The 72,089-nt window shown below is 37.2% G+C and overlaps 3 protein-coding genes across 3 annotated transcripts in view; 2 read left to right on the forward strand and 1 right to left on the reverse strand.

The window, feature by feature from the left end:
* Window positions 1-267, forward strand: part of LOC132529161 (early activation antigen CD69-like) — a 6,815-nt gene extending 6,548 nt beyond the window's left edge. Inside the window, exon 5 of the mRNA XM_060165479.1 lies at window positions 159-267. Coding sequence (XP_060021462.1) covers window positions 159-267 — 109 coding nt within the window. The remainder of the gene's footprint in view (window positions 1-158) is intronic.
* Window positions 268-17,331: 17,064 nt separating this feature from the next.
* On the forward strand, window positions 17,332-30,542 carry LOC132529162 (killer cell lectin-like receptor subfamily F member 1). The gene is made up of 6 exons (XM_060165480.1): window positions 17,332-17,406; window positions 20,139-20,225; window positions 21,913-22,011; window positions 26,194-26,363; window positions 29,524-29,636; window positions 30,215-30,542. The coding sequence occupies exons 1-6, from the start codon at window positions 17,334-17,336 to the stop codon at window positions 30,330-30,332; spliced, it is 660 nt and encodes a 219-aa protein (XP_060021463.1). The 5' UTR covers window positions 17,332-17,333; the 3' UTR covers window positions 30,333-30,542.
* A 30,027-nt stretch (window positions 30,543-60,569) lies between these two features.
* The window catches only part of CLEC2D (C-type lectin domain family 2 member D), a 12,000-nt gene continuing 480 nt past the window's right edge, over window positions 60,570-72,089 (reverse strand). The window contains exons 2-5 of the mRNA XM_060166927.1: window positions 66,106-66,225; window positions 63,343-63,518; window positions 62,663-62,769; window positions 60,570-60,969 (exon numbers count right to left, since the gene is read on the reverse strand). Coding sequence (XP_060022910.1) covers window positions 60,837-60,969; window positions 62,663-62,769; window positions 63,343-63,518; window positions 66,106-66,225 — 536 coding nt within the window. The 3' untranslated portion in view covers window positions 60,570-60,836. The remainder of the gene's footprint in view (window positions 60,970-62,662; window positions 62,770-63,342; window positions 63,519-66,105; window positions 66,226-72,089) is intronic.

Raw genomic sequence — 72,089 nt, forward strand, 5'->3', positions numbered from 1 at the left:
ACTCTGTGATCATTTGATTGGCACACTGGCCTCATGCATTCCTACTAAGAAAAAAAAAAAAGCAGAAACCACCACCTCCACCACCACAAAGCTGATTCTCATGTAACTGAACGGAAGTGATAAACTGACAATAATTCTGGTTTCTTTATTGTTGACAGGTTCAACCTTACAGGATCTGAGAACTGTGCATTTCTGAACAGCACAGAGGTCAGCAGCACAGAATGTGAAAAGAATTTACACTGGATATGTAGCAAACCCTCCAAATAAAGAGGAATCATATTTGCTTATATACTATTCTATCATGGAACTCAAGGAAATGTGTGTTGGCGAATGGCGCTCTATGGTCAGAAGTTTCCCATAAAGACTTTGTGAAAAAAACTTTTTACTATTTTGGAAATTTTCTTCCAAACAAGACTGTGGAAAAAGGGAGAAAAATTCCAGGAATATCTGCACTGTGGAATACTTCTGCCATGAGCTGAAAATGTTACAGGTTGACTAATTTCGTCCAAGAATGAGAAAAATGACTTCAAAGATTTTGAATGCACTTTATATTTTTTTAATTCAGAAATAATAAGGTAACTAAGTTTAGAGTTATTATTTATTGTTGAATGACTGTGAACAACGTGTGCCCTTCATGCATTTGCACTGGATGAAGGAATTAAATAGTAGTATTAAAAGCTGAATGTAAACAGAGGAAATTTTAACTGGCAACAGAGGTATTTAGTCTAAATGCATTTTTCTTGAACTCAGAGGACATTTATCAATGGGCAAATGCTTATGAAATGAAGCTTTGTAATGTTTCTCTCTTTTTAAAGAAGTTTGTCAAGTTACTTTGTCATTTGCCCCCCAAAGAATGGGGTGATCATATATTTACGCCAGTCTTTTTTTTTTCACTTCTTCAGCGTAGACCTGTCTTTTTCAATGGTACATAATTTATTGCCTTATACACAGTGTTTTACAGAGATAAGGACAAAAACAAAAAATATGAGGAATATTTGTAAAACAGATAAAAGTGTTGGAAAATGTGCAATATGTGATGTGGCAAATCTCTATCAGGAAAAAGTCTGTATTGTTCAAATCTGGAATAATACTAGTCCTATCTGTTTATAACCTTGTGCCTTTCCTGATCTATTCTCCTTTCCTGATCTATTCTCCTTTCCTGATCTATTCTATCATGTGCAATACTTCATGAGAAGTATTTTCTACGTGCAATAACGTGTGTTTATTTGTTTGTCTTTTGTATCCAGTACAATCATAACCTGCTTTTATGTATGTTAAAATGAAAGTAGAATAAACAAAATGGTTTCTAAAAAGTGGTCATTCCTTCAAAATATATTAAAACATATCTCATGCTAGAAAGGAAGAAACAGAATACCGTAACTTTTTTTCAAAGACACTTCTATTGTAAAACCTTAGATTTATAATATGGTTTGTACTTTGTAAGTTGTTTTCATGTGTGTCTTCAAAGGGCTGTATCTACTTTTCTGTAAACAGCGAAAGTTCAGTAAATATTCTAATTGACTTTAGAGGAATTTATGTCATTTAAGAATTTTTGACTCTATCACTTTCTCTCTTTCTTTTATTGTTTATCACTCTGAAGAGGCACAGAGAAATTTGGAGGTGGCTAACGTCACTTTGCAAGGATTTATTTATAAGCTCATCCTCTCTCCAAAAGAGAGCATAATTTGTCCTCATAACTGATGTTCTGAAAGCATCTTATTCATTTCTGAAATGCTATACTCGTAGTTATTTACATAAAATAATTCATTCAATAGAAATAAGGCACTACATAATCTTCATGAGATTTTTCAATAAGGAAAAATAATACTACCTTCAAAATTGTTTTATGGATGTATTTCACAGTATTCTCCTTCTCTGAAAGTTGGAAATGATGCTATATGTAGTATCTTTAAACTGTTGTCACTAGTATGGCATATTGAAAAGAAATCTGGATTCCAGACACTGCTTAGCGATAAATAATATAGAGTTTCTTAATCTCAGTGTCCTTCAGTTCCTACAGGCTCCAAACTCTGATATCCTATCATTAATAACAACAATCTACTCCTGGGTCATGTTAGAAAGCAACGTCTTGGATCCACGCACTATGAAATGTGTAAGGGAAAGTGTAGATGTTGAGAGCTGGAGTGAAAGAGAAATACTGTCCAAGTTTCATTTCTGCCTCTCTCTAGTTGACCAGCTGTTTTAGTTAGAATTAGGTAGAAATTTTGTTAAAATTAGCTAGAAGTTAAGCTAGTTAATACATGAAAATGGACGTAGAAGAGCACCTGGCTCACAGTGAACCCCAAAGATGTATTAAACTTTAGTGGTGATCATTATAAATGGGAACACCATGCGCTCAAAGTAAGTTTAGCAAAAAGCAGCATTTCTACATGATATGTCTATTTCTACATAGCATTTTTTGAGGGTTTTTTTAAAAAAAATTTATTCAGTGAATGATTATTAAGCAACACTGTGGTGGACAGTAAAGTTAAAACACTAAGCAAATTTGGCATGAAAACTAGTCTTGGGGAATTTATGGTCTATTTGTAAAACAAACAGTAAAGTAAAGTGTTATATTATGGTGGTGATGGAGCCTTATAGCAGGGAATATGTAGGATGCTGTGGAAATATATCACAGATATCCTACTTTATTTGGTCCTGTATTCAAACTTTTAACTATCACTTTTCTGTGTTTTATTTGGTTTTTCCAACATAATTTCAATTTCTTCCTCTGGAAAGGGGAGTAATAGTTTACCTGCTTATCTCAGATGATTATAGGGATTCAATAAGTTTAAAAGTATTTTTAAAAGGTTAAAAGCTGGGTTTCCCTGGTGGTGCAGTGGTTGGGAGTCCGCCTGCTGATGCAGGGGACACAGGTTCATGCCCCGGTCTGGGAAGATCCCACATGCCGCAGAGTGGCTGGGCCCTTGAGCCATGGCCGCTGAGCCTGCGCGTCTGGAGCCTGTGCTCCGCAATGGGAGAAGCCACAACAGTGAGAGGCCCGCGTACCGCAAAAAAAAAACCCACCAAAGTTGGCAAAAATTGACATCTTTATTAAGTCTTTTACTCCATGCCATGATTTAATTCTCCATTAAGTTCTTTAATTTTAGTCTTCTTTAATTTCTATCTTTAATTTCTTTCTATATGTTATAGATTTTTGTATAGAACTCCTATATGTCTCTTTAAATTTATTCCTAGGTATATTACATGTGTATATATACATGTATATATTACGTGTGTATATTACCATTGCAAATGGTATCTGGTAGGTGAAGGGGAGCAGGATTTGTCACCTCAAAATATGTCTCTTTGGCTTAAGGATCATGTTACGCCGATTATTTTAAAAAAATAAAAAAACAGCATTCACAGGTGAAGCTCTGAAAACTGAATAGAAGTTACCCTTTTGTAAGCGACATTTACATTTATAAGAGAAATCTCCATTTGTAAGGGTGTCTCCCTTTCTGTACAGGAAGAGAAGGGACTCTAGATAATCTTAGTGGAGAAGGCAACAACTTAAATCTGTGTAACAACCTTACCCTTGTTTACTGTGCTTTTCCTGGTGGCCTCCATACCAGGCCGCCCTCTCCCTCCCCAACATCTTCTTTTGTCTTTACCTGGAAATATTATTTAAGGTTATGGTTTGGATCGTTTTGAGGAGTTACTTGGTTTTCCTGGTTCTTTCCCACATACGCAGGAGGTATGCATGTTATTAAACTTCTGCTTGCTTTTCTCCCATTAATCTGCCTTTTATTACAGGAGGTGTCTCAACCAAGAACCTAGAAGGGTAGAGGGAAGATTATTTTCCCTCCCCCACGTAGACAAGATAGTCGCCCCAAAAGATTCATGACTTGGAAAGTGTAAATATGTAACATTACATGGAAAGAAATTCAGATGGAATTAATGTTGCCGACTTTCAGATAGATTCTCCTGAATTGGCCAGGTAGTCCCAAACTAATTACAAACATACCTCGGAGTTTTACTGTGCTTTGCTCTATGGCATTTTTCACAAATTGAGGGTTTGTGGCAACCCTGCATCAAACAAACCTATCGGTGCCATTTTTCCAACAGCATTTTCTTGCTTCACATCTTTGTTATCACCTTTTGGTAATTCTCGAAATATTTCGTTATATTATGGTGACCTGGGATCAGTGATCTCTGGTGTGACTACTGCAAAAAGATTATGATTCATTGATGACTCAGATGGTTCCCGGTGGATTTAAGATTCTTGCCTTGTCGTGAAAGAATTCGGAGACAAAGCGGCGAGGTTAAGAAAGTAAAGTGATTATTTACTTATGCAAGAATACGTTCTCAGAGGGAGAGAGCAGACAGGTGAGGAACTGCTACCCAGGGTTTCTTTGGCAAGCCAGTTATGAGAGGCTTACAAATGAAGGAGCGGAATATTCACTGGGGAGGGAGGAGTTTGGGGGTCGTATTCCCTGATTTTCATCCCAGCTCCTTCCTCCTAAGGGGAGGAGGGATTTTTGTCCTTATTTAGCTTAGACCAGAAGTGTCATGGCATCAGTGCATGACGGATACTTCTCATCTGCAAGGCTAATTCTATTGCAATGAGAATAAAATGAGCAACACGTTACATTCGGATGCAGGAGATTCCCACTTTCCTCACCTTTCTTTGTCTGCTTCCAGGATACTTACCACCCAAAATGTCTGGCTTCCTTTCAGTCTGGAGGTCGTTGCTTTTCTTTGTCTACCCATGGACCCCCGCTGTTTACAAGATGCATGATTTCCTGCCCCCTGCCCCCATTTCTCTGCTCACATCTAGCTATCTGCCTGCTGCAACAAGATGATGGCTAGCATTTTTTAGCAATAAAGTATTTTTAAATTTAGGTATGTTTGTTGATTTCTTAGACATAATTGCTATTGCTCACGTAATAGACTACAGTATAGTCTAAACGTACCTTTTATATGCACTAGGAAACAAAAAAATCTGTGTGACTCACTTTATTGTGATATTCCCTTTATTGTGGTGGTCTGGAACCAAACTGAGGCAGGAGGTAGATGGGCCCCAGGCTGAACAGCCAGAGTCCGTCCCCTGTTGACAGATACTCCAAAATAGCAGGAGAGAGGAGAAGCTGAGTCCTCCCAGATGAGAGATAAAAGACCACATATTCCTCATTCTCGAAGTCAAGGAGACCTTCCTGACTACACATGCGCAGAAAGGCCCCTTGAAGATCAAAAAGGAAGGGGGCGCCACCTCCTAATAAGTGATGCCGATTCACTAGAATCCATCTTGGCTAAGAGATGTGTGCACACATATGGGAGGACCCTGAGATAAACCAAATACGGACCCAGAACCAGGGGAAGCAAGACGATTGGCCAAAGCAAACCCAGAAGAAATGCCCCATAAAAGTGATTCAAACCACCACGAGGGTGCGAATCTCTGAGGCCACCCATGCGTCTATCCTCCTGATAAACACTTTACTTGTTTCACTACTTTGCATCTCTATGTGGAAATTCATTTCTACACAGCAGACAGTACAGGGCCTTGGCATTGGCCACTAGCCCCTGGTGGTCTTGTGGCTAGGGTTCAGCACTCTCACTGCCGAGGACTGACATCAATCTCTGGCTGGGAACAGAAACCCTGCTTCAAGCTGCTGCAGGCCGAGGCCACCGGGATAAGAACCTACAATATCTCTGAGGTTTGCCTATATATGAGCCTTTAAAAGCAGAGAGATTTCTCTAGCTGGAGTTACCGAAAAAGAGGTCAAAGAAATTAGAAGCATTTTTGCTGACTTGAAGACGGAGCAGGCAGCAGGATAAAGAAGGTTGTTGGCCTTAAGAAGATGAGAGAGGCTGACAGGCAGCAAGTAAGTGAGGACTCAAACACTTCAGCCAAAGACAATGGCATTTCCAACGACCTGCACAAACCTAGAAGTGATTCTTTCCGAGGTCCTCCACAAGGAAAGGAGGCCCTGCTGAAACCTTGATTTTGCCCTCATAGACCCTAAGCAAAGAACTAACCGAGTCACACTGAGCCTGAACTTCTGAGCTACAGAAACAGCCAGAAAAGAAATACGTGTTGTTTTAAGATGACGGATTTGTAGTAATTTGTTAAGGCACCAACAGAAAACTAATACAAAGTTTTTTTGTTTTTTTTTTTTCGGTACGCGGGCCTCTCACTGTCGTGGCCTCTCCCCTTGCGGAGCACAGGCTCCGGACGCGCAGGCTCAGCGGCCATGGCTCACGGGCCCAGCCACTCCGCGGCATGTGGGATCTTCCCGGACCGAGGCACGAACCCACGTCCCCTGCATCGGCAGGCGGACTCTCAACAACTGCGCCACCAGGGAAGCCCAATACAAAGTATTTTTAAATTTTCATTTTCAGCTAGTTTCTACTGAATAAAAGTACAATTGATTTTTTATATTGATTTTGCATCCAGGGATCTTCTCAACTCACATTAATTCTAATAATTTATCAGTAGATTCCCTTGGGTTTTCTATAAGCAGAATTGTGTCTATGGCTGATGTGTGCTATGATTTTTCCTTTCAAATCTTTATAACTTTGTATTTGCTAAGGCCACCAGTAATGATGTTAAATGGACGTGATGATCATGAACATTTTGTCTGGTTCTCGATCTCAGAGGGAAAGTTTTCAACATTTAACCTTTAAGATAATGTTTACTATAGTTTTCTTTGCTTGTTTTGTTCTTTTTTCTTTTGGTGGTGGTGGGGATACATATTATCATATTAAGAAAAATCTCTTCTATTTCTTCTGAGATCTTAATTTTAATTGTTATAGTCTTTAGTTCTAGAATTTCCACTTTCATCTTTTTTTAATAATTTCCAAATTTCAGCCTAAATTCTAATATACATATTTTGTTTCCTTGAGCTCATTTTAAATAAGTTATTATTTCAAAATATTTATATTTACTTTTAAAATATGAAATATCTATATTTTAGAAATTATATATATGTAAATCTAATTTTCTTTAAATTATATTTGAACATTCTTATGTCAAAGTCTGTGTCTCACTTTGCACTTTCTGGAGCCCTTGAAGGTCTTTAACAGCTGTCTATTATGTCTATTATTTCTATTTGTTATTTTTCATGTTGCCTTATTTACTCAAATACCCATTTTTTTGTCATTGTTGTTGAGGGATAGATCTTGTCTGTGAAGCATGGTATTAACTGAGAACTGAAATAAGTTTATATTATTTGACCAAGTTGGACTGAATATTCCTCTCACTGTAACTAAATCTTAGGTTTCTTCCTGACTACAGGCTCCTGACCTCCCTTTTCTTAGAGCACTTACTTGAAAAAACTTGTAATTGAAAATTCTTTCCCTGTCCCTTTGAGATGTAAATCTTCTTCCAGCCTTTTGCCGGTTTGACAGCCCAGAAATGTTTTTCTGAAGGACCTGTGAGCCATCCCTTGGAAATGTGATCACCAAGGAGAGAGCACTCCTACCTCCCAGTCTCTGCAGGAGGGTAGGGACCTAAACTAGGAGCAAAATACCAATGAACATATGAGCACCAATTAGTAAATACAAATGGTCTAAGCACATTGACCAGCTCCCCTAACATCCTCCAGCACCTTCTGACCCCAGCACTTGAAAATCTTGCCGTTTGTTTCAGCAGAATTGACCTCGATTTCTTCACTTATTGCAATAGTCTTGAATAAAGTCTTCCTCTCCTGTTCAACTCAGTATAATTTTTCTTTGACATCTTGCAGAAGTTAAATTTGCTTCCAGCAAATCATCACAGTCACTAACAATCTGGGATCACTTCCTTTAACTCTTTAGAGACTGAAGGAATTTGAAGTTCAGCTCTTCCTCCTTCAAAGACCAGTCTACTCTCAAATCAACCTTACTCCTAGGGTGGTGTTTTTCAACCTGGGAGGATTTTGTCCCTCAAAGGATATTTAGCAACGTCTAGAGATATTTTTGGTTCTTCAACATGGTATGGAGTAAAGGTGGAGGGAAGTTGCTACTGGCATCTAGAAGGTAGAAGTAAGAGATGAAGGGATGCTTCTAAACATCATACAACACACAGGACACCCCCCAACAGGAAAGAATAATCTGACTCAAATTGTCAATAGTTCCAAGGTTGGAAAATCTTGTCCTTGGGTATAGATTTTGGTGAACCAACTCGGTGAGATATACTGATTTTTCAGTCCCTTACCCCTGCTTGAAGACCAGAGTTACCCTCGCTTCTAAGACACCAAAGCCCTGTTTGGGAACTCAGCTTCTTTTTCTGTCTTTGAAAATCTTCTATAGGAAAAGCAGCTCTTCTTTTCAGGTTTCAACTTTCTCTTGGACTTGCATTATGTTATTCTTCACTACTTTCTATCTCACTGATACCTTTAATATGGTTTAAAATATTTTACCTACTTTACAGGTTGCTTTCAGTGGGGACAGGGTTGGTATCACCTAGTGAATGATTATCCATGCTTTTTAGGAATAGCCAAATAAGACTACTTGAAGTCTCCTGCTGCCTTTAAGAAGTCTCCTCTTCTGAATAATTCCCAAAGATCTTGGGGAGTGCTTAAAATCTTGTTTGTTGCTTAATATCTCTCACCCTTAACTGTTGTTCCACGCTTTCCATTAGTTACATTTTGCTGAATTATACCTGATTGCATGTGGTGCAGTCTTCAACTCACACTACTTTGATAAGTTTGAGGACATTTGCTCCCTGTGTTATCCAAAGCGCCAAAAATATAAAAGTAACAAAAGTTTGCGTTGAATGATAATATGGTTCCAATAAACATAATAAAAATATAGCTATGGTTCTAAGCAACATTATTTGGTGCTTCTGTATGTCAGGGACTACTTCGCATATGATCCATTTACTTAATCCTGACAACAACCCTAGAATTTAGGTGTTAATTGAGATCTCATTTTATATGCAAGGAAACCAAGTCATAAGGAAACTAAGTATTTTGCCCAAAGCCTTTACATTTCAGATCTAGGACTCATACCCAGACAATTGACACTGAGAAAATATGGCTTATATAGGCACATAAAAATATAGAATATTTAAAACCGAATATATCAGATTTCATTGCCGCTACTGTTTATGCCAACCACAATCACACAGCGCCCCCTACCGACATGACTTTTTTTTCCTTCAGCTTCCACCCTGTTGCTAAAGCTTGCCTGTTCATCTTCAGACGAGATGCTTTTAAAACCAACTACTCTTTCCCTAATTCCTATAAGTGTTTGTCAAAAACATCAGTGACTATTGCTTCACTTTCTAAAGCAGCAATAGTAACAGTGGAGACAAAAAGCTGACCAAAATTTAAAAGGAAAAACTTTTCTCATCAGTAGATTTTTGATACTTATTTGTGTTGTTGCATGTGGATTTTGAAAAGCGGGCTTTGAACCTATTCCTGGGAATCTGGAATGTCATACACATGTAACGTGTGCATGTCCAGGAATGATTTGAAAAGGTCCAAAGGTCTCACCTCTGACTGACCTTGAGACTGTAGCAATAGGAAGTGAAGGCTAAGGAAAAGTTTTAACTGTGTGCCTGAGTGCTGAAGCTGCGTTTCAATAGCCACCCAGATTCCCTTAGCAAAGACTGTGAGATATATACCTTAAAAAACTGAGGAATCAATAAGAAAAAGACAACACAAATTTTTAAAGGGGCAATAAACTTGAAAGGGAATTGCATAAAAAAGGACATCAGAATGGGACATCAGCTTTTCAAAACCCTCAAATTTGTCATCAGAGGAATGGAAATCAAAGCTAAAAGGAGTGACTGCACACCTACTGCAACATCAAATTTTTTTTAATAAAAAGAAATGAACAAAAACTGAGAATACTAAATGCCGGTGAGAATTTACATCAGTTGGAAAAAAAACTTCTGGAAGGAGTGTAAATTGGTGACTACTTCCTTGGTTTGGTAGTCTCTACTAAAATTGAACATACAGATGCCTCATCCAGAAATTCCACTTCTTTGCTAACAAAAATAAATGTGATACGCGTCCAAAGAAAGGTGCAAAAAATTCACAGCAGTTTTATTCATCACAGCCCCGAACTGGAAACAACGCAGATGTCCATCCACTGTAAAACAGATAAATCGTGGTGCAACTGCATTATGAAGCTCTGAACTCATCACAGTGCTGTGACAGCACAAATAAGTATCGAAAATCTGATGAGGGGAGAAGCTAGACATAAAAGACTACAAACTGTACGATTCTATTTTTTTGAAACTTTTTGAAAGCTTGGAATGACAAGGGAAACCAGCTTAACATAAATTGTTGCATATCCTGAAAGCACTTCTTTATTGCACATTTCCATGTGGTTTGTCCACTTATTCATCAGGTTTATTTCTTAATAAAACTAAGTGCTCTTTTTTCTTCAATGTTTACATCTCATTTCAAGTTTCACTTTCTCTCTGACTCACTTCCAGGCTGCAATAGAACCTTGTGCATGCTCTGTTGGATAATTTTTTGTTTCATATATTAAATGTTAGTAAATGGTGTGTCTAATTCACTAAAAACTCAGCTCCCTGGGGGGAGGACACTGTTTTGAATCTCAGCTTCCAGTTCTAGGAGAAGCCCATGAGTTTAGTCATTGAGTTTACATGCACTGGTGTCAAATAATGTTTCAAATTTCTGCTCAGCTCCTATCCTTCTGTGTGACGTTAGGTAAGTTACTTTGCTTTCTCGGCAATAAATAGGGATAATAAAATCACCTAGCTTTTATATTTGTTGTAATGCTATGAGGTTTAAATGAGCTAATGTCTGAAACACAAACTGATCTTAATAAATGTTAGCTTTTAGCTAATACAATTACCAGAATATATTTACAGATTTAATGTAAATGGAGGCTACTTTATTTATGTAACTATCTTTACAATAAATTTGTTAAAATTTTAAAAACTTTACATAACATTTCATGAAAATTAATCTACTAATAGAAATACACTCAATGTTTCCCTGAGCAGAAAATATTTGGAGATATCTATCTATCTATCTGCAAATAGATATGTACCTTACAACATACATATAAATCCAGGAATAGGATCAGAAAATGGAAAGATATTGTACTTTTTAATAACAATACGTCATCTGACAGAAAGTACCACTAAAATTCAGAGGAAATGTAACACCAATCTAATTATATTCAGTCAAACTATATTTCAAGTTCATATGTGTAAAAACACATTCAGACAAATTACTGAGAACTGTAATTTCTCTCTCTCTGATTCATATGTTTTCTTTGTTGAAAGAACAAAGAAAACATATGATCGATTTTGATCGATTTTCTGCGCTGATATTTTGATCGATTTTCTGCGCTGATAACTAAATAAATGTCTCAGGTATTTTTTTACGCGGGCCTCTCACTGTTGTGGCCTCTCCCATTGCAGAGCACAGGCTCCGGACGCGCAGGCTCAGCGGCCGTGGCTCAGGGGCCGTGGCTCAGGGGCCCAGCCGCTCCGCAGCATGTGGGATCTTCCCGGCCCGGGGCACGAACCCATGTCCCCTGCATTGGTAGGCGGACTCTCAACCACTGCGCCACCAGGGAAGCCCAGTCTCAGGTATTTTTGACATTAGTTACTAGTTGAGACTATTGGTTGTCCCTCCACTTCTGCTTAAAACTCAGTCTCTCTGTGTGTACTTCAAATTGATGATTTAATGGTTTCTTTTAAGGTAAAATTTTGCTTTTTATTTTAGAACATATTTCTTCTTTTTGTGACTGTCTGACATTCCTGATTTGCACAACTTCCTTTTCTTAGATATTCCCCGAAATGTGGTTAATTACTTAACACATTATATTATCTGTTCTGTGTCTTTGACATTTACCATTATTGACATTCATCTTTACTGTGCTGTTGTATCCTATTTTTCTTCATTGTATAACTTCATTTAATAACTGGTAGAAAAAGGGACTTTTCCAAATTCTTAAAAATGCATACAAGTTATTATTAAATAACCATTCTTCCTTAAGCATTATTATTTTTAGTCTCTTTTTCTAAACACAAAAATGCCTATTTTAGAACATGAGATTAATGGAAGGGGAAAAGTAAAATAAAGCACCATAAAAGGGTAAGGAAGAAGTTAGAGAAATAGTAAGGTAAATGTCAAAGGAAGCCAGTGGTGCATAAGAAAAAAATAGCAATATTTATATAGTTTATTACATGTTATAATGTTCTATATCATACAATAGTACTTTCATATTATTATATCTGTTGTAGATTAGAACTTTGGCATTAAAGAGATAAATTTGTCCAAAGTTGTTTAGCTACTACATTTTGAAGTCAAGACTCAGGCCCAGGCTTTTAAAATTCCTAATCCAGCATGCTTGCAATGGACTGTGATGGAAACTTGTAACCAAATAATATAGAAAAATTGAAACCAAAACAATTTAGCCATATAATATACACTTTTAAAAAACACTTGTTTAGGGGGGGCTTCCCTGGTGGCGCAGTGGTTGAGAGTCCGCCTGCCGATGCTGGGGACGCGGGTTCGTGCCCCGATGCGGGAAGATCCCACATGCCGCGGAGAGGCTGGGCCCGTGAGCCATGGCCGCTGAGCCTGCGCGTCCGGAGCCTGTGCTCCGCAACGGGAGAGGCCACAACAGTGAGAGGCCCACGTACCGCAAAACAAAACAAAATAAAATGGACAAAAATTTGAAAAGACATTTCTCTCAAGAAGATATATATACAAAGGGCCAATAAGTACCTGAAAAGATGCTCCAAAGGATCAGGGGAATGTAAATCAAAACCACTTCACACCCAGTAGGACAGCTATAATTGAAAAGGTGAAAAAATAACAAGTGTTGATGAGGATGTGAAGGAAATGAAATACTCATACATTGATGATGACAATGTATAATGGTGCAGCCTCAGGAGAAAACTATTTGGCAATTTTTCAAAAGTTTAAACAGAGAGTTAACAAATGACCCAACAATTCCACTTCTATGTATATATCTAAAAGAATTGAAGACATGTTCACACAAAAACGCATAGCAGCATTATTAATGAAAGCCAAAAGTGGAAATAAATCACATGTCTATCAACTGATGAATGTGAAAACAAAATGTGGTATACCCATACAATGGAATAGTATTCTGCTCTAAAAAAGAATGAAGTACTGATACATATTACAATCTGGATGAACCTTGAAAACATTAAATGAAACAGCCAGACACAAAAGGCTACATATTATATGATTCCATTTATATGAATTGTCCAGAATACACACACCATGAGAATTATATCAGTATGAAAATGTTACTTAAATATAATGCAACTGGCTGTACTATTATTTTTCCTCTCAGAAGAACTTCTTTGTTCACTGCTCTAAATCACCATTGGTAAATATTTCCTGTCTGGGGTTAGTAGTCACATCTCTTAGGTGGCTTCTGTATCTTCTTTTCTTTCAAGGATGCTAACTTAGATTTCAGCACCTCCATTATTTTAGGGATAGAGTGAACTCCTCCAGAAGTAAGCAACACACTAAAACATCTTGATCTTTTCTTTAAAAGTCCCTAAGTAAACGTTAAGTAAACAGATCCTTAAGGCCCATCTAAGTTAACATATAGTCAGTTACTTTCAAAAATATTGCTGTGCCACAGCAGAGTTCAAATTGGTGGTTGAAATAAGAAAATACTGACTATCCTGTACTCCTACTAAATTTAGGATCTGCAGATTTAGGACCTGTAACATGCAACATCATACTTCTCAAATTAATTAATGTGCTGTAATAACCAATGAAAATTCTCAAACATCTATCTACTTTTCCTCCAGTATAAGGTAAGTGTTATTGCTATACACACTGCCTCTGTTGTTTTATTTCTGTAGACTGAATTTCCAAGACACAGTCTCTAGGTCATGGAGACACCTGGGCACCCATGGACCAAAACCAATCCGTGGATGCATTTCTTTTAGTTCACATTGAGTTGTGGATCCTGTTTTGAAAAAGAAATCAAGGCCAACTTTTGAGTCAGGTTTTTCCCTCAGATCTGGTCTCTACTACTAAGGAGTTCCCCTGGTGTGGGAAAAATGATGGACCTTGTCATTGTTGTTGGTTTGGCATATAGGAAACGTGGTCTCTTATTCATCAGTGCTGCTGCTATTTCTGCTCCTGTTACAGCTGCCTGAGTTTTTCTTCTCCTCATTGCTGAACCTGTACATCACTCTAAACTCATGTGTGGTAGCTCGACAGTGTTCAACTCTGGCTATATATAGAATCACATATAGGAGAGATTTTTAAAATTCTGATGCAGACAAATGAAAAAAGTTTTTAAAGTCTCATGTGAAGTCCAGATATCTGTATTTAAAAAAACAAACAAAAAAAACTCTCCAGGAAATTTCAATGTGCAGTCAAGGTTGAGAACCACTAGCCTAGAATATTTGACAGTGTTGTAGATTACTGAAAAAGGCAAAAGGTATGTCATTTCTATATAAAATTAAATCGTTTCATGCATGCATACAAGCATATGCTTTTTAAAAGATACATATCATATTGTTGACCTTAAAAATGTATACACATACATACACACGAATACAAATATAGCATAGGACACATAATTCTTTTCCTGTCTTCGTATTCCAAAGTAGATATTTATCTGCAAAATAAAATTTTCTCTCCCCTCAGAAGTATTCAGAGAAAACACTTTCTGCCTTCCTCTCTTGCCAGCAAGCACAGGAGGAATTACTTTTCTGATTGGTAAACTTTCAATCGTTCACTAAGTTCTTCCTGATTCCAGATGGCAGTATCTTCTCTGAGCATGTCCTTTGTCACAAGTTCATCTAAGTTGAAAAAGACTCCTTCAACTCAAATGAATGACTTATTACGTGCCACCCTACATCACTCACCCACACATTACTTCGGAAAGTGAGAGAAGCGGGAATCAAAGGAAAGATATTAAGCCCGAGTTTCTCCAAAGGAAGGGAGCCAACAAAAGAAAGAGGTGACACTGTGGAAAGAGCAGTAAAGTCTGGGTTACTTTTGATTGTTTCGAGTTTGACATACCGAAAAGCAGTTGGAAATGAGGACTTGTACTCCAGGAAATAGGCTGGGATTGAGAATTCGATTTGGAATCCATGCACAGAAAAGTGATTGACAAAATTATTATTAATGTTAGGGCAGTGATAAAGATTATTTCAAGTACATATTACTCCATTATTTAGAAGTAGTATCTATCAATAATGATAAGACCACACTAATGCTTAAACTTGACATTGAAAAAAGTTATACCCATGAAAGTTGTGTCACCAAATTTGAGAATATCACTATGGACACATAATACCTAAAATACAGCAGCTTAACTAAATATCTGTTACCCTTTCACATCTTTGCTGATGAGCATTTGATGAGTTTAGACTATTTAACTAAACAGATTTATTTTGTTTCCAGATGTGTTTTATTTGGATTACTTAATAACATGCTTTCCAAGGCACTGCTACTTTTAACATACCATTATGTAATTCATCCACAAGTTGACTTTATATAAATGGTCTTTCTGGTTAAGCAAGCCCTACCTATAGGGATTATGACACTCAATTAAAAGCCATATCTCATCGAATTTATAGATTACTACAGAATGCATACCCTTTGTTACTTAGGAGCAGAGAGAGGAGACAGGGATCATTAATATTAAATTTGTATATTCCAAGGATTTATTATATAACTTATAATAGGTTCTCCACATACTAGTATTTGTTTTAGTTGTACATGGCTAGATCATCAATATTACTTTTCGTATGATTAGAAGTCTACTTTTTAGTGAAAGGTAATTGCTCTCATTATGGAATGTTATAGTCCAGTAATAAAATTCAGTGTAGCATTAACTGATTTGATAATCCAACACATAATTACTAAGTGTCTATTATGTTTCAGGCATAGATTGAATGATGGAAATAGCAAGAATAATAAAACATGATTCTTACCCTCAAAATCTAGAAAGCATTATTGTATTATGGCCTAGGCTTTGGATTCAGTTTGTGATGAGTTCAAATCCTCACTCTGAAAATGGTTACGCAAACCATCTGCATGTAACTTCTCAAAGTCAGTTTTTCATACATAAAATGCAGAACAACATATAAAGTGTTATAACAGCCCAGAAAAGAGGGAGTGTCAAAGTGATGTTAGGAGACAGAGGTTGGTGTTCAAGGCTGACCTTCAAGGTCAGAAGCCTAGTGGGGTTAGTCTTTATACTGAGAGACCCCTACATGTCAAGAAGCCAAGATATGTTCTCTAGCTATTTGATGAATGTAGGTTAAATTACTTGGACTGGGGTCTGGGAGAGATGACTACAGTTTAAATAATTGTATGCAGTGCATTTGGGTGGACCTTGAGGAAATCAACCCTATTGGCTATCAGCTAAGGTCTCCTGTCATTTTTCACACCTGCCATTTCTGAGCTCTGAGTGTTATGAGGGTTTCATGGGTAGCTGGGCTATCTCCTCAGTTATTTACCTTTAAATATTCTAGGCTTCACTTTCTTTTGCTTTGTTCCATCAAATATCACATCTCCATCTACTCTCCATTTTCCAGGAATTCACTGAATTTTTTCATCTGTTAGAACCCATTCACTTTTTAAATTGTTTTGGACTTATACATTTTTATTCCTTTAATATAAATTTAGTGGAGTTTTAGAAGAAATGGGAGATTAAAATCTATGCTTAATACATTGCATTCAGTGCTAAATTTCTGTGAACCTCATTTAAAAATGAGATTCATTTTCTTTTATGACAGAACCTTGAATTATTTTGACATAGGGTTATTTCTGTCTCATATAGATTATTTTGCAGTTTGGAAATCCACTGCATAATCTATGCCTCAACTTACTTTGATGTTAATATTATAAAGCATAGATGAGAAGAAATAGCTTTAAGGGTATTTTTTAAGTATTACCTAATTAATTACAGTGCATTTCAAGATGAGGAGTCTATCAGTTCTTTCTATTATATTCATATTAAAAACCCTCTTTTTTCTTGTCCTCCCTTCTAAATTGCTATTCCACTTTGGAGAAAATGCTGGAAGGTCAAAGAGCTTCTGCCAGAGAATATTTCTTAGCTAAAAGAGCAAGTGGTTTATAGAGGAAAGTGAGGCAATATCTTCTGTAGTATTACTAAAAGTTAAAATTATTCCAAATGTAGGCAGAAAACTAACTGAAGAGCAAGAAAATACTGCATGGATAGTAGTTTTCTTCCATATCATGCACGTGTTCAAAAATCTATTGCCTTGATTCATAAGGCTGAACACATTGCTCTTATCTTTTATTCACTGGGGAAACCCACCAAACTCTGGAGAGGGGAAGGAAATCATCCATCTCAATTTATCTCACTTACAGGAAGTTTGCAAAAATACGGAACTCCTTCAGCAGACTACTACTTGTGACTTTTCTCTCTTTTTAATATATGCAATGGCTGGAGATATAATCTATGCTGATATCAAACATTCATCTTCAGAACATTCATCTTCACGTCAGAGATCTGGTAAGTTGGATTTAGACCTCTTATTAAAATTAAAGTTTTGTTTTTAATCTCCCTTATTTCTGTCCTGTGTCTGTACTTGTCTTACCGGAATTAGGAGACTGGATTCAAAGCAAAAGTTACTGAATGCAAGAATAAGGGTGAATGTTTTTAATGACACCAAGTGTTATAAAGTTAATTGTAACTTTAGTCTTAATATGTAGAACTTTGCTTTTGGTTTTCATAGAAGTTTAGAATTAACGACTATCTGAGTAATAGAATATGTTTGGAACATGAATAGATAGGCACACAGCTAAAGATAAGATTGTAACCTTAAACACAAACCACCTCAGAAATAATAGATTTTCAAATCCAGTGTATTTATACATGAAGCCTTAGGGAAATGTCCATGTTGCATTTATATTCTCTTCTCTAGGGTAAGAATTTTTATATTGTAAAGTTTATAAAAATGTTTAAATAACTTAAAGTCTCCTCATGGTGCTTTGTCCTTGTGGAGTGGATCTGATGTTTTGCTTTCCTATTATTTCCCAAGAATGTATTTTTTCTTCTATATTTATGCGTTTGCAGTGTTCAGGTGGATCTGGTGAGTTGCTTTCTCCAGTTGCAAGAGTCTGTTATTTTCTGTGTTTAAATATTATCTCTCTTAACTTGTGGAATAGAGGCTTTTCTGCTTTATTTTCTCAGTAGACTGGGAGCTTTCATTTTATACGCGTTAACAGAACTTCGTTTGAAAAATAACATGGACTAGAACCTTACTCTTACTCCCCCCATCCCCCCAAATCTCATATAATTGGTCCATTTTTCTAGAGGTTATTTTAACTCAGTTCAAGCAACAAAACCAGTATTTTTGATTCTACATTCCAGGATTTAATTTCTTCTGTTTGGAAAGAGCATTACTCTTTTCCTGGTTTAAAGATTTTGGGACAACATCTTTAATGCTGTCCAGTCCAATATTCTAATCTTAAAAATGAAGAAATATGAATATATAAAAATTAAATTATCTACCTGCAGTCATGCTTATGACCAGAAGTCAAATATCATATTACTCTTTCACTGCATGTCTCTGTTGTGGATAAACGCAACTTCTGTTCTCATGTGTCATATCATTGAAGAGGGAAAGAACTATTTGATACATTGGATTGTAATGTCCTACAGAGTCCTACACAATTATCCCTGGTCTTTCTCTTCTAACTCGGTAAATTTCACTTATTTTGCTCTGGTTGTTGGCTTTCTCTTGCTCTTTAAAATTACCATATTCTTTTCCATTTCAGAGCCTCGTATGTGTTGAAACACTCTCCCTAATCTCTTAATCTTTGTATACCCAGCACCTCACACAGTACTAAGTACATAGCAGGCAATCGATAGATGCTGGGTAGGCGGATGAATAAATGGATGACTAAATAAATGGATTTCATTTGTACTAAACACTTTAAATATTGTAGGTTCATCAGTTCTCCAAGATATAAAACAAAGAGGGCTATCACCATGACACTGAGTGAAATCTCAGTAACAAAGTATGATTCCACTGAGAATATCCCAGGCTAAGATTCAGAAATTCATGCCTTTATAAACTTTACTTCAGGGGCCTAAAAGAATGACCTAGTACCCCTTATATTAGTCCTTTCATGAACTCTGATGCTTTATTCTCCAGCTTTTTAAGTCTGTAACCCCAGTTCTTCACACTAGAAATGTGTGTTGGGATATTATCACATTCTTCTGGTGATGGCCTTGACTGGTATACTTTGCATTGTTTTGCCTAATAAAAGAAAATACATGGATTTCTTTTAGTGCTTTGAGAATTAATAAATTCTCACTAAAGATGCTTTACTTAATAACAATAATAATGTGGACAAAACACTCTATAATAGGATTCCACTAAATAAACACTCAGGTTAATGTCTCGACACTTGGTTTTGTAATTGGTTATATTTCAACATCAGTTATAGTAGTGCACTCTCAGTATATTGTATGTGTGTGTGTATATATCACATATCTAGTGGAATTGATATACTGTAACTATTTGGGATAAGAGCCTATTGGTTTTAACTATCAACCCAAAGATAAAAATGCCAGTTTCTTTTTATGATTTATTTATCTTTCAAGTACAAGAGATAGAGTAGATAGTGAACACCGTACTAATTTTGGTAGTCAAGACACCCAAGGTACAGTCTCAGCTCTGCTATCAAGTAACTGTGTGACTGTGGATTTGAAATCCCCATTTTTAATATGCGAATGTTGGACAAGATTATCCCTAAAATTACTTTTATTTTAAAATGTATGATTTTATGCAATTACAATTACATGTCACAGGAAATAGGTGTACTGTATAAAGGAGGAGGCATGAAAGAACGGATCAATCCAAATAAGTGAGTGTTGTCAGTAAGCTTATTAGAGACTGGAGAATTTCACAGTCTTATATAAAAACTTAGGGATACAGAGAGTAAATTATAGTTAAGATTAATACTGAGGAATATGTACGGTAAATCAACAAGGAAAAATTTACATCTATTCACAGTTTTCTAGGTCCCCCTTTTCACAAACCAGGGGACCAAATATGCTGTGTGTGTGTGTGTGTGTGTGTGTGTGTGTGTGTGTAAAAGGAAGCTGGATCTACATATTTCAAAGGAAAGTAACTCAGGAGCATAACTGACAAAGTTTATTCAGCCCTTCCCTACCTCTTACTACCTAAGGAATTATTTACTGGGCTTATTAGTGAAATCTATCCAATTTTATAGATTCTCACCACCATGGAATTTTCCTGAAAGTTGAATGTGCAATGATTATCATCCTTCTTGTAATAGTAATTGTGCTGAGCATTTTTGGTAAGTAATTATCAATACCATTTATTTATCCCAAAGTATTTTAGCACCACCTATTGTAATTGCGTTTGCTGTTCAAGTGGTTCCTATACATTATAACTTCACAAAAAGCATGAAATTTGATACACAATTAAAATTAGAGATTTTCCATAGAACTTCAGATTGTGATATAATACATATTATGGATTCATTTCATTGATAAGGAGATTAGATTTATATTTTATGACCAAAATCATAAAGTGCATTTTATGCACAATGCATTTCCCAATGCAGTTGATTGTGAGTTATACACCATCTTCTCTGAAGCTGCGGTCAGTGAAAGCAAATTAAATAATGAAGCATATTTCTGTTTAAGCTTATCCATATTAGTTACTCCTGGACATCATCATCAATCTTATATTCATGGATGGGAAATTTGTCTAAAATCAATCAATTCAATCAAGTATTTTAAAATTATACTCATATACTGTGGATATAGCTAAACATAGTCCAATTTCATGTGACAATTATTTAAATATTTTATTGAATAAATGCTTGGAGAAAAACTCCCAGATGATATATATATTTTAAGGAATTCAGATTTCCAGATTAAACCAAACTGTAGAACAGACAAAGGCCGTGTCTGCCTATGTTGCCCTTGTGAATGATATTAGTAATTATGAATGTCATTAGTAATTCGAGGTCAGTAGGCAGAGTCATAGAATTCAGAACTGAATGGGGCTCTAGAAATCAGCAAGGTCAAACCTCCAGTTGAGGTGAACAGTCCAAAACCCAGAGTGATAAGTGGTTTGACTAGTTTAATGTAACTAGTCAATGGCTGAATTGGGACTTTAACATTGAGGGGAGGAAGCAAAAATACTTAGCATTAAACATCTCTGCTAGGACTTCCCTGGTGGTCCAGTGGTTAAGACTCCACGCTTCCACTGCAGAGGGCACGGGTTCAATCCCTGGTCAGGGAACTAAGATCCCACCATGCCAGGCAGTGGGGCCAAAACAAAAAACAAGAAACCATCTCTGCTATGTTTCCTTTTGTTATAAGATAATAGATTTGTTATCAAAACAGTTTTTTGTTAGTAAAACAGATTTGTTTGTTACTACAATAGATTTTAAAGATTTAATTGCCTAATACACACTATTGTGACATTATAAATTACCAAAACTAATTTCAGTTAAGTGGCCATCAGAAAGACAGCTGTCTTCTTCATGGTCGAAAAATACTCTGGGCTCACCCTACCCTTCTATGTGTACGATTTACATGCACAATCTCAAAAGGAACAGAATCATGAACTGAAGTCAAAACACATAAAACCCTTTCCATGAATCAAGTGATACCTGATACAGTGAATAAGAACTCACAAAATACAAGCTATCCAAATGAGGCTTATATCCAGAGCTGGTTATTTTGTGTTTATTAAAATAAATATGAAAACTCCGGAAAAAAAAAAGTGAGTATCCTTCTGGTCCCAGGTCATATTTTTCCAATTCCCCTAAAGTTAGCATTAATAAGGTTAACAAGAATGCTTGCAAAGGAACGTCCAAATCTTGGAAAAAGTAATGTTGTTTTTCCCTCTAAATTTTTAATCATTTAAATTACTATGGAGTTTCCACATTAATGAACTTCAGAGTCTCTAGAACCCAATGAATTTCTGCTTTGTATTTAATACAGAAAATATGTTTCTTCTTTTATTAGTTATCCAGTTCAAATCTGCAAGACATACTAAAGTAAATAATGAATCAAAAGAGAAATACTGTACTGGGCAAAATAAATCTGAAACAAGCACCTCAATAGGTAATGTTATTTTATATTGCCTAATTCCTGAGTAAACAAGTATGGACAGTAGTGTGGATTTTACTTGGGTATATCTGAATAAAGAGGAGATTCCTCTACCCCTACAGAGGGATGGTTTAGATCATTGTTTTTCAGGGACCTATTACAGTCATTGACAAAAATATTTAAAGATCCAAGACAAATGAGAAAAATAAGCTTATATAATGAGTTGTAAATGAATTTAGAGGTATTATATTGCAATAATTGCATTTTCTTTTTTTAACTTCTTTTGGGACATGTGCAGGCACAGAATGTAATCAAAATATATTCATTCTTAAAATTCATGATCATATCAGGTAGCTTTTTGTCAATTTTTAATGTCATTACATGTAAAAAACTGTAAATGGTAACCTTTATCTTGCTTTCTCATCTGAATGTATTTACCTAATTTTTAAAGTCGAGAAGACACTCAGTCATTTGTCCTTTCTGTTTTCTTTTTCTTTCCAGCTGTTTTCTTTATTATTTTTAATCCGTTAATTTAATTCTATATTGAAAAATGATATACCTTTCTTTTTTTGAACATGCATATATAATTCTATTAGAAAGACTCACCAGTCCATGTTATAGGATACATTCAAATTCTAGGAATTCATTAAAACTTTAAAATAGATTTTGATGTTCCCAAGCCCCCTTGACCACATTCTAAAAACTTTAATTTTTTTTAACTAGTGAGACTATGAGGGCAAATTCTGTGGGACATTATCCCCAGAACAAAAGCGTATTACTGTACTCCTATACCCTTGATACAGGTGGTAACAGTGGTATTTAATAAAGCCTCTAGCTTTAAATTCTGTCTAACTTGTTTTCTAATCCTTCTATTGTTACAGATAATCCTATCTATAACAGGCCCTAGAATCCTAGTTTCAATCCAGCAGGAAAGGATACCAACTCTAAATTTGTTTCATCTTAATAAAATAATATGTTGTTGATTTGAGTCCTCTCCCTCTTTTTCTTGATGAGTCTGGCTAATGGTTTATCAATTTTGTTTATCTTCTCAAAGAACCAGCTTTTAGTTTTACTGATCTTCACTATTGTTTTCTTTGTTTCTATTTCATTTATTTCTGCTCTGATCTTTATGATTTCTTTCATTCTACTAACTTTGGTTTTGTTTGTTCTTCTTTCTCTAGTTCCTTTAGGTGTAAGTTTAGATTGTTTATTTGAGATTTTTCTTCTTTCTTGAGAAAGGCTTGTATTGACCTATGGTCAACTAATCTATGACAAAGGAGGCAAGGATATACAATGGAGAAAAGACAGTCTCTTCAATAAGTAGTGCTGGGAAAACTGGACAGCAACAGGTAAAAGAATGAAATTAGAACACTCTCTAACCCCATACACAAAAATAAACTCAAAATGGATTAAAGACCTAAATGTAAGACCGGACACTATAAAACTCTTAGAGGAAAACATATGAAGAACACTCTTTGACATAAATCACAGCAAGATCTTTTTTGATCCACCTCCTAGAGTAATGGAAATAAAAACAAAAATAAACAAATGGGATCTAATGAAACTTCAAAGCTTTTGCAAAGCAAACTACAAACAAGACAAAAAGACAACCCTCAGACTGGGAGAAAATACTTGCAAATGAATCAAAGGACAGAGGATCAATCTCCAAAATATATAAACAGCTCATGCTGCTCAATATTAAAAAACAAACAACCCAATCAAAAAATGGGCAGAAGACCTAAATAGACGTTTCTCCAAAGAAGACATACAGATGGCCAAGAGGCACATGAAAAGCTGCTCAACATCACTAATTATTAGAGAAATGCAAATCAAAACTACAATGAGATATCATCTCACACCAGTTAGAATGGGCATCATCAGACAATCTACAAACAACAAATGCTGGAGAGGGTGTCGAGAAAAGGGAACCCTCCTGCACCGTTGGTGGGAATGTAAATTGTTACAGCCACTATGAAGAACAGTATGGAGGTTCTTAAAAAACAAAAAATAGAATTACCATATGACCCAGTAATCCTACTATTGGGCATATACCCAGAGAAAACCATAATTCAAAAAGACACAGGCAGCCCAGTGTTCATTGCAGCACTATTTACAATAGCCAGGTCATGGAAGCAACCTAAATGCCCATCGACAGAGGAATGGATATAGAAGACATGGTACATATATATAATGGAATATTACTCAGCCATAAAAAGGAATGAAATTGGGTCATTTGTAGAGACTTGGATAGATCTAGAGACTGTCATACAGAGTGAAGTAAGTCAGAAAGAGAAAAACAAATATCTTATATCAATGCACATATGTGGAACCTAGAAAAATGGTACAGATGAACCAGTTTGCAGGGCAGAAATAGACACAGAGATGTAGAGAACAAACGTATGGACATCAAGGGGGGAAAGTGGCCAGGGGGGTGGTGGTGGGATAAATTGGGAGATTGGGATTGACATATATACACTAATATGTATAAAATGGTTAACTAATAAGAACCTGCTATATAAAAAAATAAATAAAATTCAAAAAATAAAAAATAAATAAAATAATAGAATAAACTTAAAATATGTAAAGTAAAACTTAATAGAACTAGTCAGCCATCATTCCTAATTCTTTGTCTACCTTCTCTGTATTTTATTTCTAGGACTTAAATTAGATGTTCGATAGGCCTTTGCTTTCTATCTTCCATTTCACTTAACCTCTCATTTTTGTCCTCATGATTGTCAATTTGTGCTGAATTCTTGGCAATGTTTTCAGATATACCTTGTGGTTCACAAATTCTCTCTGTTCCTGTTTCTAAGCTGTAGGCTCATTCACTGAGTCTAATTTCAATGATTATAGTTTTCAAACCTAAGGACTTAGTTTCAAACCCTCCAGTTAGCTTGTGATAGTCTCCTGTTATCTGATCATTTTGTAATTTATTCTTTTATTTCTTAAAATAATGTAAACATTATTGTTTATGATACATATAATTATTTAAATATCTAAAGTCCTCAGTGACCAAATCTCTTGTTTGTATTTCCTGCTAAAAAATGTTGGCTTGTTTTTTAAAGTATTTGATTTTTTAAAATTTGACTGATCCTGATACATTTCTCCAAAAAGTGTTGATTTTTCTTGGTATGGTTTGATTCATTTAAATTTCTATTTTGGGGGCAGCAGTTTAAATCTCAAGTCAGTTTTTTTTTCTTTTTTTTTTTTTAATTTTTATCTGTAATCTAGCTTCCACATTCATCAGCCAGGGACTTAGACAATTTTTATACACAGCAGTTGATGCACACCTTTTGTTTATTTCTTTTATGGAATTTACTCTTTATTTTCAACATCTGTAGTTGCCCCCAATTCTGTTCTTTGGTTATTCAGACTAGAGAGACTTCAAATTGTCTACCAAAATTTTGCTCATTCTACATGGCACCAACATTGGTCTGTCTTAGGCTAAAAGTTGTAAAAACAGGAAATTTCTAAATTGTCATACCTTATTTCAAGTGTCAGCTACTCTCCAAAATCTGCCTGCTTTTTTTACTCTTCAATGGCTTCAAGTCATTGTGTGTATGTATATGTGTGTTTTTAAAGAATATTTATTTTAGGGGACAATAAATTATTGGTATGTGTAGGATACCTATGTGTCATCATCTAAATCTACTGGCAAATATTATAAATTAGATCTATTTGTTACCAGCACATTTTTGGATGCCAAGATCCACTTGTACATGGGTAGATCATGAGTTTGGGGGGACATCTATTACACAATTTTTTCCCAAGAAAAATTCTTCCAGTGTGATATATAATTCTCAAAAGGTCTGGTTCATTGGCAGAACACTAATTAAATTCTCTAATTTCTACTTTTCCTCCAAATTTTTATCTCCCTGAGGCTTGGATGTCCATTGCTTTATCCTAGTGTCTGTGCATTGCCTAGCTGATAGAAAGCATAATATATTTTTACGAGAATTAAACTAAATGGAGAAAGAAAAAAGAAACAAGAAAGAGAGAAAGAAACAATATACACATATTGCAATTCTGTTAATCTTTATTTTTTTTTCAAAATCCACCTGGAGGAAAGCACTTACTTTTGTCAAAGAAAGCTTAGGCCATAATTTAACACATTTTGAGAATCTTTAATTAGTATACACACAGTATTAGGGATACAGTCGCAAGTTCCTTTTAATTACTTATCCTTTTTCCTTCCAGGTTATTTCAACTCTTCTACTGCTAGTAAATCATGCCCCTCTGAAGACTGGAAGCTACATGGGGGGAAATGTTACTGGGTTGCTAAAAGTGAGAAATCTTGGAATGAAAGTAAAAATGACTGTGTCATGAAAAATTCACATCTCATGGTGATCCAAGACTTCATTGATATGGTGAGATATAAAATTTGGAGATTATAGCATCCTTCACAACTGCAATACCTTCTTTGTGTTACAAATTTGAAAAATTCTGTGAAATAAATTTTTTAAACCTCATTGCTATTAACTACACAATTATTGGTTGAATGAATCATTGAACTATATTATTATCTCATGCTTTTTTTTGGCTAGGTATAAGAGGAATTCATTTGGTATTATATACCTAAGTTCTTCTCTACAAGGGACCCCACTGCTTACCAGATTTCATTTTAAATGTGTGACATAAAATATCTATCTCATCTCCCATGTTTAACCCATTGCTCACAAAGGTTATAATCAGATTGCATGGCAGCTGAAATTAAAGATGATGTTGGGGGAAAGGAAATACAGCATAGTCCTTCTCATTAGGTTTGCTCTTTGTTGAAGAAAACAAGTATTTTTCTAGCTCTGGCTTAATTTAGATTGAAATTTTGCTACAAGAAGGTTGGACACTAAACCTTCTAAATAAGGCCAGTATTGATTTTATTTTTATAAATTTATTTTTTATTTTCTGGCTGCGTCGGGTCTTCATTGCTGCGCGTGGGCTTTCTCTAGTTGCGGCGAGCAGGGGCTGCTCTTCCTTGCGACGCACGGGCCTCTCATTGCGGTGGCTTCTCTTGCTGCAGAGCGTGGGCTCTAGCCCTTAAAGCCCCTTATGGTGATCAATTATACACGTGAATGCAACAAGGCAAACACTGATAGAACTGAAAGGGGAAATGGATAAATCCCCAATTATAGTTGGCGATGTCAACACTCTTCTCTGAGTAACTGACAAAACAAGTAGATAATAAATAAATAAATAAATGAATCTGAACAACACTATCAACCAATTACACCTAATGGATTTTACAGAATACTATCCAACAACAGCAGAATACACATTTTTTTCCAAGGAACTTTCATGAAGACAGATCATATTTTGGGACCTAAAAATTTACAAATACAGATATCACACAGGGTATGTCTCAGACCATAACAAAATTAAAGTGCAAATTAGAAACAGAAAGATGTTTGGAAATATCCCACACGTTTGAAAGTTAAGCATCACACTTCTAGATAATGTATGGGTCAAAGAGGAAGCATCAGGGCAAATTTTTTTAAAGCATATTTTGAGTTGAATGAAAATAACACTATAATGTCAAAATACATGGGTTTCAATTTAAGCAGTTTAGAGGGAAATTTATAGCATCAAATGCTTATATTTGAAAAGAAGATAATGTAGAATCATTACTCTAAGCTTCTACTTAAAAAAAAACCTATGAAAAGAGCAAACTAACCCAAAGAAAGCAAGAGAATGGAAGACTTACACTACTCAATTTCAAGTCTTACTATAAACCTAAATTAATAAATATGGTATAGTATTGGCAAAGAAGAGAGTTATAGATCAACAAAACTGAATAGAGAGGCCAGGAATAGACTCACACAAATATAGTCAACTGATTTCTTTTGACCGTAGTGCAAAGATAATTCAGTGGAGAAACACCTCTTTTATATGCCTAATGACTATTTTCCAACAAACAGCTTTGTCATTTAGCATATGAGTTAAGCTGCATGTGACAGAGTTCCAGAATTGCTGTAGCTGAAACAAATGGATGTTTGCTTTATTCATTGAATCTAAGACACTTTCAATGATAAGATGTATCATTAGTACCCTTAAAAGAAATAGTGCAATTAAAAAGCAAAAACGAAGCTGCCAATGAAACTACCATAAGCCATTAGATTGTTCAATGTTTCCAAAGTCAAAGTGTTAAAATAGGGGAAAGATCTATCTTAGAATATACGTAATAAGTTATGTCACTCACATTGTAGTCTAAACTGCTATGAGATTTCTGCTCCCATCAGTAGGGTGCTGTGTCTACTTGTTTCTGATTGGTTCACCACTAGAACCAATCACAGTTCACAGTCTAGCCATCAGGGGAGAAGAAAATGATGAATAGAAGGATATGAACTTACTCTTTAAATGCTGAATTAGAATTTCAGTATTTTTTGATTCTATCCCATTAGTCAGAAATTAGGTCAGTCACATTGTCACACTTAGCCAAAAGGGAGGCTGGGAAATGTCACCTTTATTATGGCTGGCCATATACTTTGGCTCAGGGGTTATGTCACTGTACAAAAAGAGATATTAAAAACCTATGGGGCTTCCCTGGTGGCACAGTGGTTGAGAGTCCGCCTGCCGATGCAGGGGACACAGGTTCGTGCCCCGGTCCGGGAAGATCCCACATGCTGCAGAGTGGCTGGGCCCGTGAGCCATGGCCGCTGAGCCTGCGCGTCCGGAGCCTGTGCTCCGCAACGGGAGAGGCCACAACCGTGAGAGGCCCGTGTACCGCAAAAAAAAAACCCACAAAAAACAAAAACAACCTATGAACAGGGCCTTCCCTGGCAGTCCAGTGGTTAAGACTTTGCCTTCCAATGCAGGGGGTGTGGGTTCGATCCCTGGTCGGGAGCTAAGATCTTACATGCCTCCTGGCCAAAAAACCAAAGCACGAAACAGAAGCAATATTGTAACAAATTCAATAAAGACTTTAAAATGGTCCACACCAAAAAAATCTTTAAAAAAACCAAAAACAAACCAAAAAACCTATGAACAGTATGTGTCCCATCAGCTCAGAGATTGCTTTCTTTCTGTAACTTTCCCTGTGTATTCTCTTGCTTCTAGATATTATTTCATACTTGTATTTAGTAGTAATCATTAACATTTATGCAAGGAGCATTTATTATGTGCCAGGAAGTGTTTAATAATATTATTATTTATTAACAAATCAATAATAGCTCTTTGAGATAGTACTATTATAATCTGAATTTTAGTGATTGGAAAAATACAGAAGTAAAAAGATTGAATAACTGTGCAAAGATGTGTAGTAGTAAATAGTAGTGCTAGGACTCAAATCAGGGAGGTGGACTCCACAGCTTTGATATCTACTAACATTGTACGTAATTGTTGTTTAGCAGTCATCCCACTGACTTGCAGTAAAATTTCCCTCCACTGTGATCTATCTGAAAGCGTGGAGCATGTCTAACCTGTCCATTCCCAGCTTCTAGTGCAGTGCCAAGCACGTAGAAGGTGCACTTGCGCTATTTTTCTTGCATCTGTCAGAATCACTTTGTTTCATGTACCATTTCCTATTCTCTTTAGAGTTTCCTATGGCGGAACCTACAGGCTTCAGCCTCTTATTGGGTTGGTTTGAGGAGCCCTCCTGGAGAGGAATTATGGACCTGGGTGGACAATAGCACTTTTGACCCCCAGCTGTAAGTTTTGTTGCATTTTTTGTGGTTTTAATCCCATATTGTATGTGACAAGATAGAGACGTTTGACATTGTTGGCCCTGAACTGATAGAACGGGTATAAATTTCCTACACTCTGATAAATATTTCTATAAAATGGTTCACACAGAAAGTTGAGAAAGAAAAGAAATCTCCCTCCAGCCACTCAGAAGATTTATGTGAGAAACAGGATTTGCCCCACTGCCTGATTTTGTCTTTTTATCTAAAAGGTAAATTAGCAAGTATAAACTCTCTTATGAGTGCACAGGTTTAGTTTACGAAACATAACTTCCTGCTTATTTCTTACAGTGATCAATTTTCAAATGATAAAAAAGTCAGAGGTAATATTTTAGCTATCTCTAATGAACTTCTCTGGAGACAGGTTTTGAGAAATAAAGCTAAAAGTGGGAAGAATTGCTTTACCCATCATACTGTTGTGTATTTAAATTGTTTGAATGATTATGTTTTCACCAAAAAATTAAAAAATATTTCCTTTTAAGTCTCTTGACATATGCATATATTCATGGCTGACGTAAAGGTAACCATTTGCTTTCTTTCTATAGGTTTTCAAAGAAAAAAAAAAAGCCACGGACCAGGAGTATGAAATGTGTCCTGGTGTCTTATACTGAGATAACTGAAGAAAGTTGTGAGAAACATCATCAGTGGATTTGTCAACTGTAATCCACTCGGCAGAAAATTGGTCTCCATTTGTCTGACTGAGAGACACCACATGAAGCTTGAGCTCAGATCATAAGAAAGTTCAGAGGGTTGCATGTGTCCTAGAGGGCTGTGTGTGTGTGTGTGTGTGTGTGTGTGTCCATTTATGATTCATGTGGGTATAGTATTATTTCTCAGAAGTGTGGAAAGGGTAATAGAGAAAATGTTTTAGAAAATGAGTAGTTATGATGAATAGATTTTTACATGTGAATGACCAATGTAGTTATTCAATCATCCGTCTTGTTTTGCCAGTATTTTTGGAACTTCATTCTTTATCTTTTCTGCATCTTCCCTCTATGATATCCTTAGCTAATCACCTACATTCTCATGATTTCAACTACCACATACAATGCAATGCCTATCAATGTTATATCTCTAGTCCAGATCATTCCCTGATCACTAGACCTGTATACCGTCCTGCCTGTTTAACGTAGCAAATCTACAATCTCAAAGGTACTCCGAACTCAACATATAAAAATAATTCATTAAATTTCATCATAAAAGGAACCATCTTCCAGCACTCCATATCTCAATAAAGGACATGCCATACAAGACAATTATGCCATCTATAAACCAGCTGTGGTCTTGTTATAACCCTCTCTTTCACACACAGCTCTAGGCTGCTATCCCCTTTCCATCTCATATCACCAAGTTTTACTTTTTTTTTTTATTAAATCTCTCTCAAACTTGTCCTCCTCTCTCCATCACCCCTTTCACGATCTTAATACAAAGGTACTAAAATATTAAATAACTGCAATAACAACATCTTCCTGTTTTACTTTTCTTCCATTTCAATCATTCCCTGCTTTGAATTCTGTGATGTTTTTAAAAATATATACTGACAATGCAATCTTCCCTTTAAAAAATACCTCAATATCTTCCTTATAATAATACCAAATTCCATAACATAGCCTAGGAATCCCTATCAGGTTTAACCTTTCCTTACTTATTCTGTCTCTTCCTACACCAAACACCCAAACTCTCAGGACCACAACTCCATTAAACTAATTTCTGGAACTCATGCTGTATTTCACCACATTGCCTTCACAGAAGTTGTTCTCTAGACCTGAAATTCTCCTTCTTCTCTTCTCCATCAGGTTACCTCCCAAATATTCTCTATATCTCTGCTCAGTTTTTAAGAGCTTTTCCTTGAGCTCCATGACAAGGTCAAATATTCTGACATTATATTCCCCTCCCCAGTACTTACCACATTTTAGGTCTTACCTATACAAGTCTTTTGAGTGAATATTTGATTAATGTCCTCTGCCCTCACTTGACTGTAAATCACATAAAGACCCAATATCTGTTTTTATATTTTTAGTGCCTTTTAAATTACCTACTACATAATAACTACTCAAAAAATACTTATTATATTAAGTTTTCTCTAAGAGATCACAGAAGTAAAATGCTGATACGTGGCTAGGGAGATGGGGTGCAAAAGAAAAAGACTCAGCTGATGGAGGTCTAATTGTTAGGTCATTAAAAGGCAACTGAAGGGGGCTTCCCTGGTGGCACAGTGGTTGAGAGTCCGCCTGAACATGCCCGATGCAGGGGACACGGGTTCGTGCCCCGGTCCGGGAAGATCCCACATGCCGCGGAGCGGCTGGGCCCGTGAGCCATGGCCGCTGAGCCTGCACGTCCAGAGCCTGTGCTCCGCAACGGGAGAGGCCACAATAGTGAGAGGCCCGCGTACCACAAAAAAAAAGGAAAAAATAACAAAAATATAATATGAAAAAATTTACTTGCTTGAAAATAGTCTGGATCATATTTAAAGATCACAATAATAATTACAAAATAATTTTAACTGAGTGATAATGTATATCAAAACTTGGAGGTCAAATCTAAAGTTGTGCTTATAGGAAAATATATATCATATATATATGCATATATATATATATAAATATATATGCTTATAGGAAATGCATATGATCCAGCAATCCCACTCCTGGGCATATACCCAGAGAAAACCATAATTCAAAAAAATACATGCACCCAAATGTTCATTGCAGCACTATTTACAATAGCCAGGTCATGGAAGCAACCTAAATGTCCATCGACAGACGAATGGATAAAGAAGATGTGGTACATATATACAATGGAATATTAGCCATAAGAAGGAACGAAATTGGGTCAGTTGTAGAGACGTGGATGGATCTAGGGACTGTCATATAGAGTGAAGTAAGTCAGAAAGAGAAAAACAAATATCGTATATTAACACATATATGTGGAACCTAGAAAAATGGTACAGATGAACCAGTTTGCAGGGCAGAAAATGAGACACAGAAGTAGAGAACAAACGTATGGACACTAAGGGGGGAAAGCGGCGGGGGATGGGGGTGGGGGTGTGATGAATTGGGCAATTGGGATTGACATGTATACACTGATGTATAAAATGGATAACTAATAAGAACCTGCTGTATAAAAAAATAAATTAAATTAAAGTTAAAAATTAAAAAAATAAGAAATGCATATTCTGAACATACTGAATATCAATGATCTGAACATTTGTACAAAAATATAAAAAGCAGCAAATTATATCCAAGATAAAGGAGAAAGAAATTACCAAATTAAGAGCAAAAATAATAAATTGAACATGAAATAGAGATATGAAATACAGTTGCATTTTTTAAAGCCAATTAAATTGTTAAAGCTACTTTTAGATTGATAAAGATAAAAAGATGGAAACACATATAAGCAATCTCAAAAATAAAAAGGGTACATTTCAGCAGATTTTGTCCATGTTAAAAAGATAAAAGGATAATATAAACAATGTTATGACAATAAACTTGAAAATTTAGTTAGAACATTTTCTAGAAAAATAAACACAACTTACAAAACTTCATACAAGAAGAAACTTAAATTTTGTTTTCTTAACTATAATAAAATTGGATCTATAAATTATAACTTTCTACAAAATTCCAGGCCCTGGAAAACAAAAAAAAGTAAAGCAAATCTTCCACAATCTCTTTCAGAGATTATTTGAGAAGCAAAATATCCCAAATTGTTTTATACATCAAAAAAATTGTGACACTCAACCCCAAAGGATATAAATAAAGAAAAGAAATAAAGGTCAACCTCAGTCATAGATTAAAAAATCCTAACTAATTTATTAATATATAAAAAGATTACTATAAACAATCAAATATGATTTATTCAAAGACCCTATGTCACCCTCTAGTGGCAGCCTGAAAGGATACATGGGGCCCCATGGCCAGGACCTCATGATTCATGGGGCCTGATTGCTATGAGGTATGGGTTTTACTTGTTCCCAATTGGTGGCCCTGTGTAAGCAGCAGAAGGGATCCGTGAGCCACTCATTAGACAGCAGACATTCCTCTTGTGGTGAAGAAGGGTCACCTGAATTCTCAATGAAGAGAGTTGAATTAGCCAGGGTACCACCAGAGGAACAAAACTAGTAGGATAGATATAGATGATAGATAGATAGCTATACAGAAACAGAGAAATTTATTGCAAGAAATTTGCTTATGCACTGTGGGAGCTAAAAATAGACAGATGATAGATAATTTAAGATATAGATAGATGATAGATAGATAGATAGACAGATGATAGATAGATAGATAGATTGCAAAGAATTAGGTTACACAGTTATGGCGGCCGGCTAGGCAAATCTAAAATTTATAACCAGACAATTGGAAGGACAGGCTGAAAACTCTCCAGCAGGAGTTGATGCTTCAGTCCACAGAAGGAATTTCTTCTTCCTCAGGAAACTTCAGTTCCGTTTTTAAGGCCTTTCAACTGACTGGATCAGGCTCACCCAGGTTACCTCTGGATAATATTCTTAGCTTAAAGCCTGTTTATTATAGATGATAATGAGATATACAAAATACCTTCACAGCAGCACCAGGATTAATGTTTGTTGAATGACGGAGTGCTATACCTTAGCCATGGCCAAGCTGACACACAAAACTTACCATCACATCCCATGCTTTGTCGATTTGGCACCCATATTTAATCTTCTTAAACCATACTTCATCTCCAAATAAAGACAATAACAAAGTTATGCTTCTGCCTAATATGATACAACTATCTTGCCTACAACTAAAAACATGTTAAGCTTTCCACAGAAGAGGATGCAAAGTCCTTGGGCAATGTTCAGTCTTCTCCTTGACAATCATGGAATTTAAATACTGAGATTAAAGTTAACTACTATAAATACATCTTATTTCACATAGGATATGAAGCTAAGGGAGGAAAACAACAAATATTATGTGTAAATATACATACATTCACATATTCATAGCAAAATAATGCGGAAATACTTATAACAATTACAGTCTTAATTTTGCAACCGGTCACATGATCATAGTTGGTATTTACAACTACCTTCTTCCACTATGCATTCCATATTCCCTTGGCCCTCAGCAAGCACCCCAGCTGGTTGTAATTCTTTGCCTGGTAGAGTGATTGAAACATTCATTCCACAAATTCTGCTTGAATTGAGCTGTTGTAATTTTCCTTGAGTTTAATCACAGGATATGGTAGTACTAAGAGATGTTCTAAGGAATTTCCCGTATCCCAGACATACTTTTCCTTTCCTCTAATGTGTTGTAGCAGTCCAATTTTTCCTCAGAATCTGAATCAATTAACCCAGTCAGGATGGTAACTCCCTTTTTCACTCATTGATTCAGAGGCACGAGAAACCCAAACTGATTGGGTGGTAGTATTCACTTCCAGTTTAATGGAATCACTGCTGTGGTCCTGATGGAAACATTCCTCCTTTTGGAACTAAGACCTATAGACAAGTAAAGCATACTAAGGTCACAGGGATAGGAAGCAAAAGTTTTCCAGTGAATCGATAGAGGTAATAGCACGGTGCCACTCTCATTTCCACTCCTTGATTCCTGGGTTCTTGAATCCTGGCTATGGGAAAAACAGAATGATATCTTGTATTCTGATTTAAAACATATACTGCCTCCAAAACTGGTTGTAGGAGGGTCAAGATGCATCAACTTCTTCACCTTCGACGGGTTAACCTGACATGCCCTTCACTACTAGACTCCTAGAAATTTCACTAAGGTCAAAGGCCCCTGAATTTTTGTTGGATTTATTTCCCACCCTCTGACATGCAAATTACCAATATGTCTAGATTAGCTGAGACTTCTTGGTCACTAGGTCCAATCAGCAAAACATCATCATTAAAATGGACCGGTGTGATATCTTGTAGAACAGAAAGGTGATCAAGATTTCTGCAGACTAAATTATAAGTCTGGAGAGGCGATATATCCCTGAGGTAGGACAGTGAAGATGTATTGCTGGCCTTGCCAGCCAAAAGCAAACTTTTGTGTTTATTGTTTTTATTGGAACCCAACTGAACATCAGGTATACCTGGTGTCGGTTAGCAAAAACCATTTGTACAATTGATATTGATGGTGCCAAAACCAAAACAGTGACTGGACGTGATGGGGAAAGACGTTGGGAACAAAAACCTGATTTTGGAGAGGAAAATGAAAGCCAGTCAGATTCAGTGAGGATGCAAAACCTGATACAACAAAATCCTTGTACAAAATATAAATTTATTATGAATACCTGGAAGGATAATCTGAGAAAGGAAAAGATAAAAGGAGGCCAACACGGGGCTTCCCTGGTGGCGCAGTGGTTGAGAGTCCGCCTGCCGATGCAGGGGACACGGGTTCGTGCCCCAGTCCGGGAAGATCCCACATGCCGCGGAGCGGCTGGGCCCGTGAGCCATGGCCGCTCAGCCTGCACGTCCAGAGCCTGTGCTCCGCAACAGGAGAGGCCACAACAGTGAGAGGCCCACGTACCGCAAAAAAACAAAACAAAACAAAACAAAGCCTGATACAACAAAATCCTTGTACAAAATATAAATTTATTGTGAATACCTGGAAGGATAATCTGAGAAAGGAAAAGATAAAAGGAGGCCAACACAAAGGAGGCAGGAGGAGGGGAAGAGGAAAAGAGAGAAGACAAAGGTGAAATGAGAGGAAGAAGAAAATACAGCTGAGCACAGCAGAGGTGCAAAGCTTACCTGCCCAAATGGCATTAAAGTCTTGCTATGTAATCTTAACTTCTGGTAGTCTTTACTAACAAACAGGTATTGAGAAAAAAGCATTTGCAAGGTCAGTAGGTGCATATCAGGTACCAGGGGATGTGTTAATTTCCTCAAGCAATGAAATCACATCTGGAATAGCAGCTGCAATAAGAGTCACCACCTGGTTAAGTTTACAATAATTGACTGTCATTCTTCAAGATTCATTTTTTCTGCACAGGACAAATAGGTGCGTTGAATGAGGGTTTGTTGGAAATCACCACCGCTGTTTCTTTCAGTCCTTTATGGTGGCAGTAGTCTCTGTGTTCCCTCCAGTAATGTGGTTGACTATTTTCCTTGAAAGAGGCAGTTCTAAGTGGCTTCCACTTGGTTTTTCCTACCATAACAACTCTTACCCCACAGGTCATTGAATCAATGTGGGGATTCTTCCAGTTGTCCAGTAGGTCTATTCCAATTTTACATTCCAGATTTGGGAGAAAAACCACATGATGGGTTCTGGGACCCACTGGACTCACTGTGAGGCGGATCTAAGCCTCAACTTCATTGATCATCTGATCTCCTTATATTGACCTACTCTGATTAGTGTAATACAGTGATGTCTTTGGTCTCCTGAAATTAATGTCAGGTCAGAGTCAGTGCCCATAACTCCCCCAAAGTCTGATTCTTTTCGCAATGCACAGTCACCCAGGTAAATTGTCATAGATCTCTTTGGGGAAACGTGGGGAAAAGATTAACTATAAAAAGTTTGCCAGTTTAGCAAGGCCCTTCCTCAAGGGACTTGCCCCCCGACCCTTAATTAAGAAGGTTCTGGCTCTGTAAACTGACTCATGTCTAGGAATTGATTGAGGGGACAGTGGTCTGTTGATTCACGTTAGCCCCCAGTTCACTCACCTCAGGACTCTTCTGCTTAAGGGAGGCCATTACAGTTTCTTCAGGAAAAACAAAGTTAACCTCCTCACACAGGGGTCACAGGGATACTTCTAATGGCAAAAAGGACTCGATAGAATTTAGTTTCATATCCCTAGTTTGATTGGAATCTTCCCCTATGTCCCCATTCTAGTTTTCAAGATCTCGTTCTTTCCTAATCAGTGCCCTCATTTTAACAGAAGATGTCTGCAATGTTGAAAGCGCAGAACAACCCTATCTCCAGCCCCCTCACAATGCAGCTAGCAGTGGTTTCAGGAAATTTCATTTCCTGTAAAATTCCAGATATTTCTAGGAACTTGGCTAGCTTGTCCCTGCACAAGTTGTAGCTGATAACAACAAGCAGTTCAGACTCTCTCCAGCAGAGGGAGCCATTATACAAGGGCATTCTTAAAAAACATCATTAGGGGCTTCCCTGGTGGTGCAGTGGTTGAGAGTCCGCCTGCCGATGCAGGGGACACGGGTTCGTGCCCCGGTCTGGGAAGATCCCACATGCCGCGGAGCGGCTAGGCCCGTGAGCCATGGCCGCTGAACCTGCGCGTCCGGAGCCTGTGCTCCGCAACGGGAGAGGCCACAGCAGCAGTGAGAGGCCCGCGTACCGCAAAAAAAAAAAAAAAAAGCAACATTAGAAAAATTTTCTGTTTCTCTCAAGACATTGAGAGCAACTCAACATAAGTAACTGATAAGTTAGACAAGAAAGAAAAGACATCCAAACTGGAAAGGAAGAAGTAAAACTGACACTATTGCAGATGACATGATACTGTATACAGAAAACCTTAAAGATTCTACCAACTGTTAGGACTAATAAATGAATTCAGTAAGGTTGCAGGACACAAAATCAATATACAGAAATCTGTTGCATTTCTATACACTATTAACAAACTATCAGAAAGAGAAAGTAAGAAAACAATTGCATTTACAATTGTATCATAAAGAATAAAATACCTAGGAATAAATTTAACCAAGGAGCTGAAAGACCTATACACTGAAAATTATAAGACATTGATGAAAGAAATTAAAGAACACAAATAAATGGAAAGATAGTCCATGCTTATGGATTGGAAGAATAAATACTGTTAAAATGTCCCTACTACCAAAGCAATGTGCAGATTCAATGCAATCTCTGTCAAAGTTACAAAGTCATTTTTCGGAAATAGAACAAACAATCCTAAAATTTGTATGGAACCACAAAAGACCTTGAGTAGCCAAAGCAATCTTGATAAAGAAGAGCAGAGCTGGAAACATCATACTCTCTGATTTCAAATTTTATTACAAAGCTATAGTAATCAAAACAGTGTGATATTGGCATAAAAATGGACACACAGATCAATGGAACATAATAGAGATCCCAGAAATAAAGCCACACATGTATGGTCAATTAATTCATGACGAAGGAGCCAGGAATATACAATGAGGAAAGGACAATCTCTTCAGTGAATGGTGTTGGGAAAACTGGACAGCCACATAAAAAGTAATGAAACCGAACCACTATATTACCTCATACACAAAGTTAACTCAAAGTGAATTAAAGACTTGAATGTAAGACCTGAAACCAAAAATCTCTTAGAGTTAAAAATAGGCAATAAGCTCCTTAATATTAGTCTTGGTGATGATATTTTGGATTTGATACCAAAAGCAAAGGAAATAAAAAAAAACAAGTGGGACTACATCAAACTAAAAAGCCTCTGAACATCACTAGTTTAGTTTAACATCACTAATTCACTAACATCACTAAACTAGATTAGTTTAACATCACTAATCATCAGGGAAAAAGAAAGTCAAAGTCACAAGGATTATCACCTCACACCTGTTAGAATGGCTACTATCAAAAAGTCAAGAAATAACAAGTGCAGGAAAGGATGTAGAGGAAATAGAATCCTTGTGCACTGTTGATGGGAATGTAAATCAGTGCAGTCACTATGGAAAACAATATGGAAGTTCCTCAAAAAATTAAAAATATAACTACTATACAATCTGGCAATTCCACTTTTAGATGTTTATCCAAAGAAAATGAAAACACTAACTTGAGGGACTTCCCTGGTGGTCCAGTAGTTAGGACTCTGCACTTTCACTGCTGAGGGCCCGGGTTCGATTCCTGGTTGGGGAACTAAGATCCCACAAGTCATGCAGCACAGCCAAAAGAAGAAAGAAAAAAAACACTAACTTGAATATGCACCCCCATATTCACTGCAGCATTATTTACAATAGCCAAGATATGGAAACAACCTAAGTGTCCACTGATGGCTGAATAGATAAAGAAAATGTGGTATATACACAATAGAATATAATTCAGCCATAAAAAAGAATGAAACTTAGCCATCTGTGACAACACAGATGGACCTTATGCTAAGTGAAATAAATCAGACAGAGCAGACGGAGAGAGACAAATACATCATTTCTTGAAAAAAAAATTTTCCCAAAGATACTTATTCTATACCACCTAAGTGTCTTTACTTAATTTTCCTTTATCCTGTGAGAAACTTTACCAGTGAATATTAATGTGTGAATAATCATCCTTTTTAATCACCTACTGTGAATTTGGTTCAACCAAGAATAATATTCTCCTAATTACTTGATACTGAGGAAGCAACATTTTGATAGGTAAAACAATCAAAAGAAGCATTAGGAAATTTAGGGTCTCCAAGACCAAGAGAGTAGAGCAAAGTGGTCTTTGTACAGCCATAGAACAATTTAGTCATCTAGAGGCTGGACCAAAACATTCAAAAAGAGAAATAAATTATATAGAGAATAATTTTCTATAACTGTCAAAAAAAGACAGGAACAATAAAGAAAGAAATGGATAGATTTATTGACAATCATATGTAAAATATGTTTACACCATAACAAAAATTTAAAGACAAATAACATGGAAAACATTTGCAATGTATATGTAAAACAAGGAGTTATAGCCTTGATATATAATGGGCTCTTTCTTTTCAGCTTAAAAAAAAACAGCAGTAGAAACGTGGAAGAAAACATGAAGTAACAATATGTGAAAAAAGAAAATAGGCTGTCAATAACATTTGAAAAAATTCTTATTTGTATAAATAAATAGCCCAGCTGAGAGCATTGACTGTCTCTCCATTTGTTTATGAGAAGAGGCACAGTTGATACAAAGGCACAAAATAAAACATAAACAAAAACCCACCAAAGTGTGTATCTAACCACATCAAATTATTTCAGCAATTTCCAAATCTTATTTTATTTTTTCCTAAATAAGTCACCTTAATATGTACTAGAAGTCCTCGTTGTATACCTGATATTAAAGTCCAGTTGTACAAACTAATGTAAAAGAAAGACCAACATTTCATAATAAATGGTGGGGCAGGGGAGTTCAGTAAGCTTTATCTTGAAAAATAAAAAAAAAATAGTTTTGAAAATAAGTTTATCTTATACTTCCAAGATTTAAGGGGCTTCCCTGGTGGCGCAGTGGTTAAGAATCCCCCTGCCAGTGCAGGGGACATGGGTTTGAGCCCTGGTCCAGGAAGATCCCACATGCCACGGAGCAACTAAGCCCGTGCGCCACAACTACTGAGCCTGCGCTCTAGAGCCCGCGAGCCACTACTGAGCCCGCGTGCCTAGAGCCCGTGCTCCGCAACAAGAAAAACCACGGCAATGAGAAGCCGGCGCACCACAACAAAGTAGCCCCCGCTAGCCCCGCAAGCAGCAATGAAGACCCAACGCAGCGATAAATAAGATTTAAGCTACAATTGTGTATATGCAGTAATTATTAGACTGAGAAAGAATCAAGGGTTGAGAGGGCCATTATTTCTCAACCTAATTTTATAATAGCGGAGTAGCACAACTCTAACTCTTGTTTGACTTCTGTAACATGTATAATGTGTCATTTTTGCAAAAAAAATAGAATACTTTTGGATTTTATTTTTACCAAGAGCATCTCTTACTACTTCGTGCTTCAATTCATTCTCCTTTGAAGCACCTGCCAATCTTCTTAGTGTCCCTGTTGATTTTCTATATTTAAATCATTAACGTGTTTAATTCTGATGTTCTCCCATTTGTCAATAACTTTGCCTTTGATTTAGACAAATCTCTACTACTACTTTCATGGCTTTTGTAAAATCTGAATTACTTTGAAAGTAAATGTAATTGTCATAGTACACACTGTGTTCAGTATTATCAAGTGTTAGCGTCTGACAGCTGGTGAAAGGCAGTCCACAATGTCCTTGGTGTCATGACACAGATGAAGGAAGGCTAATGCCAGGTAGGAAGGGTGAGTGAGTGGCAGGCAATTTGCAAGTGTCAGCTCATCAGTAAATAATTTGGCTTCTATTGCTTTTAACATTTATTGCTTCCTTATACAACCTCATAACTGCAATGATTCTGTGAATGAAAGTTTGGAGAATGGGGACTTCCTGTATAATATGGTAAAATTGAAGATGCTTTAACACATTCTTAAGTGATTCTCTTAGCTCTAAAGTGATGTAGTCAAGACAGACATCATTACTTCCACTTTATACTTGACTTAGAGAGCTTACACAATTTGCTTGAGTTCACGGAATCATTGAATAATGTAGCTGAGATTTGAACCCAAATCTGTTTCTGTACTAAAATCCTGTTTAATCTAATGTATTATACTGCCTCCCAGTGGTATGAACTTATATTCACAGACATCTGTAATAAATAGTTATGTTATTTCCATTCTTCTGGATTTGGGAAGGTTGAAGATTTGTCTATTAGCAAAGTAATTTTTCCCTGCATACCAAGGATGCTCTTTTTAAATATTCACATCTTTCTGAATTTGTACAATTTTATGCTTTAGACATGCAAGGAGAAGTTAATTATACGAAAAGTTGACATGTATAGTGTTTATTTTATCCAAGACATTGTATCCTAAAAGGTATGAAACTATGAATATTTTTCCTACTTTAAGAGTAAAATGAATGAATCTTGTAGTCTACGAAACTTGCCTATATTACACAGCTAACAGTGGCCAAGCTAAGGCTCACACTCTCCTGTTCATCTCTAAATCCAAACCATACCTTTAGAGCTGCTTTCCAATATAGTAGCCATTAATCACATTTGAGTATTTAAATTTAAATCAATTATAATTAAATAAAATTTTTAAAATCTAGCCACATTTCAAGCGCTCATGAGCCCCACTGTGGCTCATGGCTACAGTTTCGGTTGCACTGATGTGGAATATTTCCACCATTGCAGAAAGCTGATTCAACAGTGTTAGTCTAGAATAAAGATAATAGTTTTCTTCCAGATGTTGAACAAAAGGAACTCCAGCTAATTTGTTTTTAAACCATGAATTATATATAGCTCAATACATTTTACAGCAATTAGAAACAATAGCTTTCTTCAGTATGTGTGCTTGTAAGAGGTGTAGACGATAAGAACCAAGTGAAGGAGGACTGAATACAATGATGGTGTTTAAAGAGAACCTGAATATAGGAGAGCAATGTCATACATGTGCTCATTTTTTAATCCTTTACTGAGATCAAGTAGATACCTTTAAAGTAAATAACAGCACATGTCTAAAATGACAGAGTCTTCTGGTGAAGAATGACTTGTCTACCCTTCCAATTTCTCATTGAAATACCCAGCAATACATATGACTTGGGGAAAGTCCAGAATGGTACCATAAATTAAATTTTAAACTGAATATGTGTCACAATACGGAAGAAATTTCTAGAGCTATAGCAGTTGATGGGATAGAATTAGTCAAGTTCCTTAATGGCCAGCAGAAATTTTCCCACCTGAACCACGACACATAGAGATCTGGGGAGTGACCTAAAAGTAGCTTTTGAGCACTGCTAATGACAGTCTTTAAAACAGGCATGGATAATTGAAGGAGAAACTGCCCAGATGAGAAACGCTTCACTAACTTAGGAAATGAGATCGGGACAGTGCAGGAGGCCAGTGAAGAGCCCCTACTTCACATGAGGACCCCTTTGACTTTTGCACACTAGCTGCACCACAACTCTGTAGATGGAATAAATAAGTCATAGAATTCCCACAACTGAGGGTAGAAGATAGCCCATATCTCCACCTAGAGAGCTGGAATACAGATTTCAGCAAAAAGCCCCTTTGCATCACGTTTGGTTCTGCCAACAGTGGTGACACAAGGCTTGGGCTTGTCTGTCCTGCCCGCCTCCTTCTCTGAACCAAAAGCACAATTTATGGTTTTCTACCAGCCTCAAGAGGCCACTTAGGTTTACCCATGGAAAAAAGTAGCAACGGGGCTTCCCTGGTGGCGCAGTGGTTGAGAGTCCGCCTGCCGATGAAGGGGGCACGGGTTTGTGCCCCGGTCCGGGAAGATCCCACATGCCGCGGAGCGGCTGGGCCTGTGAGCCATGGCCGCTGAGCCTGCGCGTCCGGAGCCTGTGCTCCGCAACGGGAGAGGCCACAGCAGTGAGAGGCCCACGTACCGCAAAAAAAAAAAAAAAGAAAAAAGAAAAAGAGTAACAACGTTTGGTAGTACAGTAATTCCCCTACATACAAATGAATTCTGTTTCAAGAGCACATTTGCAAGTCCAATTTATTCATTTTAAGTCCAACAAAGTTAGCCTTGGTACCCAACTAACACAATTGGCTATATAGCACTGTACTGTAATGGGTTTATAATACTTTTCACACAAATACTACATAAAAAACAAACAAACACAAAAAATAGTGAAAACATTTTTAACTTACAGTACAGTACCTTGAAAAGTACAGTAGTGCAGCACAACAGCTGGCATACAAGGGCTGGCATCGATTGAACAGGCAAGAAGAGTTACCGACTGGAGGAGGGAGAGGAGGTGGGAGATGGTAGAGCTGAAGGATCGCCAGCAACAGGAGATGGAGAACAAGCTGCAATTTCACTCACGCCTGACGTTGATGGCGCAGGTTCTGGTTCCTTGCTGGGTTCAATTTTATCTACCCTCTTGAAAAAACGATCCAGTGATGTCTGGGTAGTACTGTACCAGCTACATCACCACCACTTTTATGCTTCCTTCTGGACATCCTGGGCTTGAAATAAAGGTACTGTACTACTGTACTCTATACAGTAAAATACACAGAAGCACAACCATTTGTAGAGGATGCACACACGTAACAACATATACCAGACACGTGAGCTAACTTATGTGATTGGACATGTGAATGCACGTTTGCATCTCTGAAAGTTCGCAAATCGAAGTTTCCTATGTAAAGGACTTACTGTAACTCATTTATTTTGTAAAGTGGAGGGTTTTCCTCTCAATCTCCCTCACATATTTCTTTCCTTATGTTCCCCCTCTCCTTTCTGGCAAATACCTGTTTGTTCTGTGTATCTATAACTGTTTATATAATCTATATCTGTTTATGTTTTGTTATGTTTATTTTTTTAATATTTCACATATAAGTGAAATCATCTAGTATTTGTCTTTTTCTGTCTAATTTCATTTAGCGTAATACCTTCTAGGACCATCCATGTTGTTATGAATGGCAAGATTTCATTCTTTTTTATGGCTGAGTAATAGTACATTGTATTATATGTACCACAACTTCTTTATCCATTTATCTATCCATAGACCCTTAGGTTGCTTCCATAATTAGGGTATTTTAAATAATGCTGCAATGAACATAGGGGTGCATATATCTTTTCTAATTAGAGTTTTTGTATTCTTCAGATAAATACCCAGGAATGGTAATACTGGATCATATGATAGTTCTATTTTTAATCTTTTGAGGAATCTCCATACTGTTTTTCATAATGCCTGCACCAATTTACATTCCCATAAATAGTGTACAAAGGTTCCCTTTTCTCAGCCTCTTGCCAACACTTGCTATTGGTTGGCTTTCTGACAGGTGTGAAGTGCTATCTCATTTTTGCTTTTCCCTAGTGATAAGTGATGTTGAACATCTTTTTGTGTGCTTGTTGGCCATATGTGTGTCTTCCTTGGAAAACGTCTATTCAGATTCTCTGCCCATTTTTTAATTGCATCTTTTTCTTTGATGTTGAGTTGTGTGAGTTCTTTGTATGCTTTGGATATTAATCCCTTATCACATATTATTTGCAAATATCTTTTCTCATTCAGTAGGTGGCTTTTTGATTTTGTTGATAGTTTCCTTTGCTTGCAAAAGTGTTTTAGTTTGATGTAGTCCTGTTTGTTTATTTTTGCTTTTGCTTCCCTTGCCAGAGGAGACATATTTAAAGAAAGATATTACAAAGACCAATGTCAAAAAGCACACTCCCTATGTTTTCTTCTAGAAGTTTTATCTTTTCAGGTCTTATATTTAAGTTTTTAATCCATTTTGAATGTATTCCTTTGCAAGGTGTGAGACAGTAGTCCAGTTTGATTATTTCACATGTAATTGTCTAATTTTCCCAACACCATTTGTTGAAGAGGATGTCTTTTCCCCATTGTATATTCTTGCCTCCTTTTTCATAGATTAATTGTCCACATAAGTGTGGGTTCATTTCTGGGTGTTCCACTCTGTTCCATTGATCTATGTGCTTGGTTTTGTGTCACTACCATATTGTTTTGATTACCGTAGCTTTGCAGTACCCTTTGAAATCAGGGAGTGTGATACCTCTAGTTCTGTTCTTTCTCAAGATTGTTTTGACTATTCAGGATCTTTTCTGTTTCTGTACAAATGTTAGAATTATTTGTTCTAGTTCTGTAAAAAAAAATGCCATTTATAGTTTGATAGGTAGTGCATTGAATCTGTAGAGTGTCTTGGGTAGTATGGTCATTTTAACAATATTAATTCTTCCAATCCATGAACATTATATACCTTTCCATCTGTTTGTGTCATCTTCAGTTTCTTTCATCAGTGGCTTATAGTTTTCCAAGTACAGTGTCTTATAATCTTCCTTAGAGAGACTTATTTCTAGGTATTTTATTCTTTTTGATACAATGGTAAATGGGATTGTTTTCTTGATTTCACTTTCTGATAGTTCATTGTTAGTATATAGAAATCCAACAGATTTCTGTGTATTGATTTTATACCCTGCAAGTTTATCAAATTCAATGATGAGCTCTCATAGTTTTTTGGTGGCTCAAATATTTGCATCATTAAATTATTCTTTCATTATTGATATTTGTCTTATTTCCACTGTGGATGATAAAACACTCTGAATTATTTTATTCCCTTAAAATACATTAAAATTTGTTTTATAGTGTCAGGGAGAGGGAAATTTCCCTCCTACCCCTCTTGAGTTGTTGTGGCTGGACTAATAATAAAGTGACAGGTTAACAGGAAAAAAAGAAGCAAATATTAATTTGTATGCACAGAGATCTCATAGAAAAGGGACCTAAGAAGTGGCCAAAGCAGGCTTTTATACTTTTTAGAAGAATAAACAATAAATTTGTGAGGAATTGACAGGAAAAAAAAAAACTTAGGATTAATTAGTGAAGAATCTAGACAGTTTGGGCTTGGGGTAATAAATTAAAGAAGTAACAAGATACCCTATCTCTGGTGATAAGTGCAACCTACCTCCAGACACAGAGAGTGCACTTTTCATATGAGAGATTTATTTTCTGTTTTCACGGAGACAGGAGATTCAAATTGTTCTTAAGTAACTTTAATTCAAAATAGTCAATATCCATTGAGGTATATTTGGGGGTAGTCTGTCCTGGGCCCAAATGATAACCTGCATGTAATCAATTTTTCTGAGCATTTCCAATTCCATAGAAAAAATGTGTATTCACTCAGCGCTGGTTAGCATGTTCTCTGTGTGACAATTAGTCAACCATTATTTTACTATTGTTTTTGTGCTTATTTGAAGATTAAAATCATATCCTTGACTTCATGTTGTCTCATATATTTTAGTACTTTACCACTCCCAAGAAATACTAGAACCCTAGAACACTTTAACTCAAATTACTTCTTTCCCAACATTTTATTGTGGTCATGCATCTAATTCTAGTTTTACTCTTTGCACTTCTCAAGGTATTTTTATTACTGCTTTGTATAATCGATATTAATTTATATTACCCTTTCCATGGCTTTTCATTTCTTGGCCACATTTCCATGTTTCTACCTGAAATCATTTTCCTCCTGCTTGAGGAATTCCTTTTAATGTTTCTTTCAGTGTAGATTTGGGGGTGATAAATGTCTTTGTGCTGACTTCACTTCCAAAACGTATCTTCACTTGTTATAAAAATCTAGGTTTTCTGTTGTTTTCTTTCACCACTTTAAAAAAATATTATTTTCTCATGTTTCCATTATAAAGGCACTGGCCATTCTTACTATACCTCCTTCTTTGTGCTGCTTTTTCTTTTTAACTTTGCCTTTAATTTACAGTCGTTTTACTATAACGTTCCTAGGTATAATTTTCAAAAGTCTATCTTGTTTTAAATTTGCCAAGCTTCTTTTTTTTTTTTTCAATATTTATTTATTTATTTATGGCTGTGTCAGTTCTTAGTTGCACCACATGGGACCTTTCATTTGTCTGTTTGTTTGTTTTACCTCTTGGTACAATAAAAGAATTTTTGCTTGACTGTTTTCACTGTAATTATACATATATAAAATATGAAACCTTCTTCCAGATAGTATTCACATAATCCTCTGGTAAGTATTAGATTCTACAGATATTGTCTTAATCCAACAGTGACTGAGTTGATTAAGTCTAAATTGCAGTTTCTGCAAAATTCTATCTACCTTTTTCTTACCAATTCACCACTTCTTCTTTACCCCAGCACCTAAGACTAAACCTTCTAGAAATTCCATCTGAGATCCTGGATAATTACTACAACTCCTTTTCCTTGTTAGAGACTGAATCTAAATTTTTTTCTCCTCAACACCACATGACTGTCACAACTCCACTCTGCTTTTCACAATTTTCTTCTTAGTCTCTTTCCCTGTGAAGTTTAATAATTTGGCAAACGGCTTGAAGGAAAAATATTAATCTCACTTCTTTGGTCCTCTTTTGTCTTCAGGATTTTGGCCTTTCAAGTGCATTGGCAGAGATTTTTATCTCATCTAGGAGAGTGCCTGCTAGCCATGGCCCTCTGCCCAGATTCTGAGCAGGTGACCCTTCACCAAAATACCTCTAGGAGACGAGGGACTCCCAAAATGTTTACTCACTTCTCTGAATCTTTCCTGTTCCTCCAGTTACCTTAAAAACTTTCCAGTGCCTTTAAAATTTGTTTGTTTGTTTGTTTGAATCTGGCTCTTCTAATTCTTCTCAACATCAGGTTGCTCTCTCTCAACTTGCATTATTATAGACAGAAGTACATATGAACTTGCAAGTTTATCCTTTTTACATCATTTCATGATTTTGTTGTCAAAGAGAAAAGGAAGTAACCTTAATAAATTTCACATTTTCTTGGAATTCCCAATCAGCTGACAGAACTAATAACATTACTTTTACCATTATTATCATGGTATGACAACATAAAGCTACAGTTTATTGTCACTTACCGTGATCCAGAAACATGGACAAAAGATTTAAATATGTCTTATTTAATTGGTCAAACTACATAATGAGGCTGATATTATTACTTTTATTTTAAGATGAACTCCTTGAGTGAGGGACCAAGTAAATTTGTTCTAAATTCACAGTTAGTGACAGAGTCCACGATTAAATGATCTGATTTGGAAATTAGTTTGAAATTAAGGCAGTAAATAAAGGTCCGTGTTAACTCAGTGTGGAATCTGTTAATATCAAATCTCTCAGTTTCACAGTGCTGTAACCGTTCCTCATTCCGAGAAAAGGAAACTGAAAACTAAGTGGCCAGATAATGATGTGGTTATTCACTTGACATTTATCACATATTTTTGAAGTTTAGTACATTTGAGTCACCAGGCCTCATGGTGGATTCTGAGTGTAGAATAATGAAAAGATATAGTCCCTTCCTTTGAGGAACTTAATAGAAAACTGAATAGTTAAGTGGGTATATATGATTCATTGTGACAAGTTATTGATACAAAAGGCAGTGGAATTAGTTATTATGAGAGCACTTAATGAGATACCTAACCGAGGGAAATTTTCCCAAAGAAGTGTTAAATAAATTTGCAAACTGAAGACTTGAATAGGCGTTGGCTAAATGAAAAAGTGAGGCATTTGAGTTTGAAAGGGGAAATGTTCCAGTTGAAGGGAACTGCGAAAGAGAAGAGAATGTATATAGCACAGCTGGAAAACCCCTTGAAATTTAAGATGACTCAAGCACAAATTATAAAAGAAGCATGAGAAAAGAACTTTCCAAATAACACAAAGGCTCTTTATTAAACTACACGAATTTTGTCATTCCTACACCTTATTGTCCTGTTTACTTTCTTATGAAAACCTATATCCGATACCTGATACCATGCGTAAGATACAGTGACATGTTTTTCCATGGTTCCTAGGGAGCTGCAGTGTGCAGGGAGAAAGTACACAGAATGTTGTTTTAATTTCACTGAGGAAAAACATTTTTTAGCAGGTGCCAGATGAGGAACCTAGGACAGCTAGTGCTCAAAAAGCCCTAATTCTCTGATGGGTTTTGGGAAAAGCATTTTTAAAGGGGGGTGTCAGGGTGTGCGGTCAGCTTGATTCTGATTGGTTGATGGTCAGGTAACAGGGTGGTGTCACAGGGGTTAACATCAGTCCTTGGGCTCCAGTAGGTCTGGGGGCTAGTAGTCATGGTCATCAAGTAGTTAACTTCTGCCATTAGGTTGCGCGGCGGGGCGGGGGGGGGGGGGGGGGGGGGGATGGGGGTGGGGGGGGGTGTGTTAAGCATCTGTAAAACAGCTCAGGAAATGCGCATCAGATACTACCATCTAGGTAATCCAGAGAGGAGCTAAAGATTCTATGACTGCCATAGGGCTGATTGCTGTCTAAATTGTTACCTGGCCCAGCTGCTGTTTCTGTGACTACATGTTCATGTCCTTTCAATCATTAATTCTTGAGCCAGCTTTTTGTGACCCAGGAGAGGCCTGGGAGACTATACCTTTTCTCCAAACAAGAGGCAGGCAGAGGACATGGCGGGAGGGGTGTGCCCCAGGAAGACCCCACAATGTCCTGCTCAGTCACAATTATTCATGCTGGCTTAAGGAGATATTATGAACTTTATTTTTCTTTTTTGAATTTTTTTTAATACAGCAGGTTCTTATTCGTTATCTATTTTATACATATTAGTGTATGTATGTCAATCCCAATCTCCCAATTCATCCCACCACTCCCAGTGAAGCTGTGGTCTGGAGAATATCTACAACCTTTTCCTTCAGGGCTCAGATAAAGCTATATCCCTCAAGAATAGAACACTGGCCAGAGACTCTTTTGATGGGCCAGTGCCTGGGTTTAAATGTTCTGAATACCAGTGTTCCTTCAAGGGTAGGAGAAATGGTATATTTCATCCTAGGGTATCATGAAAAGGATCTGAGAGAAATGATTGAAGCCCACTTGATCTCAGAGAGACAGCAGAGAGCGGTGGCTTGAAGCAAGTTCTTAGTTCCCTGCCCAGGAATTGAACCTGGGTAGCCTGGATGAAAACCAGGAAACCTAGCCACTAGTCCACCAGGGGCTAGAGGCTAGAAGCAAAATTCCCCTGGCTCTTGCCCCATTGAAAAATGCATTTCTCAAGGAGGCAAAAACTGTAAAGCCAGGTACAAAGTTTATTATTAGAGACACAGCACAAGTGGGAGAGCACAGAGAGAAACCGTTTGTTTAGTTAAGACAGAAGCAAGACAGAGACGCACACCCGGAGAGCAAGGGTATGGGCATCCTTCCTAATGAGGAGGAGAGCGGTAAAGAGGTGGTTAAGTAATTTACACAGGGCAGTTCTTCCGGGTCTTTGTTTATCTTTTGCCAATTACCTTGTTTCTTTTTCCACACCTGACCTGCCCTAAGACCCTCCCCAACATGTATGCACAACTTTTTTCCAAGATGGATTCCAGCCCAGAGGCCTATGGGGGGCCTTGGCATCACATATTATGGGGTGGTGTCCCCTCCTTTTTGACCGCCAAAGACCCTTTCTGTGCATGTGCAGTTGGGGAGGTCTCCCTTGCCCCAAGGAGAGGAAATATGTGACCTCTTGATCTTTTGCTCAAACAGCGTTTAGCCCCTCTCTGTCCTTGCCATGACTGTTACCTTAAAGTGTCCACAGGAAACAAAGTCCAGCTATTTACCCCGTTCCTGTTGTTATTTCTGTCTCAAAGTGCAGACAGGAAGTTGGTCATAAATATCTAGCCTGGAGCCCACTTGTCTCCTCTCTCAAGAAATGTAGGGGTCTTCCCTGGTGGCGCAGTGGTTGAGAGTCCGCCTGCCGATGCAGGGGACACGGGTTCGTGCCCCGGTCCGGGAAGATCCCACATGCCGCGGAGCGGCTGGGCCCGTGAGCCATGGCCACTGAGCCTGCGCGTCCGCAGCCTGTGCTCCGCAACGGGAGAGGCCACAACGGTGAGAGGCCCGCGTACCGCAAAAAAAAAAACTAAGTTACAATATGGCTTTGATAAAATGACAAGGAGAAAAGCTTCCTGCTGAGGGCTGTTTTCTGTAAAGAGCTGCTTACATGCAGGAGACCCCTCTGTCTTATCACTAACCTCAGACTACTATTACCAGACTATCAGCTCTCTTCCCTAGTTTCCCCTTCAGTAATCTCGTAAACAAACTGTGCGAACAAGATAGCATTGAAAGAAAGGTCACAAGAAGTCAACAAGCCTGCACGACAAGTCTGCACACAGTGGAGGATGGCAATGATTCTGACCCTCCATCTCAATGATTAACGAGGTTGTTTCCTTTTATCCCTTTAAAAACATTCATGACCAAACAGAATCTTTGGAGGTGGTTCTGGGGGACACCGAGTCCACCATCTCCCCAGATTGCCAGCATTCTGATTAAAAGCAACTTTCCTTTTTACCAACACTTGCCTCTGTCCAGTATTGGTTTTTGGAGCAGTGCACAGTGGGACCTCATTTGGTAACATTATTTTTAAATTAAACTTTAAAAAACTTTTCAGATCATTTTAGATTCACATGCAGTTGTAAGAAATACTACAGAAAGATCCAATGTCGTTTTTACCCATTGTCCCCCATGGTAACATCTTAAAAGCTGCCATATGAAATCACAACTAAGATGAGGATACTGACATAGTCGAGATGCAGAATGATTCCATCACCACATAGATCCATCCTCTGGCTCTTTCATGGCCACACTCCCTTTTCCTCTCCCTTCACCCATCCTTTGCCCCTGTTCTTCATCTCTATAATTTTGTCATTTCAAGAATGTTATAAAAATGAACTCAAACAGTATGTAAACTTTTGTGATTGGCTTTTTGACTTTTAACATTGATTCAACCATATTGTTTCATGTATCAACAGTCCATTCCTTTTTTATTGCCGAGTAGTATTCCTTTGTATGGTTGTAACAGCATTTGCTTAATCATTCATCCATTGCAGAACATCTGGTTCTTTACAGGTTTGGGCTATTACAAACAAAGATGTGTGTTTAGTATTAAAAGAAACTGTCAATGTCACAACAAGATGACAAAATAGGAGGTTCTGGACTCTTCTTTCCTGCCACAATACACCAATTCAACAGCCACACATAGATTAATTCCTTTGTGAGAAATCCAGAAGCTGGTAGAGAGCCTTTTTTACCCTGGATGAGTGTGAAACTAATCACATCAAAACTGGTAGAAAATGCTGACAACACTTTTTCACCACATTCCCCATCCCGTGAGCCTCTACATATAATCAGGAGGGCATGTCCTGCTCCCAGATTCCCCCGAGGAGCAAAGGGTTTGGTCTGCACATCTAGTACCCCAACTTTTCTAGGTGCTGCCTGAGGGGCTGGGCATACCTAATACCCTGAGGACTGCCAAGAACAAAGGGGTGTTATTTTTTATTTTAACTGAAGTATAGTTGGTTTACAATGTTGTGTGTGTACAGCAGAGTGATTCGGTTGTACACATATATATTCTTTTCAGATTTTTTTTGCTCATATGTTATTACAAAATATTGAGTATAGTTCCCTGTGTTATACAGTAATTCCTTGTTGGTTATCTATATCTGTATCTATATACAGTAGTGTGTATATATTAATCCCAACCTCTTAATCTATCCCTCCCCCTGCTTCCCCTTTGGTACCCATAAGTTTGTTTTCTATGTCTATGAGTCTCTTTCTGTTTTGTGTAATAAGTTCATGTTTACCTTTTTTTTTAGATCCCACATATAAGTGATATCATATATTTGTTTTTCTCTGCCTGATTTATTTCACTTAGCATGTTAATCTCTAGGTCCAACCATGTTGCTGCAAGTGGCATTATTTCATTCTTTTTCATGGCTGAGTAATATTCCACTGTATATATGTACCACATCTTCTTTATCCATTCATCTGTTGATAGACATTTAGGTTGCTTCCATGTCTTGACTATTGTAAATAGTGCTGCTATGAACGTTGAGGTGCCTGTATCTTTTCAAATTATAGTTTTCTTTGAATAGATGCTCAGGGGTTGCTGATAGATGCGAGTGGGGTCGCTGGGTCCTATGGGAACTCTAGCAAACGGGCTGTTTTAAATGAGCATGAGGGTACTTCCCACAGCTCCTCCCTTCAGCTCAGTGCAGAATGAAAAGATGATAAAGCCCACTCCCAGCTTTTCCTTAGAAGTTGGACTGCACAGCTTGTACCACAACTTTTTTGTCTGCTACCCAAGGATCTGATTTCTAATTTGCCTGTCTCAGAGAACTAAGGAGGCTCAGCATATGCTAATCCTGCTGGAACCTAACATCCTCTAAACTCCTGGGGGCCACCAAGAACAAAGATAGAGGTTTGGATGAACAAAAGTTTAAAACATTGTATATGCATACAATGGACTATTATTCAACCTTAGATAAGAAGGAAATCCTGAAATATGCAACCACATGGATGAATCTTGAGGACATTATGAGAACTGAATTAAGCCACTCACAGGACAAACACTGCATGATTCCAGTTACTGAGGTACCTACAGTAATCAAACTCATAGAAGAAAAGAACAGAATGGTGGTTGCCAGAAACAGGGGGAGGGAAAAATTGGAGTTGCTAATCAACATGTATAAAATTTCAGTTATGCAAGATGAATAACTTTTAGATATCTGCTGTACAACATTGTGCCTATAGATAAAAATACTATACTGTATACTTAAAAATTGGTGAAGAGGGGGTTTCCTGTTAAGTGTTCTTACCACACACATAAAAAAATTGTCAAACTATTTTCCAGAAAGTCTGTAATATTTTATATTCCCATCAGCAATGTATGATCCAGTTTCTCTGCATCCTCATCAGAATTTTGCATTGTCATTCTTTTTTTTTTAATAATTCTGGCATGTATATAGTTACTTATCACTGTTGTTTTAATTTGCATTTCTCTAGTGGCTGATGACCACGAGCATCTATTCTTGGTCTTATTTGCCCTCTGAACATTCTCTTCTGGAAAATGTCTGCTCGTGTCTCTTGCCCATTGTGTGGTGAAGAATTAACTTTACTCAAAGTGAGGTCTGACCTTTGTCCCAGTTCCTGGAAGTAACCGCTAAACCTTTGGATTTTCCCAAGTAATAGAAACATCCTGGCTAGATAGCGTGGACAAAGAATGACCCCTGCCATTTCAGTAAACAGAGGATGCTGTGGCCATAAATCCATCAGCCCATTTCAGCCGCCTCCAGCGGTGCACCCTGAGAGGAATCCAGGAAGAAGAAAAACAGGATACTGGCCCTAGATAGTCAAGATGCACATCAAAGGAATAATTTCAATGAGTCCAGACTCTTGCATCTTCCCATACATAGAAAAGCACTAAAATTACTCATTTGAGATGTCTGGTTTTTATGTGGTTAGCAGTAACCTTCTGATGTTCAACTACATCATCTTTTTTTTTTCAGCAAAAACTCCTATATACTCTGGCTTCTCCCTTACCTCTTACCCCTTACCCCTTACCCCTTTGGAACAGTCCCTCAGAGCTATCTAAGAGGCTGCCAACTGTGGGCTATAGTCCTCAGTAAGTCTGTCGAATAAAACATAAGTATCAACTTTTAGGTTATGCATATTTTTCAGCCAACAATAGTTTATGCTAATGTGAGGATAGTCACACCAGAAAGAACAACCATGTGAGTACATGTGAGAAGAGGGTTGGGGCTTTGAGTCACGTGATATTAGCCTTATGTTCACGAGTGAGAGGAGACTATACCAAAGTCAATTGTTTTCCATGACCCCAAAAATGAGCAAGCAAAATGTGGAATTAACAAAATATCATTTATTTTTATTAGCACCCTAAAAAATGAAATGCTTAGGTATACATCTAACAAAATATGTTCAAGTTCTATATGAGGAAAAGTACAAAACTCGGAAGAACAAAATCAAAGAAGTAAATAAATGGAGAGATACTCTATATTTACAGATAGGAAAACTCAATATTGTCAAGATGTCAGTTCTTCCCAACATGATCTATAGATTCAATATAATCACAATTTAAAATGCAGCAAGTTATTTTATGGATTTTGACAAAATAATTCTAAAGTTTATATGGAGAGGCAAAAGACCCAGAATAGCCAACCCAATATTGAAGGAGAAGAAAATTGGAGAGCAGACCCTACTCAATGTCAAGACTTACTATCTAGCTATAGTAATCGAGACAGTGTAGTGAAATAAGACAAATAGATCAATGGGACAGAATAGAGAGACCAAAAACAGACCCTCATAAACGTAGTCAACTGAACTTGGACAAAAGAGCAAAGGCAATACAATGGAGAAATGGTGATTGAACAATTGAAACTCCACATACAACAACAACCAAAAAATGATCTAGACGTTGATCTAACACCCTTCACAAAAAAATAACATAAAATGGATCATAGACCTAAAGGTAAAATGCAGAACCATAAAACTCCTAGAAGATAACATAAGAGAAAACCTAGATGCCCTTGGGTATGATGATGTCTTTTTAGCTACAATATCAAAGACACTATACATGAAAGAAATAATTAATAAGCTGGACTTCATTAAAATTAAAAACTTCTGTTCTGCAAAAAGGCAATATTAAGAGAATTAAAAGCAAACCAGACTGGGAGAAAATATTTGCCAAAGACACATCCACTAAATGACTGTTATTCAAAATATATATACAAAGGACTCTTAAACTCAACCTTAACAGACACCTCATCAAAGAAGATATACAGAGGGCAAATAAGCAAATATGAAAAAGATGTTTCATATCATATGCCATCAGGGAAATGAAATTAGAATAATGAATAATGATGAGGTACTAGTACACATCTATTATGGTCAGAATCTGGAACACTGACAACACCAAATGCTTACAAAGATATGAAGCAACAGGAACTCTCATACATTGCTTTTGGGAATGTAAAATGATACCATCTGTTTGGAAAGAGTTTGGTGGTTTCTTACACAACTAAATATACTGACGCTATGATTTAGCAGTTGCACTCCTTGGTATTTACCCAAAGGAGTCGGAAACTTCTGTCCACATAAAAATCTGCATGAGGATGTTTTTAGCAGCTTTATTCATAATTACTAAAATTTGGAAGCAAGCAAGAGATCTTTCGTGGATGAATGGATAAACTGTGGAACATTCAGGCAAAAGAAATGTTATTCAGAGCTATTAAAAAATGAGCTACCAATTCATGAAAAGACATGGAGAAAACTTAGATGCATATTACTAAGTGAAAGAAATCAATCTGAAAACGCTGTATGACGCCAGTCGTATGATATTCTGGAAGAGGTAAAACTATGGAGACAATAAAAAGATCAGTGGTTACAGGGGTCAGGGAATGGAGGAAGATAAATTGACAAAGCAAAAAGAATTTTGAGGGCAGTGAAATTGTAACTGTGCATATATGTCGATATACTTTTGTCCAAACCCATAAAATGCGCAACACCAAGAATAAACACTTAAGTAAACTGTAGACTTTGGGTGATTATAATGTGTCAATGTAGGTTCATCCCTGGTGATAATAATATCAATATTATTATTGATAATGTGGGAGCTACGTATGTGTCTGGTTAGGGGGTATATGCAATGTCTCTGACCTGTCCTCTCAATTTCATTGTAAACCTGAAATTTACCTAAAAGAAAATCTTTTTTTAAAAAAGTTATCTATTTTCTAGTTGGATTTTTTATTATTGAGTTTGGAGAGTTTGCTATATTCTAGATACTAGTCCTTTGTCAGACAACTTATGTGCCAACTCTTCTCCCAGTTTCTAGCTTGTCTTTTTATTGTCTTCACAGGGTATTAGGCAAACAAAAAAGTATCTAATTTTGATGAGGTGTAGTTTATTAATTTTTTCTTTTATGAATCATGCTTTTGATGTCAGGTCTAAGAATTTATTGCCTTGCTCTATATCCAAAAATTTTTCTCCTATATTTTTTTCTAAAATCTTTCTAGTTTTATGTTTTAGATTTATGCCTGGGGTCCCTTTGGGGCTAATATTGGTTTCAGATGTAAGGTTTAGGTCAAAGTTCATTTTTTGCCAGAGGATGTCCAAGTGCTCCAGCATCATTTACTCACTGAATTGCTTTGGTACCCTTGTGAAAATTCAGTTGGTCATATTTATGTGGGTCTATTTATGGGTTCTCTGTTCTTTTGTATTAATCTATGTGTCCAGCACTCTGCCAACATTGTTTAATGACCTTAGCAATGTAGTAAACCTTAACATCATATAAAATGATTCCCTCCAATTTGTTCTTTTTCAAGATTGTTTTGTTATTCTAGGGCCTATGTCTTTCCATTTGAATTCTGGAATAGTCTATTTCTTTGAAAATCCTGCTGGATTTTGACATAAATTGCATTAAACCTATAGATCACTTTGGGAAGAACTGATATTTTTACTATATTAAGTCTTCAAATCCACAAACACAGTCTGTACCTCCATTTATCCAGTTTTCTTTCATTTTTTTAATCAGCGTTTTAAAATTTCAGCATTCATTTCATGAATGTGTTTTAATTTTGTACATAAATATTTCACTTTCTTTGGAATGACAGGTGCTATTGTGTTTCTCATTTGTTTCCACTTCTTAATTGTTAGTATATAAAAAGTGATTTAAGTTTTGTGTCTTGAACTTGTATCCTGCAACCTTTCTGGACTCATTAATTCTAGGAGGCTTTTGTTTTGTTTTTTATATTTTGGAGAGGCAGTGACACAATTATATTATATGACCCTGATTAGCCTTAGGAGTTTGGGTGGTACACTGAGAGTAAAGGAGAAGTCATTAGTAGATTTTATTTAAAGGAGTGACCCGATCACACTTTGCATTAGAATAATCCATCTGGTTACAATATAAAGAATGAATCAGAATGAATTTAAAGGGGAAGAATGGGTAAGTCCCAAATTATGTAGATGTTTTTCTGGGTACTTTTGCAGGCTTGTTCCTGTGAAGAAATGTTTTCCTCATGAGCTTTGAATGATTAATTCAACCAGTAGTGATTTCTACTGAAGCACTAGAAATTGATTTATACAGCTCACTGACTTCCTGCTGGTGGCAGCAGGAAAGTGACAATGGATTTATCATCACTTAGACGTTCCCACACTGGTAGCAGAATATTTGCTGTTATTTTTACTTTTATTTCCATAGAGCAATAATGGAAGAAAAACTATTTATTAAATATTTACTAAGTCAGATATAGTGACAAGAGACTTTCATCTGTTACCTCATTTGAATCTTAAAACTAGCCAGTGAAACTGGTAGTCATACACATATATATAAATTTTTTTTCTGGTTGAAGTCTGATTTTATTTCAGATTGAAACTAGAGTTAAGGTCTATGAAATATAGAAACATTAGCATTTAGAAGAAAAAGTTCTTTTATGTCAGAAAGTCATCTCAATTTGTACAGAATATTCTTCTTAATATTATTTAGACTTACTTGTACCCCTCCCCATCCAAGATTGACAGTTTTGTCAGGAACTGTGAAGGTTCTGAGACTGCTTTGTCTGCACGCTCCCAAGTGAGTTTGGTATAGTTTCATATCCATCAAAGGTTTGATTTCAACATGTTTTCTTTTTTTTATTAATTTTTATTGGGGTATAGTTTCTTTACAATGTTGTCTTAGTTTCTGCTGTAAGTAAAATGAATCAGGTATACTTATATCCTCTCTATTTTAGGTTTCCTTCCCATTTAGCAAAGGGAACTCTACACTTGTATTTATTTTCCACGGGAAGAAACTCTACTTTGAGGGGCTATGTAATTTATAAAGGTCACAGCTAAGAAACAGAATTCATGCTTTAGATACATGGCTTGGAAAATAGTTTGTAAAAGAATACTAGGTCAGTTAGGGTCACAGTTTGACTCAAATTTCATTTGTAAGTTAGTCACACTAACTTAAACTTTCATTTGTAAGTTTATCAATATAAAATCTTTTTTTTTTTTTTTTTTACTTTCCAGATTTCTGTGGAAATTTAGCTTTCTTTATAAGAAAGTTAGCAGAAACTAAGCAAAGGTAAGCAAATAGGAAAGGATCTCATAGTCATGAAGATATATCCATAGGTATATTTAGAACATATGCTATACCTGAGGCATTGTATTGGGTTGGCCAAAAAGTTCGTTCGGGTTTTTCCATCTCACAAAACCTGAACGAACTTTTTGGCCAACCCAATACTAGTCTCCAAGGACACAGAAGTGAACTAGACATAGTCCCTGCTTCTTAGAAAACCTGAGATAAAATGAACTGTAAGCCAAAAAGCATCCATACATAATCTCAAGTGTATATAATAATAAAAATATATAATATATATAAATATATACAAAACTGTATATAGAATTACAAAAGGAAACTGACAAGAAAGACAAATATCATACAATATTGCTTACATGTGGAATCTAAAAACGTGCACAAATGAACTTATCTACAAAACAGAGACAAACTTATGGTTAACAGGTGTGCCAGGTCTTAGTTGCGGTACTTGGGATCTTCAAACTTTGTTGAGGCATGCAGAATCTTTAGTTGCGGCATGTGGAATCTTTAGTTGCGGCATGTGGAATCTTTAGTTGCGGCATGTGGAATCTTTAGTTGCGGCATGTGGAATCTTTAGTTGCGGCATGTGGAATCTTTAGTTGCGGCATGTGGAATCTTTAGTTGTGGCATGTGGGATCTAGTTCCCTGACCAGGGATCAAACCCAGGCCCCCTGCATTGGGAGCATAGAGTCTTAGCCACTGGACCACCAGGGAAGTCCCTAGTCTTAGTGCTTTTTAAAATTTCCCTATATATTTTTAACTGACAGTAAGAGAATTTTGAATGTGTCAACCAATTGTATCTTTTCTCATTGGTTATTAAAATCATTTTGCATGGTTTCAGCTGTCATAGTCATTTTTATGGTCCCATGTGTACAAATACAGGGCTGTCTGTACAGAAAAGGAGGAACTCGTTCATATTTATAGGGTTCAAAATACAAATATCAGCTCATATTACTTAACACCCACTTAGTTTAGAAGCATGCTCTTCCAAATCCCTATATTACATCATTCAAGGATAGCTTGCCTCTTTGCTAGTAACAAGGATTATAAATGCACATTGTTAATATTTTTGGCAGGCCAAGAAATACAGCAGCAGCTGTATATAACAATTTATAATGCATCTCTTGGAGATGGTGCGTGAAATTCCCTAAAAAGTCCTTAAAGTATTAACTCCACGGTGACATTATTATTTGTCTTGCTGCAAATCCAGTTTCTATCTGTGTAGCTCCTGGCGCTACTAAGTCCAATGTCATTCAGGTAGGCACATTCCCCAACTCCTTTGATAACAAACCTAAAACCAAACACAAAAATATTAAAAAAGCATAGGTTGAACGGACATCTACATTCATTCCTCCTCTGTATTCTTCAGCACCCCTACTCCAGGTATTTTTCATGTGAACAAGAGAAAAGTGAAAATCTGTCATTCATATGGCTTCTTCGTAAATATATACCACGTCTGTATTTCGTTCCTTTTCTATTCTCAGAGTCCCTGCTTGAATATCAGAAGATAATCATCGTCCATACCAAATCCAGTTATGTTGTTTATCAGGTATTTAACTAGTGCTTGCTGTTGTAGCCAAGTGAACTGCTGCCATCAGCGGTGATAAAAGAAATTATCACATTTTGAGATATAGGGAAGTCATTCTGGCTTATACATGAGTTAACTTGAATTTTATGCTATCTAAAATGTGGCCTATCAAACATACATTTGTACATCCGCTTTAATTATTAAAGAAAAGGGCACATTGACCAGAAGTAAAGAATGACCATGTTAAAAATAAAAATTAGGGGCTTCCCTGGTGGCGCAGTGGTTGAGAGTCCGCCTGCCGATGCAGGGGACGCGGGTTCGTGCCCCGGTCCGGGAAGATCCCACATGCCGCAGAGCGGCTGGGCCCGTGAGCCAGGGCCGCTGAGCCTGCGCGTCCGGAGCCTGTCCTCTGCGACGGGAGAGGCCACAACAGTGAGAGGCCCGCGTACCGCAAAAAAATAAAGATTAAATGCCCCTCTTCTTGGGACACCAATGCTTGTCCTCATTCAATGATAAGACTCCCTTCCCAGGGGCCAAGGCCATACTGGCCGGCTGTGTACATGCTGGTCCTTTTTTTTTTTTTATTTGAAACCTTGAAGAAATGTAACCCTGACTTGTTTAATGTTCTCTGTTCTGACAAGATATTAAATATAAAATATAAAACCCTGCTGGAAACGCTGCTTCTCTGGAGCAGTTTCTCAGAGTAATCTGCAAAGCAGGCTTCCGGGCTACTCCTCAGCTTGGCTCAAATAAAACTCTTTTCTATTCCTATTATTGATTGTTTATTGATTACTTCCATTGTCAGTGGCCTTCAGTGAAGATTATTTTCAGTGTTGTCCTGACCTGTTTCATATAAGTGTGAAAATAAAACTATTTACTTAATAGTAAATTCTTAAAACGGCTTAGCTGTGATTGATGGAAGCGACAGGGCCCTTATATTTTATCTGCTCCAATGTAATGGTTAAATTCAAAATACCCCCACTGAAGTGTTCAGAATCCAAGGTATGCTCCTAAGTTCCTTCCAGAGATAATTTAGGGGGGATTCCCACGGGTTCCCTAACGACCTCCCTTTTGTGAATGGACGCAGCCGCTGGGAGAGTGGACTGAGGGTCTGTGGATATCAATGCTTCAGTGGCTTTTTGGGATTGTAGGACCCCTGCTGTGCATCAGCTGTTCTCTCTACATTCTAAATAGGGATTTCAGCACAGTTTAAGTCAGTGGATGAAAGCGGAAAAACTATGTCAAATGTCATCATTATGCTAAGATTTCAATTGAAATCACAATAAGTGTTTCCAAAGGCACAGCTAATAAGTGGAAGAGCATACAAAGGATTTCTATTTTGCACCTCATAGAGCAGTAAGCCTTCCATGCTATTAAATTTATTTTCCCATAAGCACAACGCACACACATAACCACATGTAAACACAATAGAAGGAAAAGAAGACTAAAAACGTACGAGGCGTTATATTCAGTTCTGTCTGTCCATTTCCAAACATGATGTGATGATTCTCTTCTAAGGCCAATCCAATGGTCAGAAGGGCCTTTATATCTTTTCAGGAAGTTCTATTATAAAACACAGAAAGTAAAAACACGTGTCTCTTTCATATTACTCTTGAGTCTCTCTTCCCTCCAGCCTTCTCTCTTTGGGTGGCAGCCTGGTATAATTGAAAAGCTTAGACTCTGGAGGGAAACTATTCCCCGCTTCTCAGCTTAAGTCACTCAAATATCTCTAATCCTAAATTACATTAAAGTGACCATACATCCCAATTTGGGAAAGTCCCAGGTTATGCCTGTGGTTCCAGCATAATATTAATATTCTCACTTTCACTTCCCAAAATGTCCCAATTTGTATGATAAATTACATGATTACCATATTTCTTTGTACAATGGGAACAATACATCTAATTGAAGGTCAGCTATGAGGATTACATGAGAGAATGTATCTGAATTGTCTCACAGGGTTCCAGGCAGAGAATATACCCCAAACAAATATTAGGCACTAATATGCATCCCATGCCCCCAAGTCTACCCGGAATGGGGTCCTTCCTTATCTTTCAGCTTTCACCCTATGCAGCCTATATCTTTCTCAGGGTGCTAAGTATTCAACAAAGAACATGATCCAATAATATTTCTTACCAGCTCCTCCTCGGTTTCAAACTGACCAAGACCAGCTTTTAATGAGGTACAGAATGTCTGGCTGAATGTCCAATTCCTTGCGTCTTCAGAAAAATAAAAACACTTATTTCCAAATCCAATCCATTCTTTTGGGCAGGTAACATACAGAACATGTGAGACCGTCTTCGTGTTTCTCACTAAAAGTTGGACAGACACAGTGAATCATAACAAACACATTTTCTCATCCCTTTTATCTATTTTTCCACTTACCATCCTGAGGTCAGTCTTTTTTTTTATATATGTATATATACACACACATATATATATACATGTGTATGTGTAGGTACAGTATAACCTAATTCCAAAATGAGGGATTTGAAGAAAAACATGGTCAAATATCAGCTAGACTCTTGTACTTTTATGGCCTCCGCTAGTAGCATTTTGTTTTTCTTAAAATCTGAACAGGAGCTACTTTCTATAGGTAGACAAATTGTTAAAAATGTCTTCCATGCCCAAATGCGTGTGTTTTTCCCAATGAATAGTTTTCCTTTATACGTATTTTGGCACCACTCATTACATAATTTCCCTTATCATCATCTTATTTTGCTTCCAGAAACATATTCTTAAGTGCCTGGCTACATAATAAATACTCTCTGTGGATGCTGCCCAACTCTTGGTTATGTGCAGAATTGCTGAGCTGGAATGCACTACCAACTAATATTTCTAATGCCTCTTGGAATGCTACCAGCCTTAGCCACTTATAAAATACCAACTGCTACTCAATATGTGGAAATATGATTGCATTTCACTGCTTGTCAAAACAGCAGGCCTTTCTGAGATCATTTTTCTTTTTTTGGTTTCTGGGAGAATACAATATTGAGATCCATGATCACTTGCTGAGGGCAAGCTAGCAGTAGTTGGTTTTTCCTAAATGATTTTATTATATTGAGGATTTGCCTTGGAACAGAATGGTTTACAGAAACTAATATGTGAATAAATATATATTTTTTATATGGTGATCTTTTACCCCCGAGGTCAGTCTTGAAATACGTACATTCAATTGTTGCCTTCCTAAGTCATCACTAACAGTCTTATCCCAGGCACAAAAGTCACCAGTCCACTGGACTTCAAGCAGAGTACCTATGTATCTGACTTCCCAGGGGTACACGGACACTAATGGCTTTAAGGAATCAATTCCTGTAGCATTTAATTTCTGTAGTACTCTTTCCTAGTATCATACAGATCCCCTTTCCCACATCTTCCTTAGTATCAGTCCTTCTTACTCTTGACAAAAGAAAGGCAAACTCCTTGCCTTTCCTAGATTTTACTATGGTACATTTCTTAGGGGGTATAAAACCTTCTAGTAGGGCTTCCCTGGTGGTGCAGTGGTTGGGAGTCTGCCTGCCGATGCAGGGGACACGGGTTTGTGCCCCGGTCTGGGAAGATCCCACATGCCGCGGAGCGGCTGGGCCCGTGAGCCATGGCCGCTGAGCCTGCGCGTGCTCCGTAAAGGGAGAGGCCACAACAGTGAGAGGCCCGCGTACCACACACACACACAAAAAAAACCCAAAAACAAAAAACAAAAAAAACCCTTCTAGTAGACAAAACATAACACAGTTCAAATATTGATTTTAGTACCAAAAATACAACGTAGGGTTTCCTATGTCGTTTTTTGTTTTATACATATTTCTGCTAAATATATATGAAAATATTTGGGCCCTTGTTAGTTGCTCTGAAACCAGCAAGATTTCAGAGTGTAGGCTATGGGAAGAATAGATGTTTTTGTTCCATAACCTCACTTTTCCCTCCCTTATCCAATCTGATAGGAAATACTGTTGACTCAACTTTCAAAGTAGATAGATTCTGACACCTAGTCCCACCTCCACTTTTACCATCACTTTACCAAGCCACGGTCCTCTCTGGCCTGGATCTCTACAAGTTTTCCCTAATAGGTGTTCCTGAGTCTACTTTTACTTCTAACAATCTTTTCTCAAAGTAGCTGTCAAAATGATTATTCTACAGTGAAATGCAGATCATGGCATTCCTCTCCTACAATTTCCCTCTTCCTCATCCTCCCCACTACATTCAAAATAAAAGCTAAAGTCTTTTTTTTTTTTTTTTTTGCGGTACGCGGGCCTCTCACCGTTGTGGCCTCTCCCGTTGCGGAGCACAGGTTCCGGACGCGCAGGCTCAGCGGCCACGGCTCACGGGCCCAGCCGCTCCGCGGCATGTGGGATCTTCCAGGAACGGGGCACGAACCCGTGTCCCCTGTATCAGCAGGCGGACTCTCAACCACTGCGCCACCAGGGAAGCCCAAAGCTGAAATTTTTAACTGACTCATAAGGCTATTATCTCCCTGACCCCCAGCCCATTACTCTCCCTCATTCTCATTTTGCTTTAGCTGAAGAAGCCTCCTTGCTTTTCCTCCAACATACCAAGGAGATTCCTCCTTTGATTCTGCTTGTTCCTGCCACCTGGAATGCTTTCCCCATATAGCCACATGGCTCCTTCATCACCTTCAAAAGTTTGCTGAAAAGTCATCCTTTCAAGGAGGCTTACCCTGGCCCCTTGTATTCTTCAAACTGTTACCCCTATATTATAGTATCTGTGTCTTCCTGCTACAATATGAGTTCCCTGGGAGCAGGGATTTTTTTGTGTGTTTTGTTCACTGATATACCTCAGGCACTTCACACAGTGCCTGGCACATAATGGAGCTCAGTAACTATTTATCGACAACATGAACGTGTGAAGAACATAGTAAAGTTTGGAGAACAGGTAACTTACCTGACAAAAAAATGGAAAGTACTATCACAATTGTAGCCAGGACCATAATAATGATGATGCAAGAGTAAAGCAGGTTTAGAGGAGATGTAATTAGTAGGCGTTTTCTTTGGAGGTCTTTACCTATAAATACAAATGTCATAATCTCAATCTCATGAAGGTATTAGGAAGAAATACTTAAATTTATCACAGAACCAACCTGTACAGTCAGCTGTACCTCAACTCCCCTATTGCCAACCCCCTTCACAAAAGGTCCAGGTCCACAAAAGAGAACCACGGCCCAAGAAACTGTTTGTTTTCCCCTAGAGAATCTTCCAGTTATTGAAAGAAGAGCTAATGAGAGAATAAGAATCAGGGCGTCTCTGGTGGCGCAGCGGTTTAGAGTCCGTCTGCCGATGCAGGGGACACGGGTTCGTGCCCCGGTCTGGGAAGATCCCACATGCCGCGGAGCGGCTGGGCCCGTGAGCCATGGCCGCTGAGCCTGCGCGTCCGGAAACAGGAGAGTCCACAGCGGTGAGAGGCCCGCGTACGGCAAAAAAAAAAAAAAAAAAAAAAAAAAAAAAGGATAAGTGTTGACACTGCAATTTCCTTACAGCTGGAGAAGCGTGGATCAATGTACTTGTTTAGTCCTGTTCTACTGAACAGGACAGCGTCAGGTCTGAATAACTGAGAATTGTACTATTTACTAAAACTTCTAAGAATTATTCCCTGCCCAATGCTGATCGATTCCGTTCCACGATCACCCCTCATCATCCCTACAGGGCAGGAAGTAGCTAAGAGTGGTCACCGCCCCTTATCCCACAAGATTGTGGAATGGAAATTGACAGTGGGGAATTTTAATAGGGAAAAGCTAAATCAGACTCCATGTTCAACCTGTTTCTTTGATTTTAACCTTTGCTTTTTGTTGCTTTTCTTATTATAATCATACATCATGGTTTGCCTCAGGGAACCCTGCCCCTCTGCCTGAATGTTATACTAAAGTGCCTTGGTTGGGCTCACAGGGAGACAATCTGACCCTGCCCACCTGTGAATGGCTGCAAGAAAGAAGAAATTAACCATCCCCTCACCGAGGCTGGTCATTCCAGGATATGTTTTGCAAGACTGATGGCCCTTTTACTTTACTTCCTCACCACCTCTGATTCTATAAAAGAAACTGGCATCCAGACCTGACAAGACGGTTTACTGGAGACACTAGTCTGCCATCTTCTCGGTCTGCCAGCTTTCCGAGTACAGTTGTATTCCCTGCCTCAACATCTCTCTGATTCATTGGCCTGTCGTGTGGCGAGCTAAGCGAGCTGGCACTCAGTAACATGTTCAAAATTCTTCATTTCTTATTTTGCTTTGGCTTGATAAATTTTAGTGAGGCCCTCTCCTCCCCAAAGACCCCCAAACTCTGGCTTGCCTGAAAATGCAAACAAGCACTAAAGAAAGCACTGAGATGCATAACAGCTCATGTGTGCTCATGACCACGTGTCCCTGGGACACAAGTGAGAAGTGTTAACTCTGGTAATGACACCTGCTCTTCACACTCATGCTCTCTTTCCCCACAGGTGTTCTGTTCCCCTTCTTGCCCTATTTATAACATGAGAACCTTTTTAGAGCCCTTTTCCTATTGTAAGAGTCCTTGTGAATAATGTCTCTCTTTACTAAGTCCACACTATTGATACACAGTACAATATGGATGAATTTAAATGCATTACGCCAAGTGAAAAACAGTCAGACTCCGTAGACATTCTTCTAAAGCAAGAGTGTAAGAACTGAAAACAGATCAGTGGTTGCCAAAGGGTGAGGGAACGGGAAAGAAATGTTTACAAAGGGCATGGGCGTGGCCGGTGTGGAGCTGTTCTATATCTTGATTGTGATGTGGTTACATGATTATATGTATTTGTCGAAACTCATAGAAATGTAACCCAAGAGAGTGAATTTTACTGAATGTCAACTATACTTTGAAAAAGTTCCTGCTGACTTTCTTTTAACCACTACATTTCACGTATATCTTCCAGAATGATAGGGAACCTCAGTTTAAATGCTAGGCAGGGGAAAACAATATCGCATTGGCTTGTTTAAACAGTATACAACGACATTTGGATTTTGCCTCCATAAGAAAATCTCGACCTTCATTCTTTCTGGCTCTACATTAAAGCAAAATTGTCTTAGAAACTCAGTATGTTATGACTTCCATAATTTTTTTCATTGTTAGAAGAGTAAGACGTACATCTCCCCTTACACCTCTCCAATAAATCTCCTATTTGCCCCCTTACTAATCTTCTAAAAGTCCCCCCTTTTTCTTCTCCTTTATTTCCCTATATCTAGCTCCTAACACCCTCCCTTGTTTCATGTTCCATTTCTCTTTCTTGCTTACTTATTAATACTTCTCTTCTCCTTTTTTGTAGGGGAATAAAATTTGCCACCCCCAGATGTCTCTTTGGCACGTGGATTATTTCAAGCTGAAAACCATCAAGGCCCAAAAGACTCAGGAAGAATCTTTGACCATCCCCCTAACTGCCTAAAACAATTTAGATAGAAGGCCTGTTCCTGGAATAGAGCTATCACCAGAGATATCTGCAAAGATTAAGAGGTGAGTGTGATGATTTTAAACTGAACATGGCCTAAAGATCAGAGTCTACTCTTGTGTCCCTTGTCTCTGTGTGGCCCAGCAAACATTTATTCACCAAACATTTGCTTTTCCATATCCTTGTCAATGACCTTCCTCCCCTTTGAAGTCCCAAACCACTACCCCCAACATCTTTTGTCATTAGCTGGAGACAGTATTTAAGGTGAAGTTTTTGGTCATTTTAGTCTGTTACTCATTTTCCTGTGTCTCTCCCATGTATACATGTTATTAAACTTTTGTTTGATTTTCTCCTGTTATTTATCTCATGTCAATTTAATTCTTAAACCAGCCAGAAGAGCAGAGGAAAATTGCTTCCTTCCTAACACTCCTCTGGTGTGTCCTTTTTTTGTCTCCCTCTAAATTCGTATGCCTCTTATATTACACTCTGAACACAACAACCTTCAAATTTCTAGTTTGAAAAATGGTGTCAGAAATTATCTCACAGAAGAACAGAGAAATGAACCATATTACTGGTCTACTGGTTTTAACTTTTATTTTCATGTTCTAGAAAACTTAGTTAACTTACAGGAACAGTTTAAATTTCAAAAGAATAGGTTTCACATTTGCACTGGTCAAATAGTTTCGGTTATGTAATCACTTGACTTAGCTAGAAAAACATTAACGTTAAGAACTTCGTTTTTCATTAAGCATGAACCCTGTGTTTCAGGAACTACAATATCCTGTTGATAAAAAATAAAATTCAGGGAGGGGGGAAGGGAAGAAGAAAGAAGGAAATGTTTGTTTTTAGCAGAAAATTGAGGTTCAGTAAAAGGTATTCTTTCTGCTGGACTGAAATACAAGCACGTGTGAGCTATGTTCTTTTTCTTTCTCATCAAATTTGCTATAAACTACAAATGCTAAAGGGTTTGCTGGCGGTTGGGTTTAGCCTCCAACTCCCACCCTCAAACACCCACATCGGTTTTTAAATGACAAAGGATCTATATAACAATAGTTCCAGTTTCTGCAGGGACTTTTTTTTTGAGTCAATAATTATTCATGGTTTTATTAAACAAAAGTCTCCTTAGAGAACAGTAAGAAATTAATTCTCAGCTAACATCAACTGGGGAGAGGGGAAGGAGGTTACAATTTTTTTTTTTAATGCATGGATGTTGATAAATAACAAAATTAAACAGATACTATATTTCAACAAATGCTTTTACTAATCACTATGTTGTTTTAATACTCTGATGTTCTCATTAAATCAAAACTCTTTAACTAAAATGATTATGTTTAAAAAATGTTCATATCATTTTTATGATCACTCCTGAAAATTTCTGGTAAGGCACATTTTATAAACTACTTTGGTAAGGTACTCTAAACAGGATGACATAAGGCTAGCTGAAGAGCCACCATAATCAAAGGGCCAGGGAATGAATAGGAAAGAGAGAAAGAGAGAGAGGAAGAGAGAGAGAGAGAGGAAACACAAAAGTACACCAGAGCCTGTGAGACAGAGAGAGAGAGACATAAAGAGGAAGAGAGACAAAGGGGGAAGCAAAGAGAAAATCATTTGGACACAGAAATGAGCCTCAATAGATTTTAGCTGAAATAGTTAATGATATCACTGAATATCAGATTTACCCTTGATTCCAAAAGGAAATTTTGTGGGGCACTTTTGTACTCAAAGGAAAGAAAATATACTTTTGTACTTAGTTAGAATTACTTTTTGAACAAAAAATTACGACTTTTATTTCTCCAAAGAAGACACACAGATGGCTAACAAACACATGAAAGATGCTCAACATCACTAATTATTAGAGAAACGCAAATCAAAACTACAATGAGGTATCACCTCACACTGGTGAGAATGAGGAAGGAAGTAGCTAAGAGTGGTCACCGCCCCTTATCCCACAAGAAGAAGAAAGAAGAAGTTAACCATCACACTGGTCAGAATGACCATCATCACACTGGTCACACTGGTCAGAATGACCATCATCAAAAAATCTACAAACAATAAATGCTGGAGAAGATGTGAAGAAAAGGAAACCTTCCTACACTGTTGGTGGGTATGTAAACTGGTACAGCCACTATGGAAGCTCCTCAAAAAACTAAAAACAGAACTACAATCCCACTCCTGGGCATATACCTGGAGAAAACCATAATTCAAAAAGATGCATGTACCCTAATGTTCATTGCAGCACTATTTACAATAGCCAGGACATGGAAGCAACCTAAATGTCCATCAACAGAGGAATGGATAAAGAAGATGTGTTACAAATATACAATGGAATATTACTCAGCCATAAAAAGGAACGAAATAGTGCCATTTGCAGAGACATGGATAGACCTAGAGACTGTTATACAGAGTGAAGTAAGTCAGAAAGAGAAAAACAAATATCATATAATATCACTTATATGTGGAATCTAGAAAAATGGTACAGATGAACTTATTTGCAAAGCAGAAATAGAGACACAGATGTAGAGAACAAACTTACAGATGCCAAGGGGGGAAGGGAGGGGTGGCATGAATTGGGAGATTGGGGTTGACATATACACACTACTATGTATAAAATAGATAACTAGTGAGAACCTACTGTATACCACAGGGAACTCTACTCAGTGCTCTGTGCTGAACTAACTGGGAAGGAAAACTAAGAAAGAGGGGATATATGTATAACTGATTCACTTTGCTGCACAGCAGAAACGAAGACAACACTGTAAAGCAACCATACTGCAATAAATATTTCTTTTAAAATTGTGAGTTTTAATCCTATTTCTTCTAGAAAATGTGACACCAGGTCAAAGGTCACTTCAGAAGTGAAGCCATCTCCAACTCCCTAGGTTTCATTAAATATATTGTAGCACTAATCACATCAAATTGGAGTAACTCATTTGGCTGTCCTTGAGATGATGAAACCCTGAAATCAGGGTCTAAATACAATTTGTCTTTGTAGCCCAGTGTCTAACAAATAACAAATTCCAAGTATATGATTACTAGAGTCAATCAGACTACAGAACAGGTGTCATGGTTAATTTTGTTTTTTTACATATACATGTATCTATTCTTTTTCAAATTCTTTTCCCATTTAGGTTGTTACCTAATATTGAGCTGAGTCCCCTGTCTATACAGTAGGTACTGGCAACTTTTATTAGTATATGTATTTCCAAATTGTTAGATATACCAAAAAAAAAAAACCTCAAAAATAAATAAACAAAGGGGTGGGATAGGGAGGATGAGAGAAAAGCTCAAGAGGGAGGGGATATGGGGATATTCGTATACTTATAACTGATTCACTTTGTTGTACAACAGAAACTAACACAACATTGTAAAGCAGTTATACTCCAATAAAGATATATTAAATAAATAAATAAAAATTAAAAAAACAAATCCATTGTTGTCTGTTTGCCATGACTCTGGGATATAATGATCTGTTAT

Source organism: Lagenorhynchus albirostris, chromosome 11, assembly GCF_949774975.1.
Source record: "Lagenorhynchus albirostris chromosome 11, mLagAlb1.1, whole genome shotgun sequence".
NCBI lineage: Eukaryota > Metazoa > Chordata > Mammalia > Artiodactyla > Delphinidae > Lagenorhynchus > Lagenorhynchus albirostris.

Coding starts and splice junctions, on each gene's coding strand:
- LOC132529162 (XM_060165480.1), top strand. CDS start 17,334: ATGGCTGGAGATATAATCTATGCTGATATCAAACATTCATCTTCAGAA. Junction 26,364..29,523: donor TCCAAGACTTCATTGATATG/GTGAGATATAAA, acceptor TATTCTCTTTAG/AGTTTCCTATGGCGGAACCT. Junction 29,637..30,214: donor AGCACTTTTGACCCCCAGCT/GTAAGTTTTGTT, acceptor TTCTTTCTATAG/GTTTTCAAAGAAAAAAAAAA.